General features: G+C 43.2%; 2 protein-coding genes across 3 annotated transcripts; both read left to right on the forward strand.

Annotated features, from left to right (window-relative positions):
* Positions 1–2120: 2120 nt before the first annotated feature.
* LOC109883565 (probable serpin E3) lies at positions 2121–19203 on the forward strand. The gene is made up of 7 exons (XM_031801601.1): positions 2121–2594; positions 12729–13070; positions 15571–16038; positions 17410–17608; positions 17758–17858; positions 18106–18276; positions 18479–19203. Exons 2-7 carry the CDS (start codon positions 12806–12808, stop codon positions 18529–18531), a joined length of 1257 nt encoding a protein of 418 aa, XP_031657461.1. The 5' UTR covers positions 2121–2594; positions 12729–12805; the 3' UTR covers positions 18532–19203.
* A 10570-nt stretch (positions 19204–29773) lies between these two features.
* Positions 29774–35893, forward strand: nup35 (nucleoporin 35). Of its 2 annotated transcripts, none has more exons than XM_020475600.2 (9): positions 29774–29956; positions 31011–31166; positions 31453–31580; positions 32103–32160; positions 32252–32393; positions 33853–33922; positions 34006–34134; positions 34265–34420; positions 34832–35888. In XM_020475600.2, exons 2-9 carry the CDS (start codon positions 31022–31024, stop codon positions 34907–34909), a joined length of 906 nt encoding a protein of 301 aa, XP_020331189.1. In that variant the 5' UTR covers positions 29774–29956; positions 31011–31021; the 3' UTR covers positions 34910–35888. The 2 variants fall into 2 exon arrangements, with proteins under 2 accessions (XP_020331189.1, XP_020331188.1); XM_020475599.2 differs by lacking the exon at positions 29774–29956 and adding an exon at positions 30252–30450 and having other exon boundaries at positions 34832–35893.
* The last annotated feature ends 36196 nt before the right edge of the window (positions 35894–72089 follow it).

The following is a 72089-nucleotide window of genomic DNA, read 5'->3' on the forward strand; positions in this document are numbered from 1 at the left end:
CCACCACCTGGATTGTACAACATTTGCACATGATTGTTTTTGTAATTCTTCAAGCTCTGTCAAATTGGTTGTAGACAGCCATTTTAAATCTTGCCATAGATTTTCAAGCCGATTTAAGTCCAAACTGTAACTAGGCCACTCAGTTAAAAAGCAACAGAATAAGCACAGACATAAATCCTAGAGGAAAATCTGGTTCAGTCTGCTTTCCAACAGACACTGGGAGATGAATTAATCTTTCAGCAGGACAACAACGTAAAACACAAGGCCAAATATACACTGGATTTGCTTCACAAGACAACATTGAAAATAGACAAAATAGCATCATTCCACTTTGACATTATGGGGTATTGTGTGTAGGTCAGTGATACAAAATCTCAATTAAATCCATTTAAAATTCAGGCTGTAACACAACAAAATGTGGACAAAGTCAAGAGGTGTGAACACTTTCTGAAGGCAGGCAGGCAGTCTCTCTCTCTCTCTCCCTCTCTCTCTCTCTGTCTCTCTCTCTCTCTCTGTCTCTCTCTATCTCAGTCTCTGTCTCTCTCTATCTCAGTCTCAGTCTCTGTCTCTCTCTCTCTCTCTCTCTCTCTCTCTGTCTCTCTCTCTCTCTCTCTCTCTCTCTCTCTCTCTCTCTCTCTCTCTCTCTCTCTGTCTCTCTCTCTCTCTCTGTCTCTCTCTCTCTCTCTCTCTCTCTCTCTCTCTCTCTCTGTCTCTCTCTCTCTCTCTGTCTCTCTCTCTCTCTCTGTCTCTCGTCTCTCTCTCTCTCTCTCTCTCTCTGTCTCTCGTCTCTCTCTCTCTCTCTCTCTCTCTCTCTCTCTCTCGGGGGAGGAGGAGGAGGAGGAGGAGTTGATGAAAGTCTTTAGGTGTCCCTGAAAGGCTTCAGGGTTTATGTACGTGTGTGTGTGTGTGTGTGTTTCTCTCATTCAATCTGGAGAATGCCTACCTCCACTCCTTCCCTATCAGTCTGGTATGAGCTTGTTTTTTTTAATTGGACCAGAAATCATAAATTGAGTGAACAAATCATTATCTTCCAATCCAAATGGTGTGTTTCTTTCTCCAGGCCAAAGTCACATTGTTTGAAGCTGGCCATCAAGATGATGAAAGCTGTTGTTTACTTCTGGTGGTAGTTCAAACGATTGTCTTTGGGCAATTACCAATGACATTTCATCCTGTTTCCCCGAGGCCTGAGTCCTTAAAATTCCAAATTCCTGTGCCGGCGGAGTTGGAACATTAGTATTAAAGAATGTGGTGTCTCCATTGTCGAGAGCCAAACTGGCTGGACTCATTAGCACAGTTCCAGTAATGGGAGGAATCCCAGGCCACAATGAAGCCAAATACCTGATGGCTACCAATCATGCCCTGTCCCTCCTTCCTTCAGCTCACCATGGGAAAATATGTTTCTTCACATCTTCTGTTTCAAGGCCAGTTAGCCATCACGGGGATACTAATTTACAGAGTTGATTTGATTTATGTAATTCACAGTCGACATTACCATTTTTTTCTTAAAACACTAAATACTACATGCAATGAAAAAAGGTGCTAGCTTATAAGACATGACAGTTTACAATCACATTCAGTTGGCTCTGAGGAGGGAAGTTCACTCCCTCATGTCCCATTCAGACCAGGGGCACTGGGGGTTATTGATACACCCCCCCCCCCCCCCTCCTTCTTCATAAAATGATCTCCCTCTCTTCTGTTCTCCTCATATTTTCCATCCTGGTTTCACTATAATATAATGAATATATAATAATAAATATAATGATGCTTTTATCCAAAGCGACTTCGTCAGGCGTGCTGTACTTTTTTTTCTTTCTCTCAGTTTTACTCTACATATGGGTTGCCCCCCCCCCCCCAAGTGGGATTCAACCCATGACCCTCCGGTTGGCATTGCAAGTACCATGCTCTACCGACTGAGCTACATAATACTACAAAAATAATATTTATGTTAGGGTTGATTGGGTTAGAAATGTAGCGATGATGGGTGAGATGAGTGTCCAAACAGGACTCACAAATCATTCACTTTCCAGATTATTTAAATGGCACATTCCATAGTGTCTCCCAATTAGAAGCGCTGACACAGCACTTTGATGGTCAGCCTGTTGTACTCTTGTTTGGGAGATGGCTTTTGATCACCACAACAAAAGGGCAAGCTGCTTCAATAAAGGGCACTGACTGTCTTTTGTGAAAATGTGTGTGAGTCTTTTTTTCTCAGCTCGTTTTGGGATTTGCTGGTTGGTGACATGCCTCCCTCCGCCTGGCTCCTTATAGCGCCGGACCGGGTAGGGTTAGGGAGGTAGGAATTCTAGCCGAGTCGAATGGTACGGACATCGCCGACAGAGACCGCAAACACGGAGCACTCCTTTTAAACACGGTCTTATGACTAGAACCCGCTCAATCAGCTGGCTACTCAAGGAGCAGACAGGAGTAGCCAACAAACACAAGGACAGGAGAAGTGAGAGGGACATACGCGCACACAAGCTCCCCAGTGACAGTGATAGCAGACGTTTGTGGACATCGGATATTTGGCGATAACTGCCTGGAATTGGAACGGAAAACCAAAATAATTGTAGTCTTTCTCTGTACCTGTCTTCCAGGTACGTTTCTTGCAGGTGACATATTCATGATTAGGGCCATGATCAATTATAACAGACCTATAACTGCGATGAGATTTAACTTTAAAATGATTTCAGATCATTAAAGTTCCTTATTTATTGTCTTCTATGGTTTCCATTAGCTTGAGCTCCTTAAAATATGGATAGAATGTATAGGTTGAACATTTACGTTGGCTGATGTGTCAGTCGTGATCACTACAGGCTACAAATATTTATGGATTTATATTGAATTATAAGACTAGTGGTTTTTTAAAACTTGAACTAAATGATGCTTGCTTTTGATTGCAACTTCCAGATTTGACATGTTTTATTTGTAAAAATAAATCAAATAAAATGTTTCAGTATGAAATCTCGTTTTCAAGTGTCCCCAAAAAATTTAATAAAAAGGACTTAGTAACAATAATAATAACTACAGTCTAATAATAATAACAACTAAACAATAATAATAACTACAGTCTAATAATAATAACAACTAAACAATAATAATAACTACAGTCTAATAATAATAACAACTAAACAATAATAATAACTACAGTCTAATAATAATAACAACTAAACAATAATAATAACTACAGTCTAATAATAATAACAACTAAACAATAATAATAACTACAGTCTAATAATAATAACAACTAAACAATAGTAAAATACAAACATACATTAACGGCATAGAAACGTTGTACAATTACTAATAGGCCTACAACTAATATAAACTACTACTACAACTAATATAAAGTACTACTACAACTAATATAAAGTACTACTACAACTAATATAAAGTACTACTACAACTACTATAAACTACTACTACAACTAATATAAACTACTACTACAACTAATATAAACTACTACTACAACTAATATAAACTACTACTACTACAACTAATATAAAGTACTACTACAACTAATATAAACTACTACTACAACTAATATAAACTACTACTACTACAACTAATATAAACTACTACTACAACTAATATAAACTACTACTACAACTAATATAAAGTACTACTACAACTAATATAAAAGTACTACTACAAACTAATATAAACTACTACTACAACTAATATAAACTACTACTACAACTACTATAAACTACTACTACTACAACTAATATTAAAGTACTACTACAACTAATATAAAGTACTACTACAAACTACTATAAACTACTACTACAACTAATATAAAGTACTACTACAACTAATATAAAGTACTACTACAACTAATATAAAACTACCTACTACAAACTACTATAAACTACTACTACAACTAATATAAACTACTACTACAACTACATATAAACGTACTACTACAACTATATAAGAAGTACTACTACAACTAATATAAAGTACTACTACAACTAATATAAACTACTACTACAACTACTATAAACTACTACTACAACTAATATAAAGTACTACTACAACTAATATAAGTACTACTACAACTATATAAACTACTACTACAACTACTATAACTACTACTACAACTAATATAAAGTACTACTACAACTAATATAAACGACTACTACAACTACTATAAACTACTACTACTACAACTACTATAAACTACTACTACAACTAATATAAACTACTACTACAACTACTATAAACTACTACTACAACTAATATAAACTACTACTACAACTAATATAAACTACTACTACAACTAATATAAAACTACTACTACTACAACTAATATAAGTACTACTACAAACTAATATAAACTACTACTACTACAACTAATATAAACTACTACTACTACAACTAATATAAACTACTACTACTACACTAATATAAACTACTACTACTACAACTAATATAAACTACTACTACGACAACTAATATAAACTACTACTACTACTACAAACTAATATAAACTACTACTACAACAAACTAATATAAAACTACTACTACAACTAATATAAATACTACTACAACTAATATAAACTACTACTACTACAACTAATATAAACTACTACTACTACAACTAATATAAACTACTACTACAACAACTAATATAAAGTACTACTACAACTAATATAAAGTACTACTACAACTAATATAAACTACTACTACTACAACTAATATAAACTTCTACTACAACTAATATAAACTACTACTACTACAACTAATATAAACTACTACTTACAACTAATATAAACTACTACTACAACTAATATAAAGTACTACTACAACTAATATAAACTACTACTACTACAACTAATATAAAGTACTACTACAACTAATATAAACTACTACTACTACAACTAATATACACTACTACTACAACTAATATAAACTACTACTACTACAACTAATATAAACTACTACTACTACAACTAATATAAAGTACTACTACAACTAATATAAACTACTACTACTACAACTAATATAAACTACTACTACTACAACTAATATAAACTACTACTACTACAACTAATATAAACTACTACTACTACAACTAATATAAACTACTACTACTACAACTAATATAACTACTACTACTACAACTACTATAAACTACTACTACAACACTAATATAAACTACTACTACAACTAATATAAAGTACTACTACAACTAATATAAACTACTACTACTACAACTAATACAAACTACTACTACAACAACTAATATAAACTACTACTACAACTAATATAAAGTACTACTACAACTAATATAAACTACTACTACTACAACTAATATAAACTACTACTACAACTAATATAAACTACTACTACTACAACTAATATAAACGACTACTTACAACTAATATAAACTACTACTACAACTAATATAAACGTACTACTACAACTAATATAAACGACTACTACTACAACTAATATAAAGTACTACTACAACTAATATAAACTACTACTACTACAACTAATATACACTACTACTACAACTAATATAAACTACTACTACTACAACTAATATAAACTACTACTACTACAACTAATATAAACTACTACTTACAACTAATATAAACTACTACTACAACTAATATAAAGTACTACTACAACTAATATAAACTACTACTACTACAACTAATATAAGTACTACTACAACTAATATAAACTACTACTACTACAACTAATATACACTACTACTACAACTAATATAAACTACTACTACTACAACTAATATAAACTACTACTACTACAACTAATATAAACTACTACTACTACAACTAATATAAAGTACTACTACAACTATATAAACTACTACTACTACAACTAATATAAACTACTACTACAACTAATATAAACTACTACTACAACTAATATAAACTACTACTACAACTAATATAACTACTACTACAACTAATATAAACTACTACTACAACTACTATAAACTACTACTACTACAACTAATATAAAGTACTACTACAACTAATATAAAGTACTACTACAACTACTATAAACTACTACTTACAACTAATATAAAGTACTACTACAACTAATATAAGTACTACTACAACTAATATAAACTACTACTACAACTAATATAAACTACTACTACAACTACTATAAACTACTACTACAACTAATATAAAGTACTACTACAACTAATATAAAGTACTACTACAACTAATATAAACTACTACTACAACTACTATAAACTACTACTCTACTACAAACTAATATAAAGTACTACTACAACTAATATAAAGTACTACTACAAACTAATATAAACTACTACTACAACTACTATAAACTACTACTACACTAATATAAAGTACTACTACAACTAATATAAAGTACTACTACAACTAAATATAAACTACTACTACAACTACTATAAACTACTACTACTACAACTACTATAAACTACTACTACAACTATATAACTACTACGACAACTACTATAAACTACTACTACAACTAATATAAACTACTACTACAACTAATATAAACTACTACTTACAACTAATTATAAACTACTACTACTACACTAATATAAAAGTACTACTACAACTAATATAACTACTACTACTACAACTAATATAAACTACTACTACTACACTAATATAAACTATACTACTACAACTAATATAAACTACTACTACTACAACTAATATAAACTACTACTACTACAACTAATATAAACTACTACTACTACAACTAATATAAACTACTACTACAACAACTAATATAAACTACTACTACAACTAATATAAAGTACTACTACAACTAATATAAACTACTACTACTACAACTAATATAAACTACTACTACTACAACTAATATAAACTACTACTACAACAACTAATATAAAGTACTACTACAACTAATATAAAGTACTACTACAACTAATATAAACTACTACTACTACAACTAATATAAACTTCTACTACAACTAATATAAACTACTACTACTACAACTAATATAAACTACTACTTACAACTAATATAAACTACTACTACAACTAATATAAAGTACTACTACAACTAATATAAACTACTACTACTACAACTAATATAAAGTACTACTACAACTAATATAAACTACTACTACTACAACTAATATACACTACTACTACAACTAATATAAACTACTACTACTACAACTAATATAAACTACTACTACTACAACTAATATAAAGTACTACTACAACTAATATAAACTACTACTACTACAACTAATATAAACTACTACTACAACTAATATAAACTACTACTACAACTACTATAAACTACTACTACAACTAATATAAACTACTACTACAACTAATATAAACTACTACTACAACTAATATAAACTACTACTACTACAACTAATATAAAGTACTACTACAACTAATATAAACTACTACTACTACAACTAATATACACTACTACTACAACTAATATAAACTACTACTACTACAACTAATATAAACTACTACTACTACAACTAATATACACTACTACTACAACTAATATAAACTACTACTACTACAACTAATATAAACTACTACTACTACAACTAATATAAAGTACTACTACAACTAATATAAACTACTACTACTACAACTAATATAAACTACTACTACTACAACTAATATAAACTACTACTACTACAACTAATATAAACTACTACTACTACAACTAATATAAACTACTACTACTACAACTAATATAAACTACTACTACTACAACTAATATAAACTACTACTACAACAACTAATATAAACTACTACTACAACTAATATAAAGTACTACTACAACTAATATAAACTACTACTACTACAACTAATACAAACTACTACTACAACAACTAATATAAACTACTACTACAACTAATATAAAGTACTACTACAACTAATATAAACTACTACTACTACAACTAATATAAACTACTACTACAACTAATATAAACTACTACTACTACAACTAATATAAACTACTACTTACAACTAATATAAACTACTACTACAACTAATATAAAGTACTACTACAACTAATATAAACTACTACTACTACAACTAATATAAAGTACTACTACAACTAATATAAACTACTACTACTACAACTAATATACACTACTACTACAACTAATATAAACTACTACTACTACAACTAACTATACTACTACTACTACTACTAACTAATATAAACTACTACTTACAACTAATATAAACTACTACTACAACTAATATAAAGTACTACTACAACTAATATAAACTACTACTACTACAACTAATATAAAGTACTACTACAACTAATATAAACTACTACTACTACAACTAATATACACTACTACTACAACTAATATAAACTACTACTACTACAACTAATATAAACTACTACTACTACAACTAATATAAACTACTACTACTACAACTAATATAAAGTACTACTACAACTAATATAAACTACTACTACTACAACTAATATAAACTACTACTACAACTAATATAAACTACTACTACAACTAATATAAACTACTACTACAACTAATATAAACTACTACTACAACTAATATAAACTACTACTACAACTACTATAAACTACTACTACTACAACTAATATAAAGTACTACTACAACTAATATAAAGTACTACTACAACTACTATAAACTACTACTACAACTAATATAAAGTACTACTACAACTAATATAAAGTACTACTACAACTAATATAAACTACTACTACAACTAATATAAACTACTACTACAACTACTATAAACTACTACTACAACTAATATAAAGTACTACTACAACTAATATAAAGTACTACTACAACTAATATAAACTACTACTACAACTACTATAAACTACTACTACAACTAATATAAAGTACTACTACAACTAATATAAAGTACTACTACAACTAATATAAACTACTACTACAACTACTATAAACTACTACTACAACTAATATAAAGTACTACTACAACTAATATAAAGTACTACTACAACTAATATAAACTACTACTACAACTACTATAAACTACTACTACTACAACTACTATAAACTACTACTACAACTAATATAAACTACTACTACAACTACTATAAACTACTACTACAACTAATATAAACTACTACTACAACTAATATAAACTACTACTACAACTAATATAAACTACTACTACTACAACTAATATAAAGTACTACTACAACTAATATAAACTACTACTACTACAACTAATATAAACTACTACTACTACAACTAATATAAACTACTACTACTACAACTAATATAAACTACTACTACTACAACTAATATAAACTACTACTACTACAACTAATATAAACTACTACTACTACAACTAATATAAACTACTACTACAACAACTAATATAAACTACTACTACAACTAATATAAAGTACTACTACAACTAATATAAACTACTACTACTACAACTAATATAAACTACTACTACTACAACTAATATAAACTACTACTACAACAACTAATATAAAGTACTACTACAACTAATATAAAGTACTACTACAACTAATATAAACTACTACTACTACAACTAATATAACTTCTACTACAACTAATATAACTACTACTACTACAATAATATAAACTACTACTTACAACTATATAACTACACTACAACTAATATAAAGTACTACTACCAACTAATATAAACTACTACTACTACACCTAATATAAAGGTACTACTACAACTAATATAAACTACTACGACTACAACTAATATACACTACTACTGGTACAACTAATATAAACTACTACTACTACAACTAATATAAACTACTACTACTACAACTAATATAAAGTACTACTACAACTAATATAAACTACTACTACTACAACTAATATAAACTACTACTACAACTATATAAACTACTACTAACAACTACTATAAACTACTACTACCAACAATAGAACTACTACTAAACTAATATTAAACTACTACTACAACTAATATAAACTACTACTACTACAACTAATATAAAGGTACTACTACAACTAATATAAACTACTACTACTACAACTAATATAAACTACTACTACTACAACTAATATAAACTACTACTACTACACTAATATAAACTACTACTACTACAACTAATATAAAACTACTACTACTACAACTATATAAACTACTACTACTACAACTATATAAACTACTACTACAACAACTAATATAAACTACTGCTACAACTAATATAAAGTACTACTACAACTAATATAAAACTACTACTACTACAACTAATACAAACTACTACTACAACAACTAATAAAACTACTACTACAACTAATATAAAGTACTTACTACAACTATATAAACTACTACTACTACAACTAATATAAACTACTACTACAACTAATATAAACTATACTACTACAACTAATATAAACTACTACTTACAACTAATATAAACTACTACTACAACTAATATAAGTACTACTACAACTAATATAAACTACTACTACTACAAACCTAATATAAAGTACTACTACAACTAATATAAACTACTACTACTACAACTAATATACACTACTACTACAACTAATATAAACTACTACTACTACAACTAATATAAACTACTACTACTACAACTAATATAAACTACTACTTACAAACTAATAGAAACTACTACTACAACTAAATATAAAGTACTACTACAGACTAATATAACTACTACTACTACAACTAATATAAAGTACTACTACAACTAATATAAACTACTACTACTACAACAATATACACTACTACTACAACTAATATAAACTACTACTTACTACAACTAATATAAACTACTACTACTACAACTAATATAAATACTACTACTACAACTATATAAAGTACTACTACAACTAATATAAACTACTACTACTACAACTAATATAAACTACACTACAACTAATATAATATACTACTACTACAACTAATATAAACTACTACTACAACTAATATAAACTACTACTACAACTAATATAAACTACTACTACAACTAATATAAACTACTAACTACAACTAATATAAACTACTACTACTACAACTAATATAAACTACTACTACAACTATATAAAACTACTACTACAACTAATATAACTACTACTACTACAACTAATATAAACTACTACTACAACTAATATAAACTACTACTACAACTACTATAAACTACTACTACTACAACTAATATAAACTACTACTACTACAACTACTATAAACTTCTACTACTACAACTAATATAAACTACTACTACAACTAATATAAACTACTACTACTACAACTAATATAAACTACTACTACTACAACTAATATTAAACTACTACTACAACTACTATAACTACTACTACTACAACTAATATACACTACTACTACACTAATACAAACTACAACTACAACTAATATAAACTACTACTACAACTATATAAATTACTCCTACAACAAATATAAAATACTACTACTTCTAATATAAACTACTACTACAACTAATATAAACTACTACTACAACTAATATAAACTACTACTACTTCTAATATAAACTACTACTACAACTAATATAAACTACTACTACTACAACTAATATAAAGTACTACTACAACTAATATAAACTACTACTACAACTAATATAAACTACTACTACTACAGTGTATAAAATCGAGCACACAGCCATGCAATCTCCATAGCTAAACATTGGCAGTATAATGATCTTACTAAAGAGCTCAGTGACTTTCAACGTGGCACCTTGTTAGGATGCCACCTTTCCAAAAAGTCAATTCTGCGAATATCTGTCCTGCTAGAGCTGTCCCGGTCAATTGTAAGTTCTGTAATTGTGAAGTGGAAACGTCTAGGAGCAACAACGGCTCCTAGGGGGAACAACTCCATATTAACGCCCATGACTTTGAGATGTTTGACGAGCAGATGTCCACATACTTTTGGTCATGTATGTATGTGTGTATGTATGTAGACATATATTTAATAATAATAATAATATATAATACTGTATAATAACATTAACTCTGAATGTGGTGCAATTTCCTGGCCACAAAATAAGATTAATGAATTATTGGTTCATGAGGTTTCCATTTTCTGCAGGTCAACATTTCTCTTTAATTGATTGAATTGAATAGGGATGACAGCACCCCTCAACGGCACGTGGCCTTCTATGGAAAGAGCAGGCACGTGGCGGAGCTTAGGATAAGAGAGAGAGCCGGGGCAGTAATTGAACAAATGTTTCAACCATTGGAAGTGTTGGTTTTACAATGAAAAGTTCTTCCACGATTTACATCAAGACCGATTGATGAAATGTATCTTAGGCAGCACTTGATATCATCAGGGACAACAATGGAAATAAGTCATTGGATTTATTGTGCCGTCCCTGTCATAACGCTGCTTGCTTTTTAAACTGGCAAATAAATTAATAAATTTGAAACATCACAATTGAAACATCACAATTGAAATATCACAATTGAAACATCACAATTGAAATATCACAATTGAAACATCACAATTGAAATATCACAATTGAAACATCACAATTGAAACATCACAATTGAAATATCACAATTGAAACATCACAATTGAAATATCACAATTGAAACATCACAATTGAAATATCACAATTGAAACATCACAATTGAAACATCACAATAGGCCTTGGATTGTTATAAAGTTTTATAACCCGCCATTCTTTGCAGTGACCTCATCACTGCGGACCCGCCCACTCTGACATCATCAGCTCTATTTTTACCTTTGACCCTGCACCTCCAAGGCCATGCGTCGCCTGTCGATGACCTCACTATTCGTCTGCTTCTGGTTGGTGGGGAGCGGTCAGTGTGACGCCAGCTTTCAGGACTCCATGGGAGAGCTGCACACAGAGTTCGCCGTCAGACTCTACCAAACGCTCAAAGAGACGGAGAATAACTCCAACCTGATCGCGTCGCCGCTGAGCGTCTCGCTGTCCTTGGGACTTCTGCAGCTGGGCGCCCGCGGCAACACGCTGGCACAACTGGAGGCGGCGCTGGGATATGACGTCAACGGTAAGACCCTCCGCCACGAGTGGCCTGTGTGATCCAGCATTTACAACCTCTGACCCCTTGGAACACATGTATGCCAGGGTTGGCATGGATTCGAATCCGACCCATTGCCCTTTGGCTCACCCTCCCCATGTTCCCCATCTTTCACAATGTACTATACTTTCAATCAAATAGAACCTATTATAAAAGGAGTGGGACTTCCCCAGAACCCACCACCAAGCAGAGCCCCTAAGAGTTCAAAAGGCATCCAGAAGAGTGCAGTAGGTTACTGGGTGGTCAGACTACTGGGTGGTCAGGGTACTGGGTGGTCAGGTTACTGGGTGGTCAGACTACTGGGTGGTCAGGTTACTGGGTGGTCAGGTTACTGGGTGGTCAGGTTACTGAGTGGTCAGGTTACTGGGTGGTCAGGTTACTGAGTGGTCAGGTTACTGGGTGGTCAGGTTACTGAGTGGTCAGGTTACTGGGTGGTCAGGTTACTGGGTGGTAAAACTACTGGGTAGTCAAGGAACTGGGTGGTCAGACTACTGGGTGGTCAGGCTACTGGGTGGTCAGGTTGCTGAGTGGTCAGGTTACTGGATGGTCAGGTTACTGGGCGGTCAGGTTACTGAGTGGTCAGGTTACTGGGTGGTCAGGTTACTGAGTGGTCAGGTTACTGGGTGGTCAGGTTACTGGGTGGTCAGACTACTGGGTGGTCAGGGTACTGGGTGGTCAGGTTACTGGGTGGTCAGACTACTGGGTGGTCAGGTTACTGGGTGGTCAGGTTACTGGGTGGTCAGGTTACTGAGTGGTCAGGTTACTGGGTGGTCAGGTTACTGAGTGGTCAGGTTACTGGGTGGTCAGGTTACTGGGTGGTAAAACTACTGGGTAGTCAAGGAACTGGGTGGTCAGACTACTGGGTGGTCAGGCTACTGGGTGGTCAGGTTGCTGAGTGGTCAGGTTACTGGATGGTCAGGTTACTGGGCGGTCAGGTTACTGAGTGGTCAGGTTACTGGGTGGTCAGGTTACTGAGTGGTCAGGTTACTGGGTGGTCAGGTTACTGGGTGGTAAAACTACTGGGTAGTCAAGGAACTGGGTGGTCAGACTACTGGGTGGTCAGGCTACTGGGTGGCCAGGTTGCTGAGTGGTCAGGTTACTGGATGGTCAGGTTACTGGGCGGTCAGGTTACTGAGTGGTCAGGTTACTGGGTGGTCAGGTTACTGAGTGGTCAGGTTACTGGGTGGTCAGGTTACTGGGTGGTAAAACTACTGGGTAGTCAAGGAACTGGGTGGTCAGACTACTGGGTGGTCAGGCTACTGGGTGGTCAGGCTACTTGGTGGTAAGACTACTGGGTGGTAAGAAAACTGGGTGGTCAGGCTACTGGGTGGTCAGGGTACTGGTTGGTCAGGGTACTGGGTGGTCAGGGTACTGGGCGGTCAGGGTACTGGGTGGTCAGGGTACTGGGCGGTCAGGGTACTGGATGGTCAGGTTACTGGGTGGTCAGACTACTGGGTGGTCAGGTTACTGGGTGGTCAGACTACTGGGTGGTCATGTCACTGGGTGGTCAGACTACTGGGTGGTCAGGTTACTGGGTGGTCAGACTACTGGGTGGTCAGGTTACTGGGTGTTCAGACTACTGTGTGGTCAGGTTACTGGGTGGTCTGGTCACTGGGTGGTCAGACTACTGGGTGCTCAGACTACTGGGTGCTCAGGTTACTGGGTGTGTAGGCTTGTGTTCAAAGCCCATTACCAACACACCTTGTTCAACGAATCATGGTCTTAATGAGAAGTCGATTCTAAAGCAGTTTTAGTGCTGGGGTGGAACGAAACCCTGCATTTGTTTGCATACCCCTATTACTCTCCGGGACCAGTCAGTGGGGATGGGTGCCACAGCTGTTGATTGTTGGTATAACATGCTTTTCTGGTACAAAGACAGAGCACTTTAAGTAACATCTAAGTGTGGGGTTTATTGTGCTCTCCATTATTGTTAGTTCAAGTGTTTCTGGGTGTGTGCATACCATTCCTTTAAACTGGTGCTGGGCTATACCGTTGCTACGGGGCCCTGTGGGCCGGCTGGCCCAGGCAAGGTAGAGTAGAGTGGTGTCTGGAGCTCTAATACCTGACCCTGCTAATCTGATTATTCTGAGGGTAATACTGAGACTCTGGGGTCGAAAGGCCACCGTGTTACACTGCAATAGTGACAGCAGACACTAAACAAGTAGAGTTCACAAGTCATGGGAAGGACTTACTCCAGGCAGGGACATAATAACATTTTCTCTTGATTTATTTAGCATACTTGATTGAACAACAAAAAAAAGGTGCAGGTGGTAAGGTGTCAGAGTGAAGAAAACCAAGGGTGTTATACATGTGGTATGGATCTGGTGCCTCGAGTAGGCCGAAATGAACTTACCAATGCAGACCTGGATTAAATTGGCTTGGCTGACACCTGGTCTCTTTTTCACTCATTGATTCTAGCGGGAACCTTTCCACTTGGCCTAGCCACTGATTCCACTTCCTGTCTCTCCAGACATGCAGGTGCAGGACTTCCTGTTGCGGTCGCAGAGGGACGTGGGTAACTCCAGTCAAGGGGTGCGGCTCCAGCAGGCCTGCGCCCTATTCATCCAGACCGGCGTCCAGCTCCTTCCTGTTTTTACCCAGCATGCAGCAGCCCTGAGCAACAGCAGTCTGGTCCGAGCCAACTTCAGTCAGCACAACCAAACCCGCAGCCAGCTGCAACAGTGGGGACGCAACCACGGCACCGGTGAGCCGCTCCAGTCCGGTGGCAGCGGGGACCTGTTTGGGTCTGGCGAGGCCCAGGGAGAGACCTCGTTGTGGGCCAAGCGGCTGCAGATGGCCCTGGTCAACACTGTAAACTTCCGGGGAGTGTGGCAGAAACAGTTCCTCTTCACAGACACCCAGAACCTTCCCTTCACCCTGTCGGACGGCAGCACCATCAAGGTGCCCATGATGCACCAGGCCACAGAGGTCAACTTTGGTAAGTAGTAGTTTATTTTAAAGGGACCAAGTGCAATTAAAAGCACAGTCCAGACAGTGAAATATATATGCACCAATGTTCATTTTCACCCACAGTCCCTAGTGAGTACAGTACAGCAATAGTTTTCTGTCTGGACTTTTTTTTTGCTGCAGTTGAACTTGTCAGTTCATCCCTTACATACTTATCGATTCATTACCTACATACTTATCGGTTCAACACTTACATACTTATCGATTCTTTACCTACATGCTTATCGGTTCAACACTTACATACTTATCGATTCATTACCTACATACTTATCGGTTCAACACTTACATACTTATCGATTCATTACCTACATACTTATCGGTTCAACACTTACATACTTATCGATTCTTTACCTACATGCTTATCGGTTCAACACTTACATACTTATCGATTCTTTACCTACATGCTTATCGGTTCATCCCTTACATACTTATCGATTCATTACCTACATGCTTATCGGTTCAACACTTACATACTTATCGATTCTTTACCTACATACTTATCGCTTCAACACTTACATACTTATCGATTCATTACCTACATACTTATCGGTTCAACACTTACATACTTATCGATTCATTACCTACATACTTATCGGTTCAACACTTACATACTTATCGATTATTTACCTACATACTTATCGATTCAACACTTACATACTTATCGATTCCTTACCTACATACTTATCGGTTCAACACTTACATACTTATCGATTCATTACCTACATACTTATCGCTTCAACACTTACATACTTATCGATTCATTACCTACATACTTATCGGTTCAACACTTAGATACTTATCGATTCATTACCTACATACTTATCGGTTCAACACTTAGATACTTGTCAGTTCATCACTTAGATACTTGTCAGTTCATCACTTAGATACTTGTCAGTTCATCACTTAGATACTTGTCAGTTCATCACTTAGATACTTGTCAGTTCATCACTTAGATACTTGTCAGTTCATCACTTAGATACTTGTCAGTTCATCACTTAGATACTTGTCAGTTCATCACTTAGATACTTGTCAGTTCATCACTTAGATACTTGTTGGTTCATCACTTAGATACTTGTCAGTTCATCACTTAGATACAGTCAAATCAAATCATCAAGCACAAAACAACACAATTAGAGTTTTGATTCATAGTATAGTAGACATTATACAAGACATTGTAAAGTGTTAATGTTTAGTGCTTCTGCCTGTGCATTGCTTCCTCTCTGGGGATTTTAGCCTGGGTGTCTGTAAAGCACCTTGTGACAACTGATGATGTAAAAAGGGCTTTATAAAATAAATGATTTTATTTAAAACGGTCCCTCCCTTGGTTTCCCTCTATGTGCAGGGCAGTTCCGCACCTTGTCAGACCAGCGTTACACAGTCCTGGAACTGCCGTACCTGGGCCGCTCCCTCAGTCTGCTGGTGGCTCTGCCCAGTGACAGGAAGACACCTCTGTCCTCGCTGGAATCCCAGATAACACCCCGCGCTGTGGCCACTTGGGACACTGGCCTCCGCAGAACCAAGATGGATGTCTTCCTCCCCAGGTGCGCGTTGATCTCAATATGTACTTATCTGAACTTTAGTTATACCAGGGTAGTCACTACATATATTTCCTAATCTTCATGGTGTCTGATCTACTGTAGCATGGCAAAACAGGTGAATGATAGGATAATGGACTGGCTTTGACTTACAGGTTTAAAATGCAGAGTAGGTTCAACCTGAGGTTGGTTCTGCCGTCAATGGGGGTCAGAGACGCCTTCAACCCAATGGCAGCTGACTTCACTGGCATCTCAGGTACAGTACACTCATTCAACTGCCTTATTCTGGGTTTTTATATGAGATCCATTTGGCTGGTCCTAAGATGAGTTTGTGCATTTGCCTACTCCATTGTCAAACCAATGTTGTTTTTTTAAATGATAATTCCCTAAGGAACTGGCTGTTGGCCAGCTAACAGACTGGTACCCAGGCTAGAGAGCCATGTCATCCTCAGGACAGAGGACTGTCCAGGACTTACAGCATTGTGTTTGTTATCTCTCCACAGCAGAGGAAGGCCTGTATGTGTCAGATGCCTTTCATGAGGCCAGGATAGAGGTAACAGAGGACGGGACCAAGGCAGCGGCAGTAACCGCTATGGTGCTACTCAAACGATCCCGAGCTCCCGTCTTCAAAGCAGACAGACCTTTCTTCTTCCTCCTGCGACAAGTCAGCACAGGTAGGAGGCCTACCATACAAAAAATGGACAGATAGCTGACATGATCTGCGTGATCACTGACGTCACAGGGAGAGGAGGGCACTATTTGGGCGTCACCTTGTTAGTTTGGTCTTCTATTTATCATCTCTTTCTCTCTTTCTCTCTCCATCTCTCTCTTTCTCTCTCTCCATCTCTCCATTTCTCCATCTCTCTCTCTCTCCAGGATCTGTTCTATTTATGGGGCGTGTGATGAATCCAGCTGAACAGGCACCCTAGGACCCCCTCAACCACCCTGGGACCCCCTCTAACATCCTAGGAGCCCCTCAACCACCCTGGGACCCCCTCCACCACCCTAGGACACCCTCAACCACCCTGGGACCCCCTCCACCACCCTAGGACCCCATTACCCCCTCAACCACCCTGGGACCCCCTCCACCACCATCCTAGGACCCCCTCCACCACCCTAGGACCTCCTCCACCACCCTAGGACCCCCTCCACCACCCTGGGACCCCCTCCACCACCCTAGGACCCCCTTACCCCCTCAACCACCCTGGGACCCCCTCCCCCATACCTTACCTCATATTCAACCTCAACCATTCTAAAGATCTACTTTGACTGTATATAACAATATGAATATGTATATATGAATAGTGTGTAAATAGTATTTTTGTTGTCTCTTGGTGTCTTTGCTATATAAAACTGTTCAATGTAACATCTTCTGTTGTTCTGTTCTATAACGGTTCTGTACTTTGTCATGTATTTGTACTCTTTATGTGGACCCCGGGAAGAGTAGCTGCTGCGTGTGCAGTAGCTAATGGGGATCCTAATAAACTAAACTACCCGTATTTATTGGTGACCAACAAGAGGGTCAAGACACTTCAGGAAGAGGAACAATATTTTTGTACATTGTAAATAAAATGTTAATACTTTGTGTTTTGCACCAAAAATGTTTTGGTCAAGTTTTTTCCTGCAGCTGTATTATAGGCCTTCCACTTCCTGTCTGATGCATGGTGTCACTTCCTGTCTGATGCATGGTGCCACTTCCTGTCTGATGCATGGTGTCACTTCCTGTCTGATGCATGGTGCCACTTCCTGTCTGATGCATGGTGCCACTTCCTGTCTGATGCATGGTGCCACTTCCTGTCTGATGCATGGTGCCACTTCCTGTCTGATGCATGGTGCCACTTCCCGGCTGATGCACGGTGTCACTTCCTGTCTGATGCATGGTGTCACTTCCCGGTTGATGCATGGTGTCACTTCCCGGCTGATGCATGGTGTCACTTCCTGTCTGATGCATGGTGTCACTTCCCGGGCTGATGAATGGTGTCACTTCCTGTCTGATGCATGGTGTCACTTCCCGGCTGATGCATGGTGTCACTTCCTGTCTGATGCATGGTGTCACTTCCCGGCTGATGCATGGTGTCACTTCCTGTCTGATGCATGGTGTCAGTGAAGATTCAGAAACTCTCACATCCACCACATTTTATTCAAACTCAAGTGATCACTGCTGTTTCCCATAGTTTGTGTGATAAAAATATACATACTGTATATCACCAGTCACATCTCCAAAGAGAAACCTCCTCAACAACATGCAAAGCCTCTCATTTCCTTGAAAGAAAGTGAAATGAAACATGATGAACAACATGACTGAACAACTGACACATTTACCTACATGGACATTCAAAATGTAAAACATTATTCATGGACATACAAAACAAAGGACTTCCTCTGGGAATTCACTTTAAAATGATTCAGTAGTTATTTACATCTATACAGTGTATTCAAAATACTATTGTGGTCGGGTCCTCTTTACGAACAACAACAAGTACGGGAAAGACCTATGAGGGAGGGGGTATTGGACCAGAGACAGAGACCCTATGAGGGAGGGGGTATTGGACCAGAGACAGAGACCCTATGAGGGAGGGGGTATTGGACCAGAGACAGAGACCCTATGAGGGAGGGGGTATTGGACCAGAGACAGAGACCCTATGAGGGAGGGGGTATTGGACCAGAGACAGAGACCCTATGAGGGAGGGGGTATTGGACCAGAGACAGAGACCCTATGAGGGGAGGGGTATTGGAAAAGGGGGATAGGCAGGGAGAATATCAAATGCTTTGCAGTAACCTGCACACATGACAGCCAGCCTAACATCCAGGGCCTGAAGTCGAACTTAAACGTCCAGCAACACTTTAGAGAGACACACATTTAAAACACGACAGAGAGGTTAAGTTTAGGATCGCTGTAGTTAATACTAGTGGGACTGATGCTATTGCTAACCATTATGCTATAGTCCATTTCCTGTAGGTAATACTAGTGGGACTGATGCTATTGCTAACCATTATGCTATTGTCCATTTCCTGTAGGAAATACTAGTGGGACTGATGCTATTGCTAACCATTATGCTATTGTCCATTTCCTGTAGGTAATACTAGTGGGACTGATGCTATTGCTAACCATTATGCTATTGTCCATTTCCTGTCGGTAATACTAGTGGGACTGATGCTATTGCTAACCATTATGCTATTGTCCATTTCCTGTAGGTAATACGAGTGGGACTGATGCTATTGCTAACCATTATGCTAATGTGCATTTCCTGAGGTGTGTCTACTACCTAGAGCCGTGGTTCCCAACCTTTTTTGGTTACTGTTACCACCAACTGAATTTGTCTCTGCCAGGATTTACCCTGAAGTACACCCTCATGTATATTTTAACAGTAGGCCTTTGGTCTCAGTCTTCTGAAGTACCCCCTGTGGATAGGCCAAGTACCTCCAGGGGTCCTAGTTCCCCTGGTTGGGAACCACTGACCCAGCATAGAGGTTTCTTGTCCGTTTCTATCTAAAAATCCAGTATTGCTAAGGTAACTGACGTGTGAGGGCTAAATCTACTACTGCTAATGTAACCGACGTGTGAAGGCTAAATCTACTACTGCTAAGGTAACTGACGTGTGAGGGCTAAATCCAGTATTGCTAAGGTAACTGACGTGTGAGGGCTAAATCTACTACTGCTAAGGTAACCGACGTGTGAGGGCTAAATCTACTACTGCTAAGGTAACTGACGTGTGAGGGCTAAATCTACTACTGCTAAGGTAACCGACGTGTGAGGGCTAAATCTACTACTGCTAAGGTAACTGACGTGTGAGGGCTAAATCTACTACTGCTAAGGTAACCGACGTGTGAGGGCTAAATCTACTACTGCTAAGGTAACTGACGTGTGAGGGCTAAATCTACTACTGCTAAGGTAACCGACGTGTGAGTGCTAAATCTACTGCTGCTAAGGTAACTGACGTGTGAGGGCTAAATCTACTACTGCTAAGGTAACTGACGTGTGAGGGCTAAATCTACTACTGCTAAGGTAACTGACGTGTGAGGGCTAAATCTACTACTGCTAAGGTAACTGACGTGTGAGGGCTAAATCTACTACTGCTAAGGTAACCGACGTGTGAGTGCTAAATCTACTGCTACTAAGGTAACTGACGTGTGAGGGCTAAATCCAGTACTGCTAAGGTAACTGACGTGTGAGGGCTAAATCTACTACTGCTAAGGTAACCGACGTGTGAGTGCTAAATCTACTGCTACTAAGGTAACTGACGTGTGAGGGCTAAATCCAGTATTGCTAAGGTAACTGACGTGTGAGGGCTAAATCTACTACTGCTAAGGTAACCGACGTGTGAGTGCTAAATCTACTGCTACTAAGGTAACTGACGTGTGAGGGCTAAATCCAGTATTGCTAAGGTAACTGACGTGTGAGGGCTAAATCTACTACTGCTAAGGTAACTGACGTGTGAGGGCTAAATCTACTACTGCTAAGGTAACCGACGTGTGAGGGCTAAATCTCCTGCTGCTAAGCTAAAACACACTTATCTACACTTTGTAATGTTTCTGAGGTAGAATATACATTTAAAACAGAATTTTTTTAGACTGAAATCTAAACTGTGAAACACAAGCACAAAAACTTGCCTCTAAATATGGAGTTGCATGAGAGTGAAATGTGGGCTTCAGTTTGGTTGTACAGATGCAGTATAGTTTAGATGCAAAGGGCCATGCCAGGCGCAGGAAGTCAAGAGTGAGGAAGGTGGCCAACTCTTTCTATTGGTAAACACAGTAACAGAGTGTGTTTCTATTGGTGATTACAGTAAAGTAGTAGGTTTATTGGTGGAGTGGAGTGGCCTATCACGATTCTCAGGGCATTGAGACCAACCAGGGACGTCCCCACATAGCAAAAATACCTCAGAGAGACAGAGAGAGAGGGATGAATATAAAGAGAGAGAAAAAAGGAAAGAAGACATTTCAAATGAGACAGAAAACAGCCTTTCACAGCACTTCATGGTTACCGACGTGAGTGCTACGGGATCGGTAGTCATTTAGGCAGGTTACCTTCGTGTTATTGGGCACAGGGACTGATACAGAAATAGTAGACAGACACACAGGATAGAGAGTCTAGTTGAACTAAACAGAGCAGAGGGGTTTTTCATTGTAATCACGAAGTGGAGTTCAGGAGTCATGTAAAGTGACAACAGTATAAATTGAAGTTTGTTGAGTAGTCAAAACAAGCAGTCAGACAGTAATACAAAGAAGGGTTTCGGGACATCTTACAATCTAAGCTAGATGCCCTCAATCTCACCCAAATTATCATGGAACCTACCCGGTACAACCCTAAATCCGTAAACACATGCACCCTCATAGATATCATCCTGACCAACCTGCCTTCTAAATACACCTCTGCTGTCTTCAACCAGGGTCGCAGCGATCACTGCCTCATTGCCTGCCTCCGTAATGGGTCCGGGGTCAAACGACCACCCCTCATCACTGTCAAACGCTCCCTAAAACACTTCAGCGAGCAGGCCTTTCTAATCGACCTGGCCCGGGTATCCTGGAAGGATATTGACCTCATCCCGTCAGAAAAGGATGCCTGGTAGTTCTTAAAAGTGCTTTCCTCACCATCTTAAAAAAGCACGCCCCATTCAAAAAAATGTAGAACTAGGAACAGATATAGCCCTTGGTTGACTCCAGACTTGCCTGCCCTTGACCAGCACAAAAACATCCTGTGGCGTTCTGCATTAGCATCGAATAGCCCCCGTGATGTGCAACTTTTCAGGGAAGTTAGGAACCAATATACACAAGCAGTTAGGAAAGCAAAGGCTAGCTTTTTTAAACAGAAATGTCCTGTAACACAAACTCCGAAATGTTCCGGGACACTGTAAAGTCCATGGAGAATAAGAACACCTCCTCCCAGCTGCCCACTTGCACTGAGACTAGGAAACACTGTCACCACCGATAAATCCATGATAATCGAGATTTTCAATAAGCATTTTTTCTACGGCTGGCCATGCTTTCCACCTGGCAACCTGTACCCCGGTCAACAGCTCTGCGCCCCCCGCAGCAACTTTCCCAAGCCTCCCCATTTCTCCTTCACCCAAATCCAGATAGCTGATGTTCTGAAAGAGCTGCAAAATCTGGACCCTTACAAAACAGCTGGGCTAGACAATCTGGACACTCTCTAAAATTATCCGCCACACTTGTTGCAACCCCTACTACTAGCCTCTCTTTTGTATCATCTGAGATCACCAAAGATTGGAAAGCTGCCGTGGTCATCCCCCTCTTCAAAGGGTGAGACACCCTAGACTCAAACTGTTATAGACCTATATCTAGCCTTCCCTGCCTTTCTAAGGTCTTCGAAAGCCAAGTTAACAAACAGATCACTGACTATTTCGAATCCCACCGTACCTTCTTTGCTATGCAATCTGGTTTCCGAGCTGGTCACCTCAGCCACACTCAAGGTCCTAAATGACATCATAACTGCCATCCATAAAAGACAGTACTGTGCAGCCGTATTCGTTGACCTGGCCAAGGCTTTCAACTGTCATTCATTGCATTCTTATTGGCAGACTCAACAGTCTTGGTTTCTCAAATGACTGCCTCGGCTGGTTCACCAACTACTTCTCAGACAGAGTTCAGTGTGTCAAATCGGAGGGCCTGTTGTCAGGATCTCTGGCAGTCTCTATGGGGGTGCCACAGGGTTCAATTCTCGGGTCGACTCTTTTCTCTGTAAACATCAATGTCGTCGCTCTTGCTGCTGGTGAGTCTCTGATCCACCTCTATGCAGATGACACCACTGTATACTTCAGGTCCTTCTTTGGTGTTAACAACCCTCCAGATGAGCTTCAATGCCATACAACACTCCATCCGTGGCCTCCAACTGCTCTTAAATGTAAGTGAAACTAAATGCATGCTCTTCAACCGATCGCAAATACCTAGGTGTCTGGTTAGACTGTAAACACTCCTTCCAAACTCACATTAAGCATCTCCAATCCAAAATTAAATCTAGAATCGGCTTCCTACTTCGCAACAAGGCATCCTTCACTTATGCTGCCAAACATTCACTCGTAAAACTGACTATTCTACCGATCCTTGACTTTGACGATGTAATTTACAAAATAGCCCCCAACACTCTACTCAGCAAATTGTATGTAGTCTACCACAGTGCCATCCGTTTTGTCACCAAAGCCCCATATACTACCCACCACTGTGACCTGTATACGCTCGTTGGTTAGCCTTCGCTTCATATTCGTCGCCAAACCCACTGGCTCCAGGTCATCTATAAGTCTTTGCTAGGTAAAGCCCCGCCTTTTCTCGGCTCACTGGTCACCATAGAGGCACCCACCTGTAGCATGCGCTCCAGCAGGTATATTTCACTGGTCATCCCCAAACCAATTCCTCCTTTGGCCGCCTTTCCTTCCAGTTCTCTGCTGCCAATGACTGGAACAAATTGCAAAAAATCACAGAAGCTGGAGACTCATAACTCCCTCACTAACTTTAAGCATCAGCTTTCAGAGCAGCTTACTGATCACTGCACTTGTACAAAGCCCACCTGTAAATAGCCCACTCAACCACCTCATTCCCATATTGGTATTCTTGTTTTGCTCCTTGGCACCCCAGTATCTGGGGTGGAGACTCATATCTCCCTCACTAGCTTTCAGCACCAGCTGTCAGAACAGCTCACTGCTCCTGTACATAGCCCATCTGTAAATAGCCCAACAACTACATCATCCCCATACTGCATTTATTTATATATCTTGATCCTTTGCACCCCAGTATCTCTACCTGCACATTTATCTTCTGCACATCTATCACTCGTGTTTAATTGCTAAATTGTAATTATTTCGCCACTGTGGCCTATTTATTGCCTTACCTCCTAATCTTACTTCATTTTCACACACTGTATATAGACTTTTCTATTGTGTTATTGACTGTACTGTATTATATAGTTAACCTACTGGAGATCTATTTTAAGAATGTCAATTAGGAGAGAGGGTGAGGGGGCAGGGGTGATGAGGAGAGGGAGAGAAACAGAGGGAGGGAGAGACAGATTCACCCCTTTGGGTACAGGAAATGGTTTTGATAGGGGTCGCGGTAATTAGTGTCAAGGGATGGGAGAGGGATTTGGTGTGTATTACACCATTTTTTCCCCCTTCAAAACGCATGTGTGTATATTACACAAATTCCAATATGTTGTGGCTAACATTAGCTAGGTGGCTAACTTTAACGTTAGGGATTAGGTAACATGCTAGCTAAGTAGTTAAGGTTAGCAGTTAGGTTAGGGTTTGCAAAGTAGTTGAAAACTAACTCAACAAGTAGTAACCCACTGGAAAAACAACCAAAGTGGAATAAACATTGAATTGAAGTCTGTGCAGTGAGATGTCGTTGAATTGAAGCCTGTGCAGTGGAATAAATGTTGAATTGAAGCCTGTGCAGTGGAATAAATGTTGAATTGAAGCCTGTGCAGTGGAATGTCGTTGAATTGAAGCCTGTGCAGTGGAATGTCGTTGAATTGAAGCCTGTGCAGTGGAATGTCGTTGAATTGAAGTCTGTGCAGTGGAATAAATGTTGAATTGAAGCCTGTGCAGTGGAATGTCGTTGAATTGAAGCCTGTGCAGTGGAATGTCGTTGAATTGAAGCCTGTGCAGTGAGATGTCGTTGAATTGAAACCTGTTCAGTGGAATGTCGTTGAATTGAAGTCTGTGCAGTGAGATGTCGTTGAATTGAAGCCTGTGCAGTGGAATGTCGTTGCAGAGTTGCTAAAATGCAAAAGTTGTCCATGATGAGATTCGTTCAGGAAAAAAAATACACTTTTTCATGTGCATGTCACACATTTCCAATATAACAATTTGTGCCAGTGGGTTGAAATAGAGACAGCATTCTGTAGGTACAGTCAGCAGAGACTTACACCAATACCTGACTAAAACAAAAGGCTGTGATACTCTCCATTCACACATAGAGCTGGGTAGTATACTGCATTTTACTATAACCGGCATTGATGCACAGACCTGGTTGGGTTTCTACTTTTACCTTCTATAACGGTATTTCAATGTGATTCGTAATTTCGGTCGTGTATAATGTTCGTTTTTAATAGTTTACTCATTTTCTACTTCAGTCGTCTTTCTCCCTCTCCTCTTGTCACTCAAGGACAGAGCAGTTGCTCGACTACGGAGTCACGGGCACTTTCTTGTCATTCACTTCAAGATGTTGGTGACATGCTTCTTTCCACAAGCGTTCTATAATTACACTATTAGTTTGTCTATCTTTAGTGTCTGCAAACAACCAACTAGTTTATATTATTAGCACATTGTGGCTAAAATAAATCTGTCTAGCCACCAATTATAATTAGTTGGCTAGTTAGTTTGCTAAATGTTTAAGAGTGAGAGCAAATGTAGCTAGGTAATACAGCCTGGTACAAGCGCTGATGTAAAAATCAGAGAAGAATAGGCGAAGCATGAATATGTTAGCAAGCTAGCTAGCTAGCTACATGCAGTGGCTATATGAGGTAAGAAAACATGTAATGTAACATCTAATTAGGGTCACCTGGAAACATACCAACACTTTGGTTCCTATCCGGTCAATAATTCCTCCATTGGTTTACTCATTTGATATGTCAAACAATGTATTCAAGGTGCTGCCCACTATATTTCAACTATAGAATTAGAATAGTCATTCTATTTCCTTGATTCCAACAGTTCAACAATGAATTATGCCCTTTCGATTTGTTTGCCCATATTATGCAGCCCTGTGTGGCACAGTGTGGAAATTATGAAAATAATATTTGTTTGAAGTTGGATTGATCAGTATAAAGCAATCCAAATGGAGAATGACCCCATTGAAATCTCTTATGTTTTAACCACCATGATGAACTACTCAAAGCATATTTACAACTTGTATGATTACAACAACAAAAAACATAAAAAAAATACTGTCAAATGTGAAAAATATTGTGATATGATATTTTGGTCATATCGCCCAGCCCTACCTATACATTATATAAATCACTCACTATGTCCTCTCTCTACTTCGCAAAAACACATAACACTGACTTGGCAAATCTAGGGAACCTTTGTCCATTTATATAGGACTGGCAAACTGCAGCCTCTGCTAACACACTGCATAAGCCGACACCATGGACAACATGGATACTTGTTGACGTTTACAGCTCTTTCCTCACTGGTGACTGTTACCATCAACGGATCTATTCCTTTCTAACTCTTCATTGAGGCCAGACAGAGATTTTGTTGTTGTTGTTGTTGTTGTTGCTCAGTGATAAATTGGGAGTCTATAAACAGAGTAAAGAAAACAGAGCCGCAAACCTCAGATGGACGAGTGAGGGTATCCATGACAACCTGGAGTTTTCCTGCAGAAGGGTACTAATGATATCCTTTTCAACCCCCCCTGCTGATCTGACTGAATATGAAGTAGCAGCCAGAGACAACCCTGCGGGACGGATTTAGACTTAAACCAATATATTCATTAGAAAACACAAATATTAAAAGAGAAGAACTTGGATGCCAAAGAAGATACATATTTACTCAGATCCTCATTGGAATCACTGTAAGTTTCCACAGCATGGAAATGGCTTCAGCTTGACACACTTCTAGACTTCAGCTTGACTGATGTAATCCACTGTCCTGGCAGGGCAGGTGTGGGTTGTGAAGTGTTCCCCTATGGGGTTGGCTCTCCGTCTATGTGCGTTGGCACGTTGCCATGTCTACTAACATGTATAGACAGAGGTCATTAGATCTCAACTAGATGGGTTGCCATTTGTGCTCTCTCTCCCCTCTCTCCTTCCTTCCTTCCTTCCTTCCTTCCCTCCTTCCCTTTTGAGGTGGCTGAGTGCTAACAACGGCTCAACTTCACACAGCCTTGTCACCACCTCTGCTCCCAGGGTTACACACTAGTGTATGATATAAAGGACCAATGAGATAGGATAGGACTGAGTCACGCTAAGAATCTATTCTCTGATTATCCATTAAGTTGTTCCCTCATAGCGTTTACACATTCAGCATCATTAACAGCTGGTAGTGACTGAGGCTTCATTCACCCAGGCAGCCCTATTCTTAAAAAAAAAAATCCCACTAATTGCTCTTTTGACCAATCACATCAGATCTTTTTTCAGAGATGATTTGATTGGTCAAAAGACAAATGAGTGAAAACATTTCAGATTTGGGATGCCTGTCTAAAGGAAGCCTAACTGCCATTCTACTCGGTTCTATCAAATCAAATCACAAATCAAATCAAAGTGTGATAGTCACATGCGTTGAATACAACAGGTCTGTAGACCTCACAGTGAAACGCTTTACTTACGAGCTCTTAACCAACAATGTAGTTAAAAAAATACAGATAAGAGATAAAAGTAACAAGTAATTAAAGAACAGCAGTGAAATAACAATAGCAAGACTGTATACAAAAGGGTACCGGTACAGAGTCAATGTGTGGGGGCACTGGTTAGTTAAGATAGTATGTACATGTAGGGAGAGTTATTAAAGTGACTATGCATAGATGATAACAACAGAGAGTAGCAGTGGTGTAAAGAGGGGGGGGGGGGGTGCATAATGAAGCATTACTTAAAACAGACTACTCGTTAACAATTAAGATGTAGACTTGTAGGTAACCTTTTTGACATCTCCTACAGTGTTGGTTATTGTCCATATGTAGTTCTCTGTTTCAGTTCATACATTTCGCGTATACAGTAACCATATATAAATACATGTGGTGAAATGTGTGGTAAATCACTAGGGTAAATCCTAAAGAGAGAAATAGTAAAGGTATCTTTTTGAAGGCATGGTTCATTGGACAAAGCCTATGGGGAAATGTATGATGATTTTGGTGGGTTTTTGGATAAACGCCGAAAATAAGATCTGTGGTAAACACAGGCTAATGAAATCTAATACATTTTGTTCTATGAAATAATCAGCTAGCATCACTTTTTATTAATTTTGATGCATTTATATAAACAAAAAATGCAGATAAAACGAATTAAAGGCTTCATAATTCATAGAGGTCATGTTAACTGACTGATATTATCTCATATACCAAAACGTATAAAATCTCCTAAACCTGTTTTAATCGCAGACCGTCATCCCCAAACCCTATTCTTTCCCCCCCATAGGGAAAACTGAACTAACAACACATTTCTTGATTTTAGAACTACAAGCGGGCGAGTTTAATAGCACAGCGTTTCAAAACGCAGCCACGGGAGGTTAGTGGCACCTTAATTGAGGACACCGGAACCAGTGGAATGGTATCATATACATGGTTTCCAAGTGTTTCCGTTTGCTCCGTTCGGGCCTTTATAAAGAGACATTGTCCCCTCAGCAACCTCCTGTGCCAGAGGGCAACATCGAGAGACTTCTAGGAACACTTGCCAAACACCAGGTTTGAGAAGTCAACCATTTCCCTTGGTTCATAATGTTATTACTCCAAACTCTTGAAAGTTACAAACTGACACGTTTTAAAACATTTCGCCTGCCTACAGAGGAACAATATCGGTCCGCTAATACAGGACAAGTAAAGGCCCAATGCACAACTTTTATAAAGAAAAAAATAATATATATATATTTTTTTCCAATTTGTCAGGGGTTACTGCAGCACACCTACTTCCAGCGGCTTTAAACTTTCTAAAAATGGCTAGTTTCTAGATATTAAATCAATGTTGCTTTTCCTGCCCTGAAGAAGGAAACAATCCACCACGTGTCTGAATACAGAACCAGATAGCGTGAAACCCAGCTGCCGAACTAACGCGAGATTTCAGATTTCCGACCGTTTGAAAACTTGAGTTGCGTCTTCAATTCTGTTAACTTCTCTGGTGTCTAGCTGTTCACCAGGTTTCGTATAATCGGTGGTCTTTAAGTTTAGGATGGAATTTCAAGGTGGGTAAATAATTCATTTTTTTTCTCTCTCTCAATCTAACAAGCTAAACAGATACAGAAACATTGCTCGTTAGTTATACGCTAGTTAGCTAACGACGTTCGCATTGTCACATGAGTTAGCCAACTAGTTGGTTCTGTACCGCTAACGTTAGTGTCTTAGAGTAAGTATAATGTTTACTTTTGAGCCTAACATTCAGAGAATGTCAAAGTTAAGTTAGCTAGCGAAGCGAACCAACTAACGTTAGCTAGCTAACACGTTTGACATGGTGACTGGTCAGTTAGCTACATTAGCTAGCTAGTTATTGTTGGGATGTTTTATAGCTAGCTGGCAAAGTCAGCTACTAAGGTTGCCAGTTAGTGACTTTGATTATTAGCTAAAAGCAGAGTTTTGAAATCAGCATCTGATCTATTTTGCTAACCGTGTGGAGGAAGGCAAGGCTATAGACTAAGTAAGTAGTTAGCTAATAACAAAAGAGCCATAGCTAGGTACCTGTATGCTAACAACTAGCTAGCTTACTTATTCATTAACTTCTCTAACGTTATCTGCCATCTGTCCCTAGGTACGGAACCAATGACTCTGGGTTCCCCGACATCACCCAAGCCCGGCCCGGGTGCCCAGTTTCTCCCCGGGTTTTTGATGGGGGATCTGCCAGCGCCTATCACACCCCAGCCTCGGTCATTTGGGGTCATGGATATGAGGTCACCACTTCAAACAGGTGAGTGATGTTTTACTTTTGGGGGTAATTTATCATTCACTAAAACAATTAAATAGCTAGCTGACTTTCTAATCTATCATATATAATTACCCCCCCCCCCCCCCCCCTTTCGTAGCGTGATAGGCCTAACTTAGTTTAAAACAACTACTTTTTTGGTTACTATCAGATCTCTTACTTTCACTTTCTGTGTTGTAATATGGCAACATATAGAGTCACCTAACAGTCTCTCCTCTCAGCAATATTTCCAATTGATTCCTGACGGTTTCTCTAACTCTTTCTCTGTCAGGTGGCTCTCCCCCTCAACCTGTGGTTCCTACACCCAAAGACAAGAGTGGGGCCCCTCCAGTCAGGAGTATCTATGATGACCTCTCCTGTCCCGCTGTCGGGATGTCCCCTATGAGTGCACATAAACAGGTATGTGTTAACAGAGTAGGTATGAAACCTTTGTTTATGTCCCTCTCCTGACCTGGGCATGAACCCAGCACCTTGTGTACAACAACACTTTACACTCACAGAGCAGTGGTCTAATAGCCTGGTCACTGGTCTGGACACTTTACACTCACAGACAGTGGTCTAATAGCCTGGTCACTGGTCTGGACATTTTACACTCACAGACAGTGGTCTAATAGCCTGGTCACTGGTCTGGACAGTGAGCAGGAAAGCTGTGGACCCACTGGTCTGGTAACCCTTCCTTTCGGCTTTGAAGCGGGCGCATTGATTGGTTCTCAAACTTTTTTCCCATGTGGGATTGAGGCCCCCCCCCCCCCCCGACTCTTCAGTCCCTCTGGAGTCTGTCGCTTTATCCAGGGAAGTGTTCTAACCAATCGCTAGTGATTCTACACTTGCTACATTAGCATCTCACCAGAAGTGTTTGATTTTGAGTAGTGTGTCTGCATCAAGAGGACATGCAATCACCTGGATGTTATCTTCTCTCAGCCATTCTCAATGATGCACACCCCGCTGTCTGGCTATATGGCTGTCACACCAGGAACAGGTGAGATTTTTATTTGTTTGTACCAACGTGTCTTTTAAATTTACTACGAGAGGGAATTCATAGGTAGGTCCTAATGTCGTCTTCTGTTCAGCGTCCAGTCTATTTAGTCCTACTACCATCGGGCAGCAGGCGAAGTCAACAATGTCTCCAGCCCAAGTAGACCCTTTCTTCACTCAGGGAGACGCACTGTCTTCTGAAGACCATCTAGATGATACATGGATCACTGTATTTGGGTAAGTTCCTGGTATTGTACCCTCTAATATCTACAGGTGACTGCCTAAACAGGTGTCTCATTAAAAGAGCCAACGCACCGCAACGATCCTGCATGTGATCCTCTGTTGCTCATTAAGAAACATGAACATTTCAGTCTTTTGGGGGTTTGTGGTTCAATGTTGTAGTTACTGGTGTTTGTCCACCAAGAGACACCGTAGGAACAAATCCAGTATTACTTCCTCAAAAATAATCAGAATCTAAGATAAGGCTGTACTGATGGGGCATGTCTGTCCCACTGTCTAGTATTCTGCAGTCGGATTGGACAATCGTATACGATATAGTATAATATAGGATAGAGATATGGGAATTACAAGTCACAACCCCCCGTCTGTGAGAGAGAGACTAGCTTTTAAAAGGGCTGTCCTATAACCCCAGGTCCCCTCCCTAATCAAACCCACACCAAACATACAGGCTCCAGACAGCAGACTGAGTATAGCTACCAGGGAATCTGGAAAAACAACAGCTACTGATGATACATTGATTTGTTTTCAGTTAACTTTACATTGATAAAGCTTTGGAATTTTCTAAGGATCCGGTAATTGTCTTTTCCTGCTAATATGCTAAAATGCTATATATAAAATGAGCCTATTTACACTTGGTAGTCAATTTGAACAATATAATACATTTTTCTGGCTATTATCAATGCCACATAGAAAACAGGCTATCAGAAGTTGTTTATTGCCTTCAATTGCTCTTTAGTAGGACGAGCCAGAACAACTTCAACCCACCTTGGTATAGATTCTACAAGTGTCTGGCACTCTATTGGAGGGATGTGACATCATTCTTCCCATGAGAAATGTCATCATTTGGTGTTTTGTTGACTGTGGTGGAAAACGCTGGTCTCAGGAGTCGCTCCACAATCTCCCGTAAAGTGTTAAATTTGGGTTGAGATCTGGTGACAGAGACGGCGGTGACATATGGTTTACATCGTTTTTCATGCTCATCAAATCATTCAGTGACCACTCGTGCCCTGTGGATGGCGGCATTGTCATCTTATGGGAGCATAGCCATGGTAGCCAAAATAATGGCCTGCCCAGCATTTTATACATGACCCCAAGCATGTATAACCAACTCGGAAATCCCTCCTTTCAATATAGTTTGTATCCCTCATTCACTTGAGTGTTTCCTTTATTTGGGCAGTTACCTTTTTAACTGTTGAAATAAGGGGTGTGTTTGTTTTTTAGCTCACCTGGTTTCCCAGAGGGGCCGGAGTTTTCACTGTAGGACCAATCAAATTTGTCTCCAATGTGCAAACTCAGATTCACTTGCTGCCCTGGGTGACCTTAAGCAGATGCACCGAATGTGTCTGATCTGTAGATGACAATGCTGCACCTCTGGAATGGATATCTATTGTTGAGGTGAAAATGAACAACTTCCTGTATGTATAATACTCTTTTATTTTATTTTATTTTTAAACAGGTTTCCTCCTGCCTCTGCGTCTTATATTCTGTTGCAGTTCGCCCAGTATGGAAACATAACGAAACACGTGGTAACAATATTTGCATTCTTTGAGAAGGAAATTTTAAGTGTGTGTGTGTTCTGTTTCACCGTTCTGTTCTCTTGTTGTACTAGATGTCCAACACTGGTAACTGGATGCACATTCAATATCAGTCTAGACTCCAAGCAAGAAAAGCTCTAAGTAAAGATGGGAAGATTTTTGGCGAGGCTATAATGATTGGTGTTAAACCATGCATCGATAAGGTAAGTCGTTCCTGGGTACATTTTTATTATTTAAAAAAAATTCAAAACATTTTTAGAAATGGATAATGTCTTTTACCACTATGTAAACAACATATCTAATCATTAATTAAGATTTGTGTGTGTCTCTAAGAATGTGATGGAGATCTCAGACCGAGGCTCTACCTCCTCTGGCTCAGTGTTTACTCCTCCAGTCAGGAATGGAACCCCCAGCCACCATGTCTCTACACCTCGCTCCTCTATGAGGCCCCTCAGTGCAGCCTACAAGGCCTCCAGCAGTGAATACCAGGTAGGATCGGGGGGTTTCGTCATTAAATGCTTTTGCCAAACCAACAGAAGTTGTAAGGCCATCTTAAAGACGTGGACCAAGGCACTCTTCGTCATATAATTAAAATGCCGTTATTGTCACGGCATGTACAAGGAACAAACATTTTTAAAAACTCTGACGTGTTTCGAACGCACCTTGGAGGGCTGTGTGTCCGCTAGAGGACAGCAAAGTGACGGCTCTGGATAAAAATATTCCCAAACCTCAATGCACTCTATGCATACTACATTATTTATAGTAGTTTATAGTAGTGTACGGATTGGTTTCCTTTTTTAAAACGTAACAATACATTTCAGTCCTAATGTCATTGAGTGATCACTGTTTCCATGGGGACCGACGTGGAATTCACCAACCGTGTTACACGTTTGGTTTCAGGTGGTGGCAGACGAACAGATCCCAAGGAAAGACGACAGTTTGGTTTCTAAAGCGATGGAGTACATGTTTGGCTGGTGAGACGGTCTCCTCCGATTGGCCCGAGCGCTTTTTATATTAAAAACTGGGGGGGGGGGGACCCGACAGCAGCCTTCTGTCATCACCGTGTTGTGGAAGTGTGTCCTAAATGGTACCCTAATGGCTCAATTGAACCTGGTCAAAAGTAGTGCACTACATAGGGATTAGGGTACCATTTGGGGATCATCCAGTGTGTCAGTGATTTGGGGGAACCAAGCCGATGTGGATTTCTTCAACCCTGCGACGACTATGTGGTGATTTGAGTGGACGGGATTTTGACTAAACGAACACCGGATATTGTATGTTGACATTGAATGAAGTGTTGTTGTTTTTTGTGCAGACGTCATGGTGTTGACCTGACGAACACAAACTTACATATTTTCTTATTTGCTACTTGTCCTCTTGAGGATTTTTGAATCCCACGTAAATCAAGACATTTATTGTTATTTCTCAAATGTCCCCTATTTCCTACGTTGTGTACAACTGTTGACCAGTACCCATAAGGGTCTGAATGGAATAGGGGGCCATTTTGGATGCCCGCATGGCCTGTCTACAGTATCTTAACTAAGTGCTGCTTTGACAGGTGGACGTCAAGGTTGCACATCAGTATCCTCTGTTTGATGCTGCAGGTTTCTTTTTGAATGTCCTTTTCCCCCTCTAAATGGTTCATTAGTAAACAACGGTAAATATAACAGGAATCAGAGTTAAGAATTGTGATTTTTATATACGAAATGTCTTTTTTGTGTGATGTCAAACATTTAAGTGTTTTAAGTCTCACAAAACTGTCGGTGTACCAAGTGTCTCGTCTTATATCCATTTAAAACTATTTGTCTGTTTCGGCTGTCTACTATTTCGGCTGTCTCTTTTTAGTATTTCTACGGTCTCCTCTGTCAGCGGTCTCTGCTCGGTACTATGTCTGCTGTTTTTAATGTCTCTGTCATTTGCTTACTATTTTTGTCAAATAAATGTCACATAATTTGAATACCAGTTGGGTGTTTGGTAGTTTTTTTTATATGCCAACGATGAACTATATAGTGTTTGCATTTACCATGAAGACTTCTGTTAGGCTGTCTGACATTCTGTAGTTAGTATTCCAGCCAGAGCAGTAAGGAAGAGTGTTTTAATATTCGAGACACCGTCTGGTGCCTATTCAGAGGAAGAGTGTTTTAATATTCGAGACACCGTCTGGTGCCTATTCAGAGGAAGAGTGCTTAATATTTGAGACACCGTCTGGTGCCTATTCAGAGGAAGAGTGTTTTAATATTTGAGACACCGTCTGGTGCCTATTCAGAGGAAGAGTGCTTAATATTTGAGACACCGTCTGGTGCCTATTCAGAGGAAGAGTGCTTAATATTTGAGACACTGTCTGGTGCCTATTCTAAAGTAGTGTGTTTTAGGGTTCCACTTGTGGCGTGACCATAATATGCACATTTAAAGCCTCCACGTGTTTAGGGTATAAGCCCTGCGTCTGTATTTGAAGGTTATGCAGGTGAGGCTAGCGGTGTGTTGTTTGAGTCTAGAGTAGAGGTCGACCAATTAATCGGAATGGCCGATTTTTAATTCATTATTTTTTTACCTATTTTAATTTTTTAACATTTTTTTTAAAAATAAAAAATTATTATTTTATACCTTTTTTATTTAACTAGGCAAGTCAGTTAAGAACACATTCTTATTTTCAATGACGGCCTAGGAACGGTGGGTTAACTGCCTTGTTCAGGGGCAGAACGACAGATTTTCACATTGTCAGCTCGGGGGATCCAATCTTGCAACCTTACAGTTAACTAGTCCAACTCTCTAACCACCTGCCTCTCATTGTACTCCACGAAGAGCCTGCCTGTTACGCGAATGCAGTAGAAGCCAAGGTAAGTTGCTAGCTAGCATTAAACTTATCTTATAATAATCAATCAATCATAATCACTAGTTATAACTACACAGGGTTGATGATATTACTAGTTTATCTAGCGTGTCCTGTGTGGCATATAATCGATGCAGCGCAGGGGGATGATCTTTTTTTTTTTAAGCGCATTTGCGAAAAAAGCACAATCGTTGGACGACTGTACCTAACCATAAACACCAATGCCTTTCTTAAAATCAATACACAGAAGTATATATTTTTAAACCTGCATATTTAGCCAAAAGAAATCCAGGGTAGCAGGCAATATTAATCAGGTGAAATTGTCATTTCTCTTGCGTTCGTTGCACGCAGTGTCAGGGTATATGCAACAGTTTGGGCTGCCTGGCTCATTGCGAACTAATTTGCCAGAATTTTGTGTAATTATGACATAACATTGAAGGTTGTGCAATGTAACAGGAATATTTAGACTTCGGGATGCCACCCGTTAGATAAAATACCGCACTGTTCCGTATTTCACTGAAATTATAAACGTTTTGTTTTCGAAATTATAGTTTCCGGATTTGACCATATTAATGACCTTAAGGCTTGTATTTCTGTGTGTTATTATGTTATAATTAAGTCTATGATTTGATAGAGCAGTCTGACCGAGCAATGGTAGGCAGCAGCAGGCTCGTAAGCATTCATTCAAACAGGACTTTCGTGCGTTTTGCCAGCAGCTCTTCGCAAGCACAGTGATTTTTTTTTTTATGGCTTCAAGCCTATCAGCCTAATGGCTGGTGTAACCGATGTGAAATTGCTAGCTAGTTAGCGGGGTGCGCGCTAATAGCGTTTCAAACGTCACTCGCTCTGAGACTTGGAATAGTTATTCCCCTTGCTCTGCAAGGGCCGCGGCTTTTGTGGAGCGATGGGTAACGCTGCTTCGAGGGTGACTGTTGTAGATGTGTTCCTGGTTCGAGCCCAGGTAGGGGCCAGGAGAGGGATGGAAGCTATACTGTTACACTGGCAATACTATAGTGCCTATAAGAACATCCGATAGTCAAAGGTATATGAAATACAAATGGTATAAAGAGAAATAATCCTATAAATACTATATTAACTACAACCTAAAACCTCTTACCTTGGAATATTGAAGTCTCATGTTATAAGGAACCACAAGCTTTCATATGTTCTAATGTTCTGAGCAAGGAACTGAAACGTTAGCTTTTTTACATGGCACATATTGCACTTTTACTTCTCCAACACTTTGTTTTTGCATTATTTAAACCAAATTGAACATGTTTCATTATTTATTTGAGGCTAAATCGATTTTTATTGATGTATTATATTAAGTTACCGTAAAATAAGTGTTCATTCAGTATTGTTGTAATTATCATTATTACAAATACATTTTTCAAAAATCGTCCGATTTTTAATCGGTATCGGCCTTTTTTGGTCCTCCAATAATCGGTATTGGCGTTGAAAAATCATAATCGGTCGACCTCCAGGAAAGAGGCGTGTTGTGTGAGTCTCCCTGCTTCAGTCTGAGATGTGTTGGAACAAGTGGTGCTGAAATACGGTTGAAGGTGACACTGATCTGCTGTTCTCCCTCCATCCCTCCTTTCATATCGGCCTCTCTCCCTTCATTCCACCTTTCATATCTGCCTCTCTCCACCCATCCCTCACTCTTGAGACTTTCACCTGCGTCCCTCCCTATGAGGCTAATTCGCCTCCCTCTCCCTCTCTCCCCCCTTCATCACGCTCCCTCACTACCTCTTGAGACTGATTCTCCCTCCCTCTGAGGTTGATTCAGAGAGGCAGGTCCAGTCCAGGTGAGATGTTTTCCGGGATGCAGGGTACCTTGAGGGGGATGATGTAGCGAGAATTAATCCTGATCAGTTGTCTCATCTTTTTATTTTTATTCTGCCCTTCCCTCCTGGGGCTGATGCTAGGCTAGATGACGTACAACCTTGAAATAGGTGTTTTCACCTCAACACACGATTGTCCAGTAAAGCATTACTTGAAGCCTGAAGGTATGTACTATGATGCATACTGTAGAACGCACTGTCGACCAAACGTTCTGTTGGCTGACACATGGATGTAAATAGACAGGTCAACCAACACCAAGAACATGTAAACTCAGCAAAAACTGTTAACTGTGTTTATTTTCAGCAAACTTAACATGTGTAAATATTTGTATGAACATAACCAGATTCAACAACGGAGACACAAACTGAACAAGTTGCACAGACATGTGACTAACCGAAATTGAATAATGTGTCCCAGAACAAAGGGGGGGGGGGGTCAAAATCAAAAGTAACAGTCAGTATCTGGTGTGGCCACCAGCTGCATTAAGTACTGCAGTGCATGTTCTCCTCATGGACTATGCCAGGTTTGCCAGTTCTTGCTGTGAGATGTAACGTCTCCCACTCTTTCACTAAGGAACCTGCAACTTCCCGGACATTTCTGGGGGGAATGGCCCTAGCCCTCACCCTCCAATCCAACAGGTCCAAAATGTGCTCAATGGGTTTGAGATCCGGGCTCTTCGCTGGCCATGGCAGAACATTGACATTCCTGACTTACAGGAAATCATGCACAGAACGAGCAGTATGGCTGGTGGCATCGTCATGCTGGAGGGTCATGTCAGGATGAGCTTGCAGGAAGGGTACCACATGAGGGAGGAGGATGTCTTCCCTGTAATGCACAGCGTTGAGATTGCCTGCAATGACAACAAGCTCAGTCTGATGATACTGTGACACACCACCCCAGACCATGACGGACCCTCCACCTCCAAATCGATCCCGCTCCAGAGTACAGGCCTCGGTGTAACGCTCATTCCTTCGATGATAAACGCGAATCTGACCATCACCCCTGGTAAGACCAAACCACGACTCAGTGAAGAGCACTTTTTGCCAGTCCTGTCTGGTCCAGCGACAGTGGATTTGTGCCCATAGGAGACGTCGTTGCCGGTGATGTCTGGTGAGGACCTGCCTTACAACAGGCCTACAAGCCCTCAGTCCAGCCTCTCTCAGCCTATTGTGGACAGTCTGTGTACTGATGGAGGGATTGTGGGTTCACTGGTGTAACTCGGGCAGTTGTTGTTCCCATCCTGTACCTGTCCAGCAGGTGTGATGTACTGACCCTGTGCAGGTGTTGTTACACGTGGTCTGCCACTACGAGTACGATCAGCTGTCCGTCCTGTCTCCCTGTAGCGCTGTCTTACAGTCTCTCAGTACGGACATTGCAATTTATTGCCCTGGACACAGCTGCAGTCCTCATGCCTCCTCGCAGCATGCCTAAGGCACATTCACACCAATGACCAGGGAACCCTGGGCATCTTTCTTTTGATGTTTTTCAGAGTCAGTAGAAAGGTCTCTTTAGTGTCCTAAGTTTTCATAACTGTGACCTTAATTGCCTACCGTCTGGAAGCTGTTAGTGTCTTAACGACAGTTTCCACAGGTGCATGTTCATTCATTGTTTATGGTTCCTTGAACAAGCATGGGAAACAGTGTTTCAACCCTTTACAATGAAGATAATTCATAAAAATCCAAATCTTTTAAGGACAGGGTCTTGTTGATAAGATGCTGCTCGCTACCCCAACATCAACATGACCAATCCATGTTGGAAAATTCAAGTGTCCACTAGATGGCAGTATTGCCTTTACTGAGCTGTACCCCACCCCTCCAGGCATTGTTTAACACCATGTAATCTTTAAGTGTCCACTAGATGGCAGTATCTCCCATCACTGAGCATGTGGTCTGTAGTTGGAGCAATTGCCTCTTCCACCTACTGTATTACAATACAACTCAACGGGGTACATTTGTACCTGATGTGGATATGGCCTGTGTTATTTTATAGCCTACTCTATTTTGTTTCAGTGCACCCTTACTGTAAGGATACATTGGATTTATAAAGCATCTAGGCTCTAAGACTTCTGTGATTTTAGAATTAATACATTTATAGCCGTCTATATTGCATCCCAGATGTATTATCAACTCTTGGCTTGCCCTGACTGCCCTGACTACCCTGCCCTGACTGCCATATGCCCTGCCCTATACCCTGCCCTGACTGCCCTGCCATATACCCTGCCCTGACTGCCCTGCCATATACCCTGCCCTGACTGCCCTGCCATATGCCCTGCCCTGACTGCCCTATGCCCTGCCCTGACTGCCCTGCCCTGACTGCCATATACCCTGCCCTGACTGCCATATACCCTGCCCTGACTGCTCTATACCCTGCCCTCACTGCCCTACACCCTGCCCTGTACCCTGCCCTGCGCCCTATGCCCTGAATGCCCTTCCCTGACTGCCCTATGCCCTGCCCAGACTGCCCTATGCCCTGCCCTGACATACCTTAAGGGACATTTTGACATTTGCCCTGCCCTGACTGCCCTATGCCCTGCCCTGACTGCCCTATGCCCTGCCCTGACTGCCCTATGCCCTGCCCTGACTGCCCTATGCCCTGCCCTGACTACCCTATGCCCTGCCCTGACTGCCCTATGCCCTGCCCTGACTGCCCTATGCCCTGCCCAGACTGCCCTATGCCCTGCCCAGACTGCCCTTTGCCCTGCCCTGACATACCTTAAGGGAACATTTTGACATTTGCCCTGCCCTATGCCCTGCCCTGACTGCCCTATGCCCTGACTGCCCTATGCCCTGCCCTGACTGCCCTATGCCCTGCCCTGACTGCCCTATGCCCTGCCCTGACTGCCCTATGCCCTGCCCTGACTGCCCTCTGCCCTGCCCTGACTGCCATCTGCCCTGACTGCCATCTGCCCTGACTGCCCTATGCCCTGCCCTGACTGCCCTATGCCCTGCCCTGACTGCCCTGCCCTATGCCCTGCCCAGACTGCCCTATGCCCTGCCCAGACTGCCCTTTGCCCTGCCCTGACATACCTTAAGGGAACATTTTGACATTTGCCCTGCCCTATGCCCTGCCCTGACTGCCCTATGCCCTGCCCAGACTGCCCTTTGCCCTGCCCTGACATACCTTAAGGGAACATTTTGACATTTGCCCTGCCCTATGCCCTGCCCTGACTGCCCTATGCCCTGCCCTGACTGCCCTATGACCTGCCCTGACTGCCCTATGACCTGCCCTGACTGCCATATGCCCTGCCCTGACTGCCCTATGCCCTGCCCTGACTGCCCTGCCCAGACTGCCATATGCCCAGCCCAGACTGAAATATGCCCTGCCCAGACTGCCCTATGCCCTGCCCAGACTGCCCTATGCCCTGCCCAGACTGCCCTTTGCCCTGCCCTGACATACCTTAAGGGAACATTTTGACATTTGCCCTGCCATATGCCCTGCCCTGACTGCCATATGCCCTGCCCTGACTGCCATATGCCCTGCCCTGACTGCCATATGCCCTGCCCTGACTGCCATATGCCCTGCCCTGACTGCCATATGCCCTGCCCTGACTGCCATATGCCCTGCCCTGACTGCCATATGCCCAGCCCTGACTGCTCTATGCCCAGCCCTGACTGCTCTATGCCCAGCCCTGACTGCTCTATGCCCTGCCCTGACTTCCCTATGCCCTGCGCTGCCCTGCCCTGACTGCCCTATGCCCTGCGCTGCCCTGCCCTGACTGCCCTATGCCCTGCGCTGCCCTATGCCCTGACTGCCCTATGCCCTGACTGCCCTATGCCCAGCCCTGACTGCCCTATGCCCAGCCCTGACTGCCCTATGCCCTGCCCTGACTGCCCTATGCCCTGCCCTGACTGCCCTATGCCCTGCCCTGACTGCCCTATGCCCTGCCCTGACTGCCCTATGCCCTGCCCTGACTGCCCTATGCCCTGCCCTGACTGCCCTATGCCCTGCCCTGACTGCCCTATGCCCTGCCCTGACTGCCCTATGCCCAGCCCTGACTGCCCTATGCCCAGCCCTGACTGCCCTATGCCCAGCCCTGACTGCCCTATGCCAGCCTGACTGCCCTATGCCCGACTGCCCTATGCCCCGACTGCCCTATGCCCCGACTGCCCTATGCCCCGACTGCCCTATGCCCTGCCCTGACTGCCCTATGCCCTGACTGCCCTATGCCCTGACTGCCCTATGCCCTGACTGCCCTATGCCCTGACTGCCCTATGCCCTGACTGCCCTATGCCCTATGCCCTGACTGCCCTATGCCCTATGCCCAGACTGCCTATGCCCAGACTGCCCTATGCCCAGACTGCCCTATGCCCTATGCCCAGACTGCCCTATGCCCTATGCCCAGACTGCCCTATGCCCAGACTGCCTATGCCCAGACTGCCCTATGCCCTATGCCCAGACTGCCCTATGCCCTATGCCCAGACTGCCCTATGCCCAGACTGCCCTATGCCCTATGCCCAGACTGCCCTATGCCCTATGCCCAGACTGCCCTATGCCCAGACTGCCCTATGCCCAGACTGCCCTATGCCCAGACTGCCCTATGCCCAGACTGCCCTATGCCCAGACTGCCCTATGCCCTATGCCCAGACTGCCTATGCCTATGCCCAGACTGCCCTATCCCTATGCCCAGACTGCCCTATGCCCAGACTGCCCTATGCCCTATGCCCAGACTGCCCTATGCCCTATGCCCAGACTGCCCTATGCCCTATGCCCAGACTGCCCTATGCCCAGACTGCCCTATGCCCAGACTGCCCTATGCCCTGACTGCCCTATGCCCTATGCCCTGAATGGCCACATATGCCCTATGCCCTGACTGGCCCTATGCCCAGCCTGACTGCCCTATGCCCAGCCCTGACTGCCCTATGCCCAGCCCTGACTGCCCTATGCCCAGCCCTGACTGCCCTATGCCCAGCCCTGACTGCCCTATGCCCAGCCCTGACTGCCCTATGCCCAGCCCTGACTGCCCTATGCCCAGCCCTGACTGCCCTATGCCCAGCCCTGACTGCCCTATGCCCAGCCCTGACTGCCCTATGCCCAGCCCTGACTGCCCTATGCCCAGCCCTGACTGCCCTATGCCCAGCCCTGACTGCCCTATGCCCAGCCCTGACTGCCCTATGCCCAGCCCTGACTGCCCTATGCCCAGCCCTGACTGCCCTATGCCCAGCCCTGACTGCCCTATGCCCAGCCCTGACTGCCCTATGCCCAGCCCTGACTGCCCTATGCCCAGCCCTGACTGCCCTATGCCCAGCCCTGACTGCCCAGCCCTGACTGCCCAGCCCTGACTGCCCAGCCCTGACTGCCCTATGCCCAGCCCTGACTGCCCTATGCCCAGCCCTGACTGCCCTATGCCCAGCCCTGACTGCCCTATGCCCAGCCCTGACTGCCCTATGCCCAGCCCTGACTGCCCTATGCCCAGCCCTGACTGCCCTATGCCCTGCCCTGACTGCCCTATGCCCTGCCCTGACTGCCCTATGCCCTATGCCCTGCGCCGCCCTATGCCCTCTGCCCTGACTGCCCTATGCCCTGCCCTGACTGCCCTATGCCCTGCCCTGACTGCCCTATGCCCTGCCCTGACTGCCCTATGCCCTGACTGCCCTATGCCCTGACTGCCCTATGCCCTGACTGCCCTATGCCCAGCCCTGACTGCCCTATGCCCAGCCCTGACTGCCCTATGCCCAGCCCTGACTGCCCTATGCCCTGCCCTGACTGCCCTATGCCCTGCCCTGACTGCCCTATGCCCTATGCCCTGCGCCGCCCTATGCCCTCTGCCCTGACTGCCCTATGCCCTGCCCTGACTGCCCTATGCCCTGCCCTGACTGCCCTATGCCCTGCCCTGACTGCCCTATGCCCTGACTGCCCTATGCCCTGACTGCCCTATGCCCTGACACTGCCCTGCGCCTATGCCCAGCCCTGACTGCCCTATGCCCAGCCCTGACTGCCCTATGCCCAGCCTGACTGCCCTATGCCCAGCCCTGACTGCCCTATGCCCAGCCCTGACTGCCCTATGCCTGCCCTGACTGCCCTGCCCTGACTGCCCTATGCCCTGACTGCCCTATGCCCTGCCCTGACTGCCCTATGCCCTGCCCTGACTGCCCTATGCCCTGCCCTGACTGCCCTATGCCCTGCCCGCCCTATGCCCTGCCCTGACTGCCCTATGCCCTGCCCTGACTGCCCTATGCCCTGCCCTGACTGCCCTATGCCCTGCGCCGACTGCCCTATGCCCTGCCCTGACTGCCCTATGCCCTGCCCTGACTGCCCTATGCCCTGCCCTGACTGCCCTATGCCCTGCCCTGACTGCCCTATGCCCTGCCCTGACTGCCCTATGCCCTGACTGCCCTATGCCCTGACTGCCCTATGCCCTGACTGCCCTATGCCCTGACTGCCCTATGCCCTGACTGCCCTATGCCCCTGACTGCCCTATGCCCTGACTGCCCTATGCCCTGACTGCCCTATGCCCTGACTGCCCCTATGCCCTGACTGTCCTATGCCCTGACTGCCCTATGCCCTGCCCTGACTGCCCTATGCCCTGCCCTATGCCCCGACTGCCCTATGCCCCGACTGCCCTATGCCCCGACTGCCCTATGCCCCGACTGCCCTATGCCCCGACTGCCCTATGCCCCGACTGCCCTATGCCCCGACTGCCCTATGCCCCGACTGCCCTATGCCCTGCCCTATGCCCCGACTGCCCTATGCCCCGACTGCCCTATGCCCCGACTGCCCTATGCCCCGACTGCCCTATGCCCTGCCCACCGAGGGGGGCTTTCCCTATGTTTTTTTTTTTAATAGCTTAAGTCAAGAATTCTACCTTTCATATAAATGAATGTTAAATTACTAATAATTTAGCTTGCATAATTACTCAGGCTATCTATAGCCAAACCCACTGCCAAATCTGTCGAACTTTCAATGTCTCCCAATACATTTCCAAAGGGGAAAATTAAAGCAACTAGGCTTTTGACACGATGACTCTGCAGTTCAATTTAATGCGTCTCCAAGATGTTCTTGCACAAACAAAACAGGAACAACTCACACCAGGGGACGGGGATGGGGGATGGGGGGGGGGGGGGGGAGTAAGATATAGGATATTCATTCTACGCTGATATAGCCTACAATGTGTCACCGAAAGCAAAATTACACACGGCATGCACACACGGCATGCACATGAAGAGAAGACAAAACAAGCGTGGTATAATTTTAGCATCATGACCCGGCAGGGACATCAAGATGTCAGTGTCTGCCGTCCATCTCCTTCCATATGGGACCTAATTGACAGTAAGTGTGCTTTGGGGGGGGGATATATGAGCTCTAATACGAAACAGGCAGGATGCAAGGCCTTGTTAGGCTAGGACTAATCTTATATGAGAGTGATCACAATTCAATTAAAGGATGATTACTCTTGCAATAACATTAGGCCCATATTACGCCGACCACTACTTTTACAGATGTAATGGCATCTGGAAATACATTAATTCACTGAGGATGAACACTATCGATTGATTGGAGGAATCTGAAGCGAGAACACCACACACACACACACACAGTGTCGTCAACAACAGAACTCTCAGAGGAAATGCCTCAGCAGCCTGAACTCTGTAATGAGGAAAAGTGAATTAAAGTCTGCCAGAGAGAGAGAGAGCTAAAGTACCGTTCCTATACTGCAATGAATTGATCCTTTATTTACCACACAATGGAATAAGGTTTTGGAGAGAGGCGATCAATAGTAATACCTCCCGATCATAATCGTCAAGATTGACTTCTTTGTTGAAATGATTCTCATCAATTCCCTAAAGAGAGAGACAGGCCTGTGAAAGATCAATACAACTACAGAGCTGTGGTTTCTTAGCTTAATTCATTCAGGACTCATATTGCGTGTTGGCCTGCTGTGAGGATCATATAATATTACAGGGAAACTTAATTTCTAGTGAATAAAATAAATGATCAATGTTAGGGTCAGAGCAGTAGTCAGGGTGGAGTTAGTGTACTAGCTGAAGGTAAGGGTAGAGTTAGTATACTAGCTGAAGGTTAGGGTAGAGTTAGTATACTAGCTGAAGGTAAGGGTATAGTTAACATACTAGCTGAAGGTTAGGGTCAGAGCAGTAGTCAGGGTAGAGTTAGTATACTAGCTGAAAGTTAGGGTAGAGTTAGTATACTAGCTGAAGGTTAGGGTCAGAGCAGTAGTCAGGGTAGAGTTAGTATACTAGCTGAAAGTTAGGGTAGAGTTAGTATATTAGCTGAAGGTTAGGGTCAGAGCAGTAGTCAGGGTAGAGTTAGTATACTAGCTGAAAGTTAGGGTAGAGTTAGTATACTAGCTGAAGGTTAGGGTCAGAGCAGTAGTCAGGGTAGAGTTAGTATACTAGCTGAAAGTTAGGGTAGAGTTAGTATACTAGCTGAAGGTTAGGGTCAGAGCAGTAGTCAGGGTAGAGTTAGTATACTAGCTGAAAGTTAGGGTAGAGTTAGTATACTAGCTGAAGGTTAGGGTCAGAGCAGTAGTCAGGGTAGAGTTAGTATACTAGCTGAAAGTTAGGGTAGAGTTAGTATACTAGCTGAAGGTTAGGGTCAGAGCAGTAGTCAGGGTAGAGTTAGTATACTAGCTGAAAGTTAGGGTAGAGTTAGTATACTAGTCCTTACAATTTGTTCTCGTTTTGCTGCTGGTAGGAAGGAGGAGTTGAGCTCCTGGCTGTGAATTGATTATATGTGTGGAGGTGCTTTCACAGATGGCGGCTAGAGATAATAAAGAATCCCTCTTTATTTTCCCCAGGTCTGTGTGTGTGTGGAGGGAAAAGCAGAGTCCCTTCCTGAAAACAAGGAGAGAGGGAGTTTGTGAAGGCAGGAGGGAAGGATGGAAGGTGGGTGATGGTGTGTGTGTGGAGGGAAAAAGCAGAGTCCCTTCCTGAAAACAAGGAGAGAGGGAGTTTGTGAAGGCAGGAGGGAAGGATGGAAGGTGGGTGATGGTGTGTGTGTGTGGAGGGAAAAGCAGAGTCCCTTCCTGAAAACAAGGAGAGAGGGAGTTTGTGAAGGCAGGAGGGAAGGATGGAAGGTGGGTGACATTTCAGAGGTGATGGTGTGTGTGTGGAGGGAAAAGCAGAGTCCCTTCCTGAAAACAAGGAGAGAGGGAGTTTGTGAAGGCAGGAGGGAAGGATGGAAGGTGGGTGACATTTCAGAGGTGATAGTGTGTGTGTGGGGGGAAAAGCAGAGTCCCTTCCTGAAAACAAGGAGAGAGGGAGTTTGTGAAGGCAGGAGGGAAGGATGGAAGGTGGGTGATGGTGTGTGTGTGGAGGGAAAAGCAGAGTCCCTTCCTGAAAACAAGGAGAGAGGGAGTTTGTGAAGGCAGGAGGGAAGGATGGAAGGTGGGTGATGGTGTGTGTGTGGAGGGAAAAAGCAGAGTCCCTTCCTGAAAACAAGGAGAGAGGGAGTTTGTGAAGGCAGGAGGGAAGGATGGAAGGTGGGTGACATTTCAGACGTGATAGTGTGTGTGTGGAGGGAAAAGCAGAGTCCCTTCCTGAAAACAAGGAGAGAGGGAGTTTGTGAAGGCAGGAGGGAAGGATGGAAGGTGGGTGATGGTGTGTGTGTGGAGGGAAAAAGCAGAGTCCCTTCCTGAAAACAAGGAGAGAGGGAGTTTGTGAAGGCAGGAGGGAAGGATGGAAGGTGGGTGACATTTCAGAGGTGATGGTGTGTGTGTGATTCAATACCTCTCTGCTCTCTGAGTGATGGGAAGTGACACTGTTAAGAGAGGAGAGAGAAATGTAGGAGGCCCACACAGCAGGACAACTCAACCAGGCACACACGTGGTGCTATACAGCCACTGACGTGAGTTCATCAGCACACCACAGGGCTAATGGTGACTGCTAGTGAACTGGAGCCTGAGAGAGGTAGCAGATCATGTTCAGGTGGACAGGGCCCAGAGAGAGGGAGATGTAGCAGATTATGTTCAGGTAGACAGGGCCCAGAGAGGGAGAGGTAGCAGATCATGTTCAGGTGGACAGGGCCCAGAGAGGGAGAGGTAGCAGATTATGTTCAGGTAGACAGGGCCCAGAGATTGGGAGAGGTAGCAGATTATATTCAAGTGGACAGGGCCCAGAGAGGGAGAGGTAGCAGAGCATGTTCAGGTGGACAGGGCCCAGGGAGAGGTAGAGGTAGCAGATTATGTTTAAGTGTACAGGGCCCAGAGAGAGGTAGCAGATTATGTTTAGGTGGACAGGAGAGAGAGGGAGAGGTAGCAGATTATATTCAGGTAGACAGGGCCCAGAGAGAGGTAGCAGATTATGTTTAGGTGGACAGGGGAGAGAGGGAGAGAGAGAGAGGTAGCAGATTATGTTTAGGTGGACAGGAGAGAGAGAGAGAGAGAGAGGTAGCAGATTATGTTTAGGTGGAGAGAGGGAGAGAGAGAGAGGTAGCAGATTATGTTTAGGTGGACAGGAGAGAGAGAGAGGTAGCAGATTATGTTTAGGTGGACAGGGGAGAGAGAGAGAGAGGTAGCAGATTATGTTTAGGTGGACAGGGGAAAGAGAGAGAGAGGTAGCAGATTATGTTTAGGTGGACAGGGGAAAGAGAGAGAGAGGTAGCAGATTATGTTCAGGTGGACAGAAGAGAGAGAGGTAGCAGATTATGTTTAGGTGGACAGGGGAGAGAGAGAGAGAGGTAGCAGATTATGTTTAGGTGGACAGGAGAGAGAGAGGTAGCAGATTATGTTTAGGTGGACAGGAGAGAGAGAGAGGTAGCAGATTATGTTCAGGTGGACAGGAGAGAGAGAGAGGTAGCAGATTATGTTTAGGTGGACAGGGGAGAGAGAGCGAGAGGTAGCAGATTATGTTTAGGTGGACAGGGGAGAGAGAGCGAGAGGTAGCAGATTATGTTCAGGTGGGCAGGAGAGAGAGAGAGAGAGGTAGCACTTATGTTTAGGTGGACAGGAGAGAGAGAGGTAGCAGATTATGTTTAGGTGGACAGGGGAGAGAGAGAGAGAGGTAGCAGATTATGTTTAGGTGGACAGGAGAGAGAGGTAGCAGATTATGTTTAGGTGGACAGGAGAGAGAGAGGTAGCAGATTATGTTTAGGTGGACAGGAGAGAGAGAGGTAGCAGATTATGTTTAGGTGGACAGGAGAGAGAGAGGTAGCAGATTATGTTTAGGTGGACAGGAGAGAGAGGTAGCAGATTATGTTCAGGTGGACAGGAGAGAGAGGTAGCAGATTATGTTCAGGTGGACAGGGCCCAGAGAAAAAGAGTGAAAGCGCCCATTGCCCTTTATGGTTGTGAGATCTGGGGTCTGTAAATGGGACAAACACCAAACCCGCTAATGATCAAAATCCAGAAAAGAGACCTAAAAGGAAGCGATTCCCAAACCTTCCATTACAAAGCCATCACCTACAGAGAGATGAACCTGGAGAAGAGTCCTGTAAGCAAGCTGGTCCTGGGGCTCTGTTCACAAACACACCCTACAGAGCCCCAGGACAGCAACACAATTAGACCCAACCAAATAATGAGAAAACAAAAAGAGAATTTCTTGACACATTGGAAAGAATTGACAAAATAAACAGAGCAAACTAGAATGGTGTTTGGCCATAAACCATAAGGGCACAGGGTGAGATCCAGATGCAGACCAGATGCAGACCAGGGAGGTGATATTTATTATAATCCAAGGGGATGATCATAACAAGGTCAGAGTCCAGGAGGTACAGAGTGGCAGGCAAGCTCGAGGTCAGGGCAGGCAGACTGGTCAGGCAGGCGGGTTCAGAGTCAAGACGGGCTAGAGGGTCAAAACCGGGAGGACTAGCAAAAGAGGGATAAGAAAATGCAGGAGCATGAGAAAAACGAGCTGGTTGACAAGACAAGACGAACTGGCAACAGAGAGACAGGAAACGCAGGGGCAAATACACTGGCACAGAGAGACAGGAAATGCAGGGGCAAATACACTGGCACAGAGAGACAGGAAACACAGGGATATATACACTGGTACAGAGAGACAGGAAACACAGGGATAAATACACTGGTACAGAGAGACAGGAAACACAGGGATAAATACACTGGTACAGAGAGACAGGAAACACAGGGTTAAATACACTGGCACAGAGAGACAGGAAACACAGGGATAAATACACTGGGACAGAGAGACAGGAAACACAGGGATAAATACACTGGTACAGAGAGACAGGAAACACAGGGATAAATACACTGGTACAGAGAGACAGGAAACACAGGGATAAATACACTGGCACAGAGAGACAGGAAACACAGGGATAAATACACTGGCACAGAGAGATAGGAAACACGGATAAATACACTGGTACAGAGAGACAGGAAACGCAGGGATAAATACACTGGTACAGAGAGACAGGAAACACAGGGATAAATACACTGGCACAGAGAGACAGGAAACACAGGGATAAATACACTGGCACAGAGAGACAGGAAACACAGGGATAAATACACTGGTACAGAGAGACAGGAAACACAGGGGCAAATACACTGGTACAGAGAGACAGGAAACACAGGGATAAATACACTGGTACAGAGAGACAGGAAACACAGGGATAAATACACTGGCACAGAGAGACAGGAAACACAGGGATAAATACACTGGTACAGAGAGACAGGAAACACAGGGATAAATACACTGGTACAGAGAGACAGGAAACACAGGGATAAATACACTGGCACAGAGAGACAGGAAACACAGGGATAAATACACTGGGGGAAATAAGCGACACCTGGAGGGTAGACCCACAAAGAAATTAAAAACGAATCCAATTTTGATAAACTCCCGTATCTACTGGGTGATTCCACAGTGTTCCATCACAGCAGCAAGATTTGTGACCTGCTGCCACAAGAAAAGGGCAACCAGTGAAGAACAAACACCATTGTAAATACAACCCATATTTATGCTTATTTATGTTCCATTTTGTACATGAACTATTTGCACATCGTTACAACACTGTATATGGAACTTGTGAGTGTAATGTTTACTGTTACTTTTTTATTGTTTATTTCACTTTTGTTTATCTATTTCACTTGCTTAGGCAATGTAAACATATGTTTCCCATGCCAATAAATCCCATGAGAGAGAGAGAGAGAGAGACAGGCAGAGAGAGAGAGAGAGAGAGAGACAGACAGAGAGAGACAGACAGACAGACAGACAGAGAGAGAGACAGGCAGAGAGAGAGAGAGAGACAGGCAGAGAGAGAGAGAGAGAGAGAGAGACAGACAGAGAGAGACAGACAGACAGACAGAGAGAGAGAGAGACAGGCAGAGAGAGAGAGCGAGAGAGAGAGCTGGGAGAGAGAGAGAGAGAGACCTTCCATAACAAAGCCATCACCTACAGAGAGATGAACCTGGAGAAGAGTCCCCTAAGCAAGCTGGTCCTGGGGCTCTGTTCACAACACACCCTACAGAGCCCCAAGACAGCAGCACAATTAGACCCAACCAAATCATGAGAAAAAAGATAACAAAAAAACGGAGCAAACTAGAATGCTATTTGGCCCTAAACAGAGAGTACACAGCGGCAGAATACCTGACCACTGTGACTGACCCATAATTAAGGAAAGCTTTGACTATGTACAGACTCAGTGAGCATAGCCTTGCTATTGAGAAAGGCCGCCGTAGGCAGACATGGCTCTCAAGAGAAGACAGGTTATGTGCTCACTGCCCACAAAATGAGGTGGAAACTGAGCTGCGCTTCCTAACCTCCTGCCATATTTTCCTCAGATTACACAGATCCACAAAGAATTCGAAAACAAATCCAATTTTGATAAACTCCCATATCTACTGGGTGAAATTCCACAGTGTGCCATCACAGCAGCAAGATTTGTGACCTGTTGCCACGAGAAAAGGGCAACCAGTGAAGAACACACACCATTGTAAATACAACACATATTCATGCTTATTTATTTTATCTTGTGTCCTTTAACCATTTGTACATTGTTAAAACACTGTATATATATATAATATGACATTTGTAATGTCTTTATTGTTTTGAAACTTCTGTATGTGTAATGTTTACTGTTCATTTTTATTGTTTATTTCACTTTATATATTCACTTTATATGTTATCTACCTCACTTGCTTTGGCAATGTTAACACATGTTTCCCATGCCAATAAAGCCATTGAATTGAGAGAGAGACAGACAGACAGAGAGAGAGAGACAGAGAGAGACAGAGAGAGAGAGAGAGAAATGCCAGAACCGGACAAGAACCTGACACCCTCAGCACACAGGGGGACAAACACCTGCCTGCAGGTGACAGCATTCCCTCCCCCATATGCCCCCCTAGGCACAACTATGACAACATAACCAACAAAAACAGGTCACAACTCCTGCAGCTCTGTCAGGAGTAAATGTCAGTTGGCTTTTCATAGCCGATCATTAAGAGTATCTCTACCGCTCCTGCTGTCTCTAGAGAGTTGAAAACAGCAGGTCTGGGACAGGTAGCACGTCCGGTGAACAGGTCAGGATTCCATAGCCGCAGGCAGAACAGTTGAAAGTGGAGCAGCAGCATGACCAGGTGGACTAGGGACAGCAAGGAGTCATCAGGCCAGGTAGTCCTGAGGTATGGTCCTATGGCTCAGGTCCTCCGAGAGAGAGAAAGAAAGAAAGAGAGAAAGAGTGAATTAGAGAGCGCATACTTAAATGCACACAAGACACCCGATAAGACAGGAGAAATACTCCAGATATAGCAGACTGACCGTTGCCCCCTCGACACATAAACTATTGCAGCATAAATACTGGAAGCTGAGACAGGAGGGGTCAGGAGACACTGTGGCCTCGTCCAACGATACCCCCGGACAGGGCCAAACAGGAAGGATATAACCCCACCCACTTTGCCAAAGCACAGGCCCCACACCACTAGAGGGATATCTTCAACCACCAACTTACTATCCTGAGACAAGGCCGAGTATAGCCCACAAAGATTTACCCCACGGCACAACCCAAGGGGGGGCGCCAACCCGGGCGGGAAGATCACATCAGTGACTCAACCCACTCAAAAAGACCTGCCTCCAGCTGTTTGCTTAGAAATTCTAGGGACAATTAGGAGCGCCACGACTTGTGACCGTAGCGTATGTGTAGGTATGTACGGCAGGACCAAATCAGAGAGATAGGAAGGAGCAAGCCCATGTAATGCTTTGTAGGTTAGCAGTAAAACCTTGCCTTAACAGGAAGACAGTGCCCTTGCCTTAACAGGAATCCAGTGTATAGAGGCTAGATCTGGAGTAATATGATTACATTTTGGGGTTCTAGTCAATATTCTAGCAGCCGTGTTTAGCACTAACTGAAGTTTTTTTAGTGCTTTATCCGGGTAGCCGGAAAGTAGAGCATTGCAGTAGTCTAACCTAGAAGTGACAAAAGCATGGATACATTTTTCTGCATAATTTCTGTACAGAAATTTTCTGATTTTTTGCAATGTTATGGGAAATGTAGATGGGAAAAAGCTGTCTGATTTTTGCAATGTTACGTAGATGGAAAAAAGCGGTCCTTGAAATGGTCTTGATATGTTCTTCAAAAGAGAGATCAGGGTCCAGAGTAAGGCCGAGGTCCTTCACAGTTTTATTTGAGACGACTGTACAACCATTAAATTTAATTGTCAGATTCAACAGAAGATCTCTTTGTTTCTTGGGACCTAGAACAAGCATCTCTGTTTTGTCCGAGTTTAAAAGTAAAACATTTGCCGCCATCCACTTCCTTATGTCTGAAACACAGGCTTCTAGCGAGGGCAATTTTGGGGCTTCAACATGTTTCATCAAAATGTACAGCAGTGTGTCGTCCGCAAACCAGTGAAAGTGAACATTATGTTTCCGAATGACATCCCCAAGAGGTAAAATATATAGTGAAAACAATAGGGGTCCTAAAATGGAACCTTGAGGAACACCGAAATTTACAGTTCATTTGTCAGAGGACAAACCATCCACAGAGACAAACTTATATCTTTCCGACAGATAAGATCTAAACCAGGTGAGAACTTGTCCGTGTAGACCAATTTGGGTTTCCAATCTCTCCAAAAGAATGTGGTGATTGATGGTATCAAAAGCACGAGCACGAGGACAGATGCAGAGCCTCGGTCTGACGCCATTAAAAGGTCATTTACAACCCTCACAAGCGCCTTCACAAGTGCCGTCTCAGTGCTATGATGGGGTCTAAAACCAGACTGAAGTGTTTCATATACATTGTTGTGTTCAGGAAGGCAGTGAGTTGCTACGCAACAGCTTTTTCTAAAATGTTTGAGAGGAATGAGATTTAGGCCGATAGTTTTTATATTTTCTGGGTCAAGATTGGCTTTTTAAAGAGAGGCTTTATTACTGCCACTTTTAGTGAGTTTGGTACACATCCGGTGGATAGAGAGCCGTTTATTATGTTCAACATAGGAGGGCCAAGCACAGGAAGCAGCTCTTTCAGTAGTTTAGTTGGAATAAGGTCCAGTATGCAGCTTGAAGGTTTAGAGGCCGAGATTATTTTCATCAATGTGTGAAGAGATATAGTTTTTAAAAAACTTGAGTGTCTCCCTTGATCCTAGGTCCTGGCAGAGTTGTGCAGACTCAGGACAACTGAGCTTTGGAGGAATATGCAGATTTAAAGAGGAGTCCGTAATTTGCTCTCTCTTCCCTTGGGGAATGCTGCTTTTTAGTTAGCTTTGCGACAGTATCAAAAGCACATTTTGGATTGTTCTTATTTTCCTCAATTAAGTTAGAAAAATAGGATGATCGAGCAGCAGTGAGGGCTCTTCGATACTGCACGGTACTGTCTTTCCAAGCTAGTCGGAACACTTCCAGTTTGGTGTGGCGCCATTTCCATTCCAATTTTCTGGAAGCTTGGTTCAGGGCTCAGGTATTTTCTGTATACCAGGGACCTAGATTCTTATGTCAAATGTTTTTGTTTTTAGGGGTGCGACTGCATCTAGGGTATTGTGCAAGGTTAAATTGAGTTCCTCAGTTAGGTGGTTAACTGATTTTTGTACTCTGAAGTCCTTGGGTAGGTGGAGGGAGTCTGGAAGGGCATCTAGGAATCTTTGGGTTGTCTGAGAATTTAGCACGACTTTTGATGCTCCTTGGTTGGGGTCTGAGAAAATGATTTGTTGCGATTGCAAACGTAATAAAATGGTGGTCCGATAGTCCAGGATTATGAGGAAAAACATGAAGATCCACAACATTTATTCCGTGGGACAAAACTAGGTCCAGAGTATGACTGTGACAGTGAGTAGGTCCGGAGACATGTTGGACAAAACCCACTGAGTCAATGATGGCTCCAAAAGCCTTTTGGAGTGGGACTTTTAAATGTGAATATTCAATATCACCTAAAATTGAAATATTATCTGCCATGACTGCAAGGTCCAATAGGAATTCAGGGAACTGAATGAGGAATGCTGTATATGGCCCAGGAGGCCTGTAAACAGTAGCTATAAAAAGTGATTGAGTAGGCTGCATAGATTTCATGACTAGAAGCTCAAAAGACGAAAACGTCGGGGGGGTTTTGTAAATTGAAATTTGCTATCGTAAATGTTAGCAACACCTCCACCTTTGTGGGATGCACGGGGGATATGGTCACTAGTGTAACCAGGAGGTGAGGCCTCATTTAACACAGTAAATTCATCAGGCTTAAGCCATGTTTCAGTCAGACCACTAACATCAAGATTATGATCAGTGATTAGTTCATTGACTGTAACTGCCTTGACGTACGCTACGGTCACAAGACGCAGGCCTCGTAATTGTCCCTAGAATTTCTAAGCAAACAGCTGGAGGCAGGGCTTTCTCCTATAGAGCTCCATTTTTATGGAATGGTCTGCCTACCCATGTGAGAGACGCAAACTCGGTCTCAACCTTTAAGTCTTTACTGAAGACTCATCTCTTCAGTGGGTCATATGATTGAGTGTAGTCTGGCCCAGGAGTGTGAAGGTGAACAGAAAGGCTCTGGAGCAACGAACCGCCCTTGCTGTCTCTGCCTGGCCAGTTCCCCTCTTTCCACCCCTCTTTCCACTGGGATTCTCTGCCTCTAACTCTATTACAGGGGCTGAGTCACTGGCTTAGTGGGGCTCTCTCATACCGTCCCTGTGAGGGGTGCGTCACCTGAGTGGGTTGAGTCACTGACGTGGTCTTCCTGTCTGGGTTGGACGTGGCAGAGATCTTTGTGGGCTATACTCGGCATTATTTCAGGATGGTAAGTTGGTGGTTGAAAATATCCCTCTAGTGGTGTGGGGGCTGTGCTTTGGCAAAGTGGGTGGGGTTATATCCTTCCTGTTTGGCCCTGTCCGGGGGTGTCATCGGATGGGGCGACAGTGTCTCCTGACCCCTCCTGTCTCAGCCTCCAGTATTTATGCTGCAATAGTTTATGTGTCGGGTCAGTCTGTTATATCTGGAGTACTTCTCCTGTCTTATCCGGTGTCCTGTGTGAATTTAAGTATGCTCTCTCCAGTTCTCTCTTTCTTTCTCTCTCTCGGAGGACCTGAGCCCTAGGACCATGCCTCAGGACTACCTGGCATGATGACTCCTTGCTGTCCCCAGTCCACCTGGCCGTGCTGCTGCTCCAGTTTCAACTGTTCTGCCTGTGATTATTATTATTTGACCATGCTGGTCATTTATGAACATTTGAACATCTTGGCCATGTTCTGTTATAATCTCCACCCGGCACAGCCAGAAGAGGACTGGCCACCCCACATAGCCTGGTTCCTCTCTAGGTTTCTTCCTAGGTTCTAGCCTTTCTAGGGAGTTTTTCCTAGCCACCGTGCTTCTACACCTGCATTGCTTGCTGTTTGGGGGTTTTAGGCTGGGTTTCTGTACAGCACTTTGAGATATCAGCTGATGTACGAAGGGCTATATAAATACATTTGATCTGATTTGATTTGTAAGTGAGGGATCTAACGTTTAGTAGAAGTCCTATTTTGAGATGTGAGATATCACAATCTCTTTCAATAATGACAGGAATGGAGAAGGTCTTTATCCTCATGAGATTGCTAAGGCGAACACCGCCATGTTTAGTTTTGCCCGACCTAGATCGTGGCAAAGACACGGTCTCAATGTGGATATCTGAGCTGACTACACTGACTGTGCTAGTGGCAGACTCCACTATGCTGGTAGGCTGGCTAAGAGCCTGCTGCCTGGCCTGCACCCTATCTCATTGTGGAGCTAGAGGAGTTAGAGCCCTGTCTATGTTGGTAGATAAGATGAGAGCACCCCTCCAGCTAGGATGGAGTCTGTCACTCCTCATCAGGCCAGGCTTGGTCCTGTTTGTGGGTGAGTCCCAGAAAGATGGGCCAATTATCTACAAATTCTATCTTTTGGGAGGGGCAGAAAACAGTTTTCAACCAGCGATTGAGTTGTGAGACTCTGCTGTAGAGCTCATCACTCCCCCTAACTGGGAGGGGTCCAGAGACAATTACTCGATACCGACACATCTTTCTAGCTGATTTACACGCAGAAGCTATGTTACGCTTAGTGACCTCTCACTGTTTCGTCCTAACATCGTTGGTGCCGATGTGTATAACAATATGCTTATACTCTCTACACTCGCCAGTTTTAGCTTTAGCCAGCACCAGCTTCAGATTAGCCTTAACGTCGGTAGCCCTGCCCCTTCAGCTTCTTCAGGGTAATCTTTGGTCTCTTTGTTGCCTCTCTGATTAATGCCCTCCTTACCTGGTCTGTGAGTTTTGGTGGGCGGCCCTCTCTTGGCAGGTTTGTTGTGGTGCCATATTCTTTCAATTTTTTAATAATGGATTTAATGGTGCTCTGTGGGATGTTCAAAGTTTCTGATATTTTTTTTTATAACCCAACCCTGATCTGTACTTCTCCACAACTCTGTCCCTGACCTGTTTGGAGAGCTCCTTGGTCTTCATGGTGCTGCTTGCTTGGTGGTGCCCCTTGCTGAGTGGTGTTGCAGACTCTGGGGCCGTTCAGAACAGGTGTAGATATACTGAGATCATGTGACACTTAGATTGCACACAGGTGGACTTCATACTAAGGGGGGTGAATACACGCGCAACTTTTCATTTTTTTTTAACAAGTACATTTTTTAAATTTCATTTCACCAATTTAGATTTTTTGTCTGTGTCCATTACATGAAATCCAAATAAAAATCGATTTAAATTACAGGTTGTAATGCAGCAAAATAGGAAAAATGCCAAGGGGGATGAATACTTTTGCACTGTGTCTCTCTCGCTTTCTTCTTCTTATTCTCTCTCTCCCTTTCACTACTCTCCCCTCCTCTCTCTCTCTCTCTCTCTCTCTCTCTCTCTCTCTCTCTCTCTCTCTCTCTCTCTCTCTCTCTCTCTCTTTCTCTTTCACTACTCTCCCCTCCTCTCTCTCTCTCTCTCTCTCTCTCTCTCTCTCTCTCTCTCTCTCTCTCTCTCTCTCTCTCTCTCTTTCTCTTTCACTACTCTCCCCCTCCTCTCTCTCTCTCTCTCTCTCTCTCTCTCTCTCTCTCTCTCTCTCTCTCTCCCTTTCACTACTCTCCCCTCCTCTCTCTCTCTCTCTCTCTCTCTTTCTCTTTCACTACTCTCCCCTCCTCTCTCTCTCTCTCTCTCTCTCTCTCTCTCTCTCTCCCTCTCTACTTCCTCCTTTTCTCTCTCTCTCTCTCTCTCTCTCTCTCTCTCTCTCTCTCTCTCTCTCTCTCACTACTTCCCCTCCTCTCTCTCTCTCTCTCCCTTTCACTACTCTCCCCTCCTCTCTCTCTCTCTCTCCCTTTCACTACTCTCCCCTCCTCTCTCTCTCTCTCTTTCTCTTTCACTACTCTCCCCTCCTCTCTCTCTCTCTCTCTCTCTCTACTTCCCCTTCTCTCTCTCTCTCTCTCTCACTACTTCCCCCTCCTCTCTCTCTCTCTCTCTGACTACTCCCCTCTCTCTCTCTCTCTCTCTCTCTCTCTCTCAGACTACTCCCCTCTCTCTCTCTCTCTCTCTCGCTCTGTCTCTCTCACTACTTCCCCCTACTCTCTCTATCTCCCTTTCATCCTCTTTTTCTGCTGGATGTCGATTAAGGCAGCCCCCCCACATCTCTCTGATTCAGAGGGGTTGGGTTAAATGCAGGGAAGACACATTGCAGTTGAAGGCATTCATTTGTACGACTGACTAGGTATCCCCCCTTTTCTCCAGTCATGAGTTTTATCTCTGTCTCCCTTTCATCCCTTTTCCCTTTAATCAATTGGATGCATCAGTTTTTAAAGCCGGGGATATAACAGGCCTTCTTTGTGGAGGGAGATGTGTGTCCCAAATGGCACCCTATTCCCTATGTAGTGCACTACTTTAGACGAGTGCCCTGTGGGCCTTGGGAAAGGGAATAGGTTGTATAGGGTGTCATTTGGGACAGAAACAGCGAAATGGGCTTCGGAGCCTGTTACTGAGCCGACGCAGCACTGGAGAACCAAGGACGACTCGAGCATGTGTCTGATTATCTTCAGATAGTCTCCTGGCAGGCTGACACTAATGGGAGGAAGGTCCACTATGACAGGTTCCGCAGAGCCACTGCCACTTGCCATTCGGGTGATCAGACACCACAACAACTGTCCCATCACATTACACTCCATGCAGTTTGGCTTCAGAGCGAAACTCTCCACAGAAATGGCCAACTGCTTTCTTCTGGAAAATGTGAAGTCCAAGATGGACAAAGGGGGCGTTGTTGGGGCTGTGTTTCTGGACCTAAGGAAGACTTTTGATACTGTTAACCATGAGGTTCTCATCACAAAATTGTCCAAGTTGAAATTTTCCCCTCGATGCCTTGAGATAGATAAAATCATACCTTGAAGGCAGAACCCAGTGTGTCAGAGTGAGCAATGAGCTGTCACCCACTCTTAGCTATGGTGTGGGCGTGCCCCAATGGTCAATTCTGGGGCCCCTCCTGTTCAGCCTGTACATGAATGATCTGCCTTCTGTCTGTACTGGGTCTGAAGTTCAAATGTATGCAGATGATACAGTGATATATGTGCAAAGAGCAAACAACAAGCTGCACAAGAAACTCAGTACTGTAATGGTCCAGGTTACAAAGTGGCTCAGTAACTCATGTTAGCATCTCAATGTAAAAAACACAGTCTGCATGTTGTTCACAAAGAGGCCAACTGATGCCACTGAGCCAGATGTCTATGTGTCAGGGGAGAAGCTCCAGGTGGTATCTGATGCTACTGAGACAGATGTCTATGTGTCAAGGGAGAAGCTCCAGGTGGTATCTGATGCTACTGAGACAGATGTCTATGTGTCAAGGGAGAAGCTCCAGGTGGTATCTGATGCTACTGAGACAGATGTCTATGTGTCAAGGGAGAAGCTCCAGGTGGTATCTGATGCTACTGAGCCAGATGTCTATGTGTCAGGGGAGAAGCTCCAGGTGGTATCTGATGCTACTGAGTCAGATGTCTATGTGTCTGTGTGACTGGGGAGAAGCTCCAGGTGGTATCTGATGTTACTGAGTCAGATGTCTATGTGTCAGGGGAGAAGCTCCAGGTGGTATCTGATGTTACTGAGTCAGATGTCTATGTGTCAGGGGAGAAGCTCCAGGTGGTATCTGATGCTACTGAGTCAGATGTCTATGTGTCTGTGTGACTGGGGAGAAGCTCCAGGTGGTATCTGATGCTACTGAGACAGATTTCTATGTGTCAGGGGAGAAGCTCCAGGTGGTATCTGATCTTAAGCACCTTGGCATCATACTTGATTCCAACCTCTCTTTTTAAAAGCAGGTGAAAAATGTAACTAAAATAACCAAATTCAACCTAGCTAATTTCCCGATTTATACTAGATTGTTTGACTACAGAGGTAGCCAAACTGTATTTCAAATCTATGATACTCCCCCACTTAACATACTGCATGACTAGTTGGGCCCAAGCTTACTGTTCAACATTAATAACCTGTTGAATCTAGGGGGCACTATTTTCATTTTTGGAAAAATAACGTTCCCAAAATAAACATGCTATTTTGTCAGGACAAGATGCTAGAATATGCATATAATTGACAGCTTAGGATAGAAAACACTCTAAAGTTTCCAAAACTGTAAAAATATTGTCTGTGAGTATAACAGAACTGATATTGCAGGCGAAAGCCTGAGAAAAATCCAATCAGGAAGGGACTCTTATTTAGAAAGCTCTGCGTTCCTATGCGTCCTTATTGAGCAGTGAATGAGATATCAACCAGATTCCTTTTTCTATGGCTTCCCTAATATGTCTAATACATAGTTTCAGGCATTTATTTTGATTTTTTTTTTGCCACAACATTACGTCAGTGGTCAGCTGGAGGCTGTCAGGGTGTTTTGTGCGTAAGAGACAAATACGGCCATTGTTTCTCTCTTTCCTACTAAGAAGCCATCTGTCCCGGTTGATATATTATCGAATAGATATTTGAAAAACACCTTGAGGATTGATCATAAACAACGTTTGCCATGTTTCTGTCGATATTATGGAGCTGATTTGGAATATTTTTTGGCGTTGTCGTGACCGCAATTTCCGGTCGAATTCTCAGCCAAACGTGAAGAACTAACGGAGTTATTTCGGCTACAAAAATAATACTTTTGGAAAAAAGGAACATTTGCTATCTAACTGGGAGTCTCGTGTGTGAAAACATCCGAAGCTCATCAAAGGTAAATGATTTAATTTGATTGCTTTTCTGATTTTCGTGACCAGGTTGCCTGCTGCTAGCTGGAAAAAATGCTATGCTAGCCTATCGATAAACTTACACAAATGCTTGTCTTGCTTTGGCTGTAAAGCTTATTTTCAAAATCTGAGATGACAGGGTGATTAACAAAAGGCTACGCTGTGTTTCAATATATTTCACTTGTGATTTCATGAATATGAATATTTTCTAGTAATATTTATGTCCGTTGCGTTATGCTAATTGGTGTCAGTTGATGACAACGCTCCCGGATCCGGGATGGGTAGTTACAAGATGAAGACCTATTCAGTCTGTCTACAAACAGGCTCTCAAAGTGCTTGATAGGAAGACCAATAGCCATCATCACTGTTACATCCTCAGAAAGCATGAGCTCCTGAGTTGGGAAAAACTTGTGCAGTACACCTCCGCATGTCTTGTATTCAAGATCCTAAACGGCCAGGCTCCTCCCCCTCCACTCAGTACTTCTGTTAAACAGAAAACCCAAACATATGGCAGCAGATCCTCAAGGTCTGCCATGAGAGGTGACTGTATAGTTCCCTTAAGGAAAAGCACCTTCAGTCAATCTGTTTCCTCTGTGAGAGCTTCCCATGTCTGGATTACACTGCCATCAGACACACATAACTGCACCACCCATCACACTTTCACACAAAAACCATGGCAAAAGGCCAATTAGATTTGTGAACATAATCCTTAGCTGTGTGTTGCCGCTTTCCATGTTGTCTGTTCTCTAGCTTGTGAGGTGTGGAAACACTCTGTTACTTTTATGGATTTTGTCCTGTTGCTTTGTTGCTATGTTGCTCTGTCTGTATGCTACGTCATGCTTGTTCTATGTTGGTCTGTCTGTATGCTACGTCTTGCTTGTTCTATGTTGCTCTGTCTGTATGCTACGTCTTGCTTGTCCTATGTTGCTCTGTCTGTATGCTACGTCTTGCTTGTTCTATGTTGCTCTGTCTGTATGCTACGTCTTGCTTGTCCTATGTTGCTTGTTCTATGTTGCTCTGTCTGTATGCTACGTCTTGCTTGTCCTATGTTGCTTGTTCTATGTTGCTCTGTCTGCATGCTACGTCTTGCTTGTCCTATGTTGCTCTGTGTGTGCTCACTGCTCAATGATTGTCTGTATTGTAGTTATTTTTAATAACCTGCCAAGGGACTGCGGTTGAAAATTAGCCGGCTGGCTAAAACCTTCACTTTTACTGAAACGTTGATTAATGTGCACTGTCCCTGTAAAAACAGGGACACTCTTCTCTTCTCCTCTCCTCAACTTCTCTCCTCTCTTCTCAACTTCTCTCCTCTCTTCTCCACTCCTCAACGTCTCTCCTCTCCACTCCTCAACTTCTCTACTCTCTTCTCCTCAACTTCTCTCCTCTCTTCTCCTCTCCTACACTTCTCTCCTCTCTTCTCCTTTCCTCAACTTCTCTCCTCTCTTCTCCTTTCCTCAACTTCTCTCCTCCCTTCCCCTCTCCTCAACTTCTCTCCTCTCTTCCCCTCTCCTCAACTTCTCTCCTCTCTTCTCCTCTCCTCAACTTCTCTTCTCTCTTCCCCTCTCCTCAACTTCTCTCCTCTCTTCTTCTCTCCTACACTTCTCTCCTCTCTTCTCCTCTCCTGCACTTCTCTCCTCTCTTCTCCTTTCCTCAACTTCTCTCCTCTCTTCTCCTTTCCTCAACTTCTCTCCTCTCTTCTCCTTTCCTCAACTTCTCTCCTCTCTTCCCCTCTCCTCAACTTCTCTCCTCTCTTCCCCTCTCCTCAACTTCTCTCCTCTCTTCTCCTCTCCTCAACTTCTCTCCTCTCTTCCCCTCTCCTCAACTTCTCTCCTCTCTTCTCCTCTCCTCAACTTCTCTCCTCTCTTCCCCTCTCCTCAACTTCTCTTCTCCTCTCCTCAACATCTCTCCTCTCTTCACCTCTCCTCTTCTATCTTCTTCTCCTCTCTTCTCCTGAACTCTTCTCTCCTCTTCTCTTCTCCTCTTCTATCTTCTCCTCCTCTCTTCTCCTCTCCTCTCTTCTCCTGAACTCTTCTCTTCCCCTCTCCTCAACTTCTCTCCTCTCTTCTCCTCTCCTCTTCTATCTTCTCCTCCTCTCTTCTCCTGAACTCTTCTCTTCAGTGTTCCCGTCTTTTGACAACTAACGCCACCCTTCTCATTACAGTAAATCAAAGTTGTGAACTTAGTAAAAGTTGTACAGAAGTGACATTAAAGAACGACTATATCAGAAAGAGATCAGAAAGAACCACCTGATAGCGGGTCAGAAAGAACCACCTGATAGCGGGTCAGAAAGAACCACCTGATAGCGGGTCAGAAAGAACCACCTGATAGCGGGTCAGAAAGAACCACCTGATAGTGGGTCAGAAAGAACCACCTGATAGTGGGTCAGAAAGAACCACCTGATCCCGGGTCAGAAAGAACCACCTGATAGCGGGTCAGAAAGAACCACCTGATAGCGGGTCAGAATGAACCACCTGATCCCGAGTCAGGAAGAACCACCTGATCCCGGCTTAGAAAGAACCACCTGACCCCGGGTCAGAAAGAACCACCTGATCCCGGGTCAGAAAGAACCACCTGATCCCGGCTTAGAAAGAACCACCTGACCCCGGATCAGATAGAACCACCTGATCTCGGGTCTTCTGGGTCCCAAATGTCGCCTATTCAGTGGGTTCTGGTCCACAATAGTGCACTATATAGGGAATACTGGCCCTGGTCCAAAGTAGTGCACTATATAGGGAATAGGGCTCTGGTCTAAAGTAGTGCACTATATAGGGAATTCTAGCCCTAGTCTAAAGTAGTGCACTATATCGGGAATATTGTGCCATTTCAGACCATGTGTAAATAAATTATAATCACTCTCACTAAAACACACTAAAACACAATACAATGCAATTTCAATGGGAACAACAGTAACGCACTACCAACCTGTTTATCTGAAAAACATTAAGTCATATATTGTAAGTCTATGAATGAATAATTACTGCTACAGGGGGCAGCAGCTGTCCTGTTTGATTGAACAACAATAATTCCACCCTGGCTGGTGGACTCATCCCATCCGTCTTCCCTGGGGCATCAGCAACCCATAGCCTTGAGCCAGCATTGAGCCAGCCTTGAGCCAGCCTTGAGCCAGCATTGAGCCAGCATTGAGCCAGCATTGAGCCAGCCTTGAGCCAGCATTGAGCCAGCCTTGAGCCAGCATTGAGCCAGCATTGAGCCAGCATTGAGCCAGCCTTGAGCCAGCATTGAGCCAGCCTTGAGCCAGCCTTGAGCCAGCATTGAGCCAGCCTTGAGCCAGCCTTGAGCCAGCATTGAGCCAGAATTGAGCCAGCCTTGAGCCAGCCTTGAGCCAGCATTGAGCCAGCCTTGAGCCAGCCTTGAGCCAGCATTGAGCCAGCATTGAGCCAGCATTGAGCCAGCCTTGAGCCAGCATTGAGCCAGCCTTGAGCCAGCCTTGAGCCAGCATTGAGTCTCCTGTTATAAATCTAACAGCATTTAGCCAGCATTGAGCCAGCATTGAGCCAGCATTGAGCCAGCATTGAGCCAGCATTGAGCCAGCATTGAGTCTCCTGTTATAAATCTAACAGCATTGAGCTAGCATTGAGCCAGCATTGAGCCAGCATTGAGCCAGCCTTGAGCCAGCATTGAGCCAGCATTGAGCCAGCATTGAGTCAGCATTGAGCCAGCATTGAGCCAGCATTGAGCCAGCATTGAGCCAGCATTGAGTCAGCATTGAGCCAGCATTGAGCCAGCATTGAGTCTCCTGTTATAAATCTAACAGCATTGAGCCAGCATTGAGCCAGCATTGAGCCAGCATTGAGCCAGCCTTGAGTCAGCATTGAGCCAGCATTGAGCCAGCATTGAGCCAGCCTTGAGCCAGCCTTGAGCCAGCATTGAGTCAGCATTGAGCCAGCATTGAGCCAGCCTTGAGCCAGCATTGAGTCTCCTGTTATAAATCTAACAGCATTGAGCCAGCATTGAGCCAGCATTGAGCCAGCCTTGAGCCAGCCTTGAGCCAGCCTTGAGCCAGCATTGAGCCAGCATTGAGCCAGCATTGAGTCTCCTGTTATAAATCTAACAACATATAGCCAGCATTGAGAAACCTGTTATGAATCTAACTGCCATTCGTTCTATTGGCCAACGTGCAATCAATGGAAAATGAAATGGATGACCTACGATCAAGATTATACTACCTCCCTATGTTTTAGATGTGGCTCAGATGAAGGAACATTCCTCCATTCCACTTGGCAGTGTTCAAAACTACACAGTTTCTGGCAGGGGGTATGAGATACCATATCCTCAATTCACGGGGTTGCATTCCCTTTAGACCCGGAGGTCTGTCTACTGGATAACTTTACTAACACCAATCTTAGGCAAAGCCATACTATAAAGCTAACAGAAATATTGCTAGCGATTGCCAAGAAATGTATTGCCTTGAAATGGAAATTGGTTTCCTCCCTGCCAGTTGCAATGTGGCTATCGGAAGTTAATAGTTGTATCCCTTTGGAGAAAATCACTTACTGCTTGCGGAATAAGTTAAAGACATTTTACAGAATTTGGCAACCTTTTATTGACTATATGGAGAATCTCCCCCCACATCTCATTGATTGAATCTCTATATAATCCTCACATAATGTTTCACACGTAGTGTATAATATCTAGCCTACGGCAGGTGATCAAATGTCTCGTTATTATTTTTTCTTATTGTATGTTTGTGTATATAATTATTATTATATATTTTTTATGCTAGTCTGTTACTGTAATTTTGTCCTATCGTTGTCTAATATCTTTTCACTTTTGTTTTGAATGTTCTTAATTGGAAAATGCAAAAAAACCAACAAAAAAAGATTATACTACCAACGGGACATTAAAGACTGCAATATCTTATGTTTCCCCGAGTCGTGACTGAATGACATTTGAATGATCATTTGAGAAACCAAGGCTATCGAGTCTGCCGATGAGGATGTGGTGATTGACAGAGTCGAAATCCTTGGCCAGGTCGATGAAGATGGCTGCACAGTGCTGTCTTTTATCGATGGTGGTTATGATATTGTTTAGGAACTTGAGCGTGGCTGAGGTGCACCCATGACCAGCTGCGAAACCAGATTGCATAGCGGAGAAGGTACGGTGGGATTCGAAATGGTCGGTGATCTGTTTGTTAACTTGACTTTTGAAGACTTTAGAAAGGCAGGGTAGGATAGATATAGGTCTGTAGCAGTTTGGGTCAAGAGTGTCTCCCCCTTTGAAGAGGGGGATGACCGTGGCAGCTTTCCAATCTTTAGGAATCTCAGATGATACGAAAGAGAGGTTGAACAGGCTAGTAATAGGGGTTGCAACAATTGCGGCAGATAATTTTAGAAAGAAAGGGTCTAGATTGTCTAGCCCAGTTGATTTGTTGCCGGTCCAGATTTTGCAGCTCTTTCAGAACATCAGCTGACTGGATTTATGTGAAGGAGAAGCGGGGCGGGCTTGGGCAAGTTGCTGTGGGGGGTGCAGAGCTGTTGGCCGGGGGTAGAGGTAGCCAGCTGGAAAGCATGGCCAGCCGTAGAAAAATGCGATTGTCATTGATTCATTGATTCATTGATTTATCGATGGTGACAGTGTTTCCTAGCCTCAGTGCAGTGGGCAGCTGGGAGGAGGTGCTCTTATTATCCATGGACTTTACAGTGTCCCAAAACCTTTTGGAATTTGTGCTACAGGATGCACATTTCTGTTTGAAAAAGCTAGCCTTTGCTTTCCTAACTGACCATGTATATTCGTTCCTAACTTCCCTGAAAAGTTGCATATCGCGGGGGCTATTCGATGCTAATGCAGAACGCCACAGGATGTTTCTGTGCTGGTCCAGGGCAGTCAAGTCTGGAGTGAACACATTAGTTCTACATTTTTTGAATGGGGCATGCTTATTTAAAATGGTGAGGAAAGCACTCTTAAAGAATAACCAGGCATCCTCTACTGATGGGATGAGGTCAATATCCTTCCAGGATACCCGGGCCAGGTTGATTAGAAAGGCCTGCTCGCTGAAGTGTTTTAGGGAGCATTTGACAGTGATGAGGGGTGGTCGTTTGACCGCTGGCCCATTATGGACGCAGGCAATGAGGCAGTGATCACAGAGATCCTGGTTGAAGAAAGCAGAGGTGTATTTAGATGACAAGTTGGTCAGGGTGATATCTATGAGGGTGCTTGTGTTTACGGATTTAGTACCTGGTAGGTTCCTTGATAATTTGTGTGAGATTGAGGGCATCTATCTTGGATTGTAGGACGGCCGGGGTGTTAAGCATATCCCCAGTTTATGTCACCTAACAGTACGAACTCTGAAGATAAATGGGGGGATAATCAATTCACATATGGTGTCCAGGACACAGCTGGGGGCTGAGGGAGGTCTATAACAAGCAGCAACAGTGAGAGACTTATTTCTGGAAAGGTGGATTTTTAAAAGTAGAAGCTCGAACTGTTTGGGCACAGATCTGGATAGCTTGACAGAACTCTGAAGTCTATCTCTGCAGTAGATTGCAACTCCGCCACCTTTGGCAACTACAACAATGTTGTAGTTGGGGATGGAAATTTCAGAATTTTTGGTGGCCTTCCTAAGGCAGGATTCAGACATGGCTAGGACATCAGGGTTGGCATTGTGTGCTAAAGCAGTGACTAAAACAAACTTCGGGAGGAGGCTTCTGATGTTAACATGCATGAAACCAAGGCTTTTACGGTTACAGAAGTCAACAAATGAAAGCACCTGAGGAATAGGTGTGGTACTGGGGGCTACAGAGCCTGGGTTAACCTCTACATCACCAGAGGAACAGAGGAGGAGTAGGATAAGGGTACGGCTAAAGGCTATTAGAACTGGTTGTCTAGTACGTTGGGAACAGAGAATAAAAGGAGCAGATCTGTGCGTGGTAGAATAGATTCAGGGCATAATGTACAGACATAGTGTATGGTAGGATGTGAGTACAGTGGAGGTAAACCTAGGCATTGAGTGAGGATGGGAGAGGTTGCATCTCTGGAGGTGAGGTGAGCGGGACTCTGCTAGGTGAGTGGGACTGAGGGCTCTATAGTAAAATAAAACAATAAGGACTAGCTGACAGCAGTAGACAAGGCATATTGACATTAGAGAGAGGCATATTGACATTAGAGAGAGGCATATTGACATTAGAGAGAGGCATATTGACATTAGAGAGAGGCATATTAACATTAGAGAGAGGCATAAAGCAGTCACAGGTGTTGATCAGGAGAGCTAACACAATAACGGGTAAATGGTGGTGAATGGGCAGAGCGGGTCAGTTATGTACATACAAGAACTGAGTTCGAGGCCGACAGATAAACAAAATGAGGTACCGTGCAATTGAAACAGTCCAGGGAGCATCAGATGTGTAGCCGAGTGATCATAGAGTCCAATGAGCAGCAATAGGTGAGTCATGGAGCCATTTGGTAGTCACTACTACACTTGGCTAACGGGAGACACGGTGTTCAGAAAGCTAGCGAGCCGGGGCTAGCAGATGGGTCTTCAGCGACATCACAATGGAAAAGCCTGTTGAGACCACATCGTACGATTACGTCGGCAGACCAATCGTGATGTATCGGCAGGGCTCTGTGTTGACAATAAAGGGTCCATGCCATTTGGCAAAAGAGGTATTGTAGCCAAAGAATTAGCTGGTATATGGTCCTAGCTCGAGGCTAGCTCAAGGCTAACTGGTGCTTGCTTCGGAACAGAGGCATTAGCTAACAGTAGCCACTCAGTAGCAGCTAGCTTGCTGAGATGATCCTGTGTAATGATTCAGAGTGGCAGGAATCCGGTGATGTGGTAGAGAGAAGCAGTCCGATATGGTCTGGGTTGATATCGTGCTGTACAGACTGGCAGGTATTGTCCGAGCTAAAGGTGGCTGGTGTCCGAGCTAAAGGTCAAGACCGCTAGCAGTGGCTAACAAAGACTAGTAGCTAGTTAGCTGGCTAGCTCCTGTTGGAGGTTCCAGTTATAAGGGATAAAGATAGCAGCTCCGTACCACATTGAGTGAGGCGGGTTGCAGGAACGTATATTTAGTTCGTAGATAGAATGTGAGATTAAAATATATAATAAAAAAACGCTATTTTTAAAAGGAATAAGACAAAGACACGTCTGACTGCTACGCCATCTTCGAACTCTCTAGATGACAGAGTAAACAGAAGGAAGTCTGTAAAGAATCAAAATATTCTAAAACATGCATCCTGTTTGCAACAACACCTTTTCAGGAAATGTACTTTTATTGTCCTGAATACAAACTGTTTGGGGCCAATCCAACACAACACTGAGTACCACTCTTCATATTTTCAAGCATGTTGTTGGCTACATTATGTTATGGGTATGCTTGTCATCGGCAACAGGTGAAAAAGAGGCAGGAGAGTGGCGGCGACCACCTCTTCCCTCCATTCTATTGGTCAATTGTTGCTAGCTATCTGGCCATCCAGAATCATGGCAGCTTCTTGTTATTGTTGCTAGCTATCTGGCCATCCAGACTCACAACACACGGCCTTCTGCCCCACTGAAGCGTGCGCATCGTTTTTGTGACGTTCTCAGCTAACCTCCTAACGTGGAGGGCAAATATGGCCGACTGGTGGCTTCAAAGCCTCTCAGTGTCCTATATAAGCATCAACAAACGGTCTCTCTCTTCTCTCTCTCTCTCTCTCTCTCTCTCTCTCCCACTTATTTTAGAAAACACCAGATGTGAGTGTCAGGTGAAAGCTAACTCAATGTAGCCCTCGCTTTCAAAATTCTACTAGATTTATATTTCCTCTGACCTCTACAATCACTTTGGAATTCATGTTTAACAAAAAACCAAATAGCTGTTTTTCTTTCTCTCTACTCTGTTACCATGCAACAGCCCTGCATATTAAAAGGGGACTTGACATTTGCATAGGTAGTGCAACGTTTGTAGAGTAGGATAGTACAGTCAATAGACTTTAGGCCATATGAAAAAAACCTTGACCTTTGGTTCAGTATAGTTAGAGTACTGCAGAAGCAGCGTTGTTATAGACCAGTCATGATATATACCAGTCATGTGTTTGACCAGTCATGATATAGACCAGTCATGATATAGACCAGTCATGATATACACCAGTCATGTGTTTGACCAGTCATGATATCGACCAGTCATGATATAGACCAGTCATGATATAGACCAGTCATGTGTTTGACCAGTCATGATATAGACCAGTCATGATATAGACCAGTCATGATATAGACCAGTCATGATATAGACCAGTCATGTTATAGACCAGTCATGATATAGACCAGTCATGATATAGACCAGTCATGTTATAGACCAGTCATGATATAGACCAGTCATGATATAGACCAGTCATGATATAGACCAGTCATGATATAGACCAGTCATGATATAGACCAGTCATGTTATAGGCCAGTCATGATATAGACCAGTCATGTTATAGACCAGTCATGTTATAGACCAGTCATGATATAGACCAGTCATGATATAGACCAGTCATGATATAGACCAGTCATGATATAGACCAGTCATGATATAGACCAGTCATGTTATAGACCAGTCATGATATAGACCAGTCATGATATAGACCAGTCATGATATACACCAGTCATGATATAGACCAGTCATGATATAGACCAGTCATGTTATAGACGAGTCATGTTATAGACCAGTCATGATATAGACCAGTCATGATATAGACCAGTCATGATATAGACCAGTCATGATATAGACCAGTCATGTTATAGACCAGTCATGATATAGACCAGTCATGTTATAGACCAGTCATGATATAGACCAGTCATGATATAGACCAGTCATGATATAGACCAGTCATGATATAGACCAGTCATGATATTTGCCCGTCCCGTTGTAATTCAGACCATTCATAAAACTGTTCATGAACGACCATTATAACTCAGCCTCAATAACACCCTCCATTTATATTTCCATGGTGACAATAACACCCTCCATTTATATTTCCATG

This window comes from Oncorhynchus kisutch, linkage group LG2, assembly GCF_002021735.2.
Source record: "Oncorhynchus kisutch isolate 150728-3 linkage group LG2, Okis_V2, whole genome shotgun sequence".
Classification (NCBI taxonomy): domain Eukaryota; kingdom Metazoa; phylum Chordata; class Actinopteri; order Salmoniformes; family Salmonidae; genus Oncorhynchus; species Oncorhynchus kisutch.

What these genes read in the sequence shown, in the direction of transcription:
- LOC109883565 (XM_031801601.1), top strand. Translation starts at nt 12,806, where the DNA reads ATGCGTCGCCTGTCGATGACCTCACTATTCGTCTGCTTCTGGTTGGTG. An exon ending in GGCCACAGAGGTCAACTTTG is followed by an intron (nt 16,039 to 17,409) that starts GTAAGTAGTAGT and finishes CTCTATGTGCAG; the next exon opens with GGCAGTTCCGCACCTTGTCA. An exon ending in TGACTTCACTGGCATCTCAG is followed by an intron (nt 17,859 to 18,105) that starts GTACAGTACACT and finishes ATCTCTCCACAG; the next exon opens with CAGAGGAAGGCCTGTATGTG.
- nup35 (XM_020475599.2), top strand. An exon ending in ACATGGATCACTGTATTTGG is followed by an intron (nt 32,394 to 33,852) that starts GTAAGTTCCTGG and finishes ATTTTTAAACAG; the next exon opens with GTTTCCTCCTGCCTCTGCGT. An exon ending in TTAAACCATGCATCGATAAG is followed by an intron (nt 34,135 to 34,264) that starts GTAAGTCGTTCC and finishes TGTGTCTCTAAG; the next exon opens with AATGTGATGGAGATCTCAGA.